The sequence below is a fragment of the Aegilops tauschii genome, chromosome 6, assembly GCF_002575655.3.
Source record: "Aegilops tauschii subsp. strangulata cultivar AL8/78 chromosome 6, Aet v6.0, whole genome shotgun sequence".
NCBI lineage: Eukaryota > Viridiplantae > Streptophyta > Magnoliopsida > Poales > Poaceae > Aegilops > Aegilops tauschii.
The window spans coordinates 456,745,955-456,818,043 of NC_053040.3; the positions used below are offsets into that span (position 1 = coordinate 456,745,955).

Below are 72,089 nucleotides of genomic sequence, written 5' to 3' on the forward strand. Positions count from 1 at the left end.
GAGGCTTTTTTTGTTGCTCCTGCAGTTAATATTGTTAGCTTGTTTGTAAGATCCAAAGTGACACCTCTGTCATGAATCTTATGGCAATAAGTGAGAAGTGTTTAACACGCCTGTTGGCAACTTTTTTTGGGTACAGGTTTTGCTCACTTTGGGACTTGATGAACAACTAGAAGCATCAGGGTTAGGTCATTGATTGGAAATTTAAGATCAAAAGAAGAGCATCAACAGCAGCTTGATTTTTTTCATGGCAACCTCTGATTGTAAAATGTCATCTGCATCCATTCAAAAAGATGTACTCTTTGTTTCCGGGTATTCAAAAAGATGTACTGACTGAACCTGTTATTTCATATCTGCAAATTCTTGTGCATAATTTTGTGCGAGCGCACAGAAGGAACTTACGAAATTCACAGACGATAGTGAACTATGAGCAAGAGAATTTTTTTTAAATGAACATGAGCATGTTTACCCGAATCCCAAGGTTGCATGGTTTTGCAAGCCGAGTCCTTCCTAGTGCTCAGCTTTAGTTCGTAAAGTTATTTATTGCCAATTTGTTCAATTTCAGAGGCGACATGTCGATCAAAGCAAAATGTTTTTACAAAGGCAAATCAACCAATCATCAGTGCATGATCAAATAATTTATGCATGTTCTGTTCGTCTACAAAAGCATTCAGATTCAGAAAAAAATTACTTGTGGTAAGTCAGGAGCGCAACCTAATAGAATAATTCAGGAGCGCTTGTGCTACTCATTGCCATAAAATTACAGCAAGATCATTTGTTTTATAAAGGTCGATTTTTATGCGCCAGTTTGGTTTCATCCTCTAGGTTGTAATTTTACCACAAATGTGTTGCTTTTTACTGTTCATAATTATGGCCGTGGGCACACAAGTCCTTTGGGTTGTAAGTTTACCTCAAGTGTTTATTTTCTTACGGTTTGTAACTCTGGCCGTGGGCACACAAGTTGCTTGAGGTAAGTTTACCACAAGTGTTTTGGTTCTTACTGTTTGTGGCTGTGGCCGTGGGCACACAAGTTGGCTGGGGTGAAGAATAACAATTCTTCACCCTGGGTGACGAATAGTCAATCCCTATATAGTGTGTGTGTGTTCTAAATGCAATGGCTTAGCAAAATAAGTTACTTTTTTTGTTTACTGTTTCTTTATTTTAGCTAGCATGTTTGCCAGTTTTGTTATAATTTTCTCAGTAACTCTATCCATATTATTTTGGTGATGAATCCAGAGATTCATTCTTTTTCTTTCTTCATTCATACTTAAACCAATGATTACTTGAAAGAAATGGTTTATCAGTTGAGATGAAATAATGTGTTTTCTTCATGTAGAGGGACAAGATGATGTATATTTGATACTTTCAGTCTCTTTGAGAAGCATCTTATCACAACAACTGCGCAATTTATATCTTGCTCATGCTAATCGGCGTGGCAAAGCGTGCATGTTGCTTCTAGTTTCGATTATGCCCAGTCGCCCAAGATTGAGCGGAATCAGTTTCCAGTAGGATGGGATCTGATTACGGCCTTAACTAATTACAGAGTAATCTAAACAAACATGATTCAACGCTATCTATTACTGATGTTATCGGGCCGGGTGCCATTACAAAAGCACGAACCAAACATCTCTTAAGTTGTAAAGCATAATCTTATATATAGTACGTATTACAAGTACCACTAGCATACTGAAATTCATACAATCTGGTCAAAGTACATATTAGTTACTACTGCACTAGCAATCCTCAAACTGACGCACGAACACGTCACACATGCATTACTTCAGACAGAAGCGCTGGTGGATCTCCTGCTCTCCGCGAGCGTCGAGCCGGCCTCCGAGCAGTCCACGACGCAATGGGGCTCTTGACGGGACGATCCAACCGTCGGAAGCGGGAGTTCCCGCGTTGCTTCCTTGGGCCAGCTCCTGGGCGCGTGATCGTGCAGGTATTCTCCTGGGAAGCGGAGGATGTCCGCCATCGCCATGGAAGCGAAGAGACGCAGGTTGAAGAACGACATCGTTGAAAGATCGATTGGCTACTTGGTTTTGGGGCCTCGTTTCTTGCACAATGTTCAATGGATACGGTGCCGATCGAGCCTGTTGTCATATATATATAGGCGGTAGTGCTGGGCATACGGGAATCCGACTTGAAAGGGAGAACGGGACGATCAAAGCAACATGATCCGGATCTGATCTGAACTCGGAATTGGAAACATCACGAGGCGGTTCCAACGGAGGCCAGGCCCAGGCGAGCGGAGAAACAAACGAGAAGGAAAACTGATGGGCCACGGCCCATTGCATGTCCGTCTTTATTCTCACTGTATCATTGTATTTTTTTAGGTATGGCAATGTTTCCTTCTTTAAAAAAAAAAGGGTATTGCAACGTTTCCAGGACAGTTGTCGTGTCCCTGTGTGTCTAGTAGCGTCATCCTGTGTGGCTTCATGTAACCTCACTGTATCTGACGGATGGAGGTGCAAGCTACATACAACTGCAGAAAAGATCCACTAGCCGCATGATCCATTAATCTCTGATTCGGCAATTTCTTCGAGAGCACAAGGGGCATACGTATGCTGCATCTGCTTAAATGCCCATGAGCATGATCCATTCTCTGAACAAATCACACGTGCAGCATATGCCGCATCTGCTTAAATGCCCATGAGGCGTGGACATGATCCCGCGCGTTGCTGCGGGATCTCTTTGTTAGAATTAAAAGTATCATAGAAACTAAATAGAACCTCACGACGTGTTTGGTTCGCAGAAGAACCGTGGTTTCTGATTACAGTGCTTCCCAAAAGAGTGAAGTCTGTTTTAAACCTTGAATTCGTAGAGGTGGTCGTAATCAAACCCTGAACTCCGAATCTCTGAAATCGGTACCCTGTATTCAATGATCCCGGTCAATCTCAACCCAGAATCTGTTTGATGTTGTTTGGCGCACCATGAAAAAGGCGATCCCGGTCGGCATCCCATACTACCCTCACTGACTATTTTGGCCCACATGTCATACCTATCTTCTTCCCTCAGCGGCTCAACCCGATAAATAACTCCATTAAGAGGGAAAAATAGGCCACGCTGGTCCTAAGAGGATGCGGCTGTAGCTGGTCTCTTCGCCCGCGCCCGCTTGCATCAGCCGTGCTACAGCCTCGGCGGCGAGACATGACCCTGCACCGCACCGCACCAGTCTTCATCAACTACAGGGGGACAGATAAGTAGCAGCAGGGTTGCCCGTGTCCGTGTCGTGTGTTCTCCAATGCGATCAATCGATCTACACCAGGCGTATATGTGCAGTTGGCTAGTGCAAAGCTAGCTACATACGTGTGCCTGTGTTTCGTAGCTAGGAAATCCATCCAGCTGCTTAGGCACTACTCAGTAGTTAGGCACTATGCAAAGGCGGGGGCGAGCGTCTGTCCGAGCGTGTCTTGCGCATAGATTAAAATCGCGGGAGAAACGATTTCGCGGCGGCCTCTCCCAGCAGCTATAGCGGCTGCCATAGCGGGCAATCGCGGCAAATAGCGGAAATTTTTCTGGTGGGGGAGATGATTCTGGAGGGATTTGTTGATTGTTGAGCCATTTATAGGGATATGTGGAGGATTTCGCGGCAGCAGCCATAGCGTAGCGGCGAGGCTCCTGGGCAGCTATAGCGCAGCTATCGCGGCTATTTTGCGGGCTATTTTAATCTATGGTCTTGCGCCAACATCGGCGCTCGCGGCCAGCCCAAGCACACGCGCGCGCCCTTCGCTGCCCGTCGTCGTGCTGACTATAAAGGCTGAGACGTACACCTCGACGTCAAGCTGCCGCGGGGGCGTAGGGCGGGAAGCACGCCCCCGACATTCCTCTCCGGCAACAGCCGCACCTCATCGGCGCTCTTTTCCTCTCTTCATCAGCGCTCCTCTCAGGCCACAGCCGCACACCGGCTCCCGCTGAGCCACCTCTCTAGCTACCACGCCCGCGCCAGACCCAAGCACGCGTGTACACAGCACACGTTATTCCTGATGTAGGAAGATTTTTAGATGAATCTGTTGTCTGGTGAGAGTAAAGGGGAAGAAGACGAATATGACGTGTGGGTCCGAATAGCCAGTGAGATAAGCTACGTATCCCGGTCGGGATTGTCACTTTCCCGGTGCGACAAATAGGCCTAGGGTCGAAATTGGCTGGGATCGTTGAATACAGGATGCCAAATTCAGGGATTTGAAGTTCAAGGTTTAATTCCGACAACGTCTACAAATACAAGGTTTAAAATAGACTTTACTCTTCCCGAAACCGTAACTTCGTGTTTGGTTCGTCCACGATGTCTTTCCTAGCCGTGGTTTCCGATACAGGACTTCGCAAACCTGAAAACGCCCAGATCAGAGCTGACTGGGAAACCAGAACACATCTGCACCAACCAAACGAAGCGCGTGTTCCATAAAACTAATCGGAAGCGGAGCTTTCCGATACAGTAAAATCAATACATTACCGGAGCCCAACCAAACACGTCGTCCCATCATTAGTAAAAATTCCTTGGTAAAAAATGTAATAGCAAAGAGAACAGACTTTCCGTTGGTAGCAGTCTGGGTCATGTGGATGGATGGCCAGAGTACAAATATCAATAATGCTTGAGCATCAACATGATTCATGTGAACTAAACTGAAATAATGTCTCGGAGTATCATAGCATGTAATAGTGCCTCGATAGTAAGAAAGAGTTATTTTAGTTTATTCCTTTGAATAGGGATTAAACTTCTAGTTTCCATTGATTAAGACTTATTCTGGTTCCTGATCACAGTATAAATGCATGTTATAAAATCTGCTGATGTGACAGGATGTGGTAAGACGTGGTTTGGTGTGATTGGATGTTGAGGTGTCTATGGTGCATGTTGAGGAGTAAACTTCTTAAGTATATAGGATTCCATAAGTGACAAATAAAATTACTACATTGTGTCTTGAGACCAACTAGTTAACGAGCGCTTCTTCGGGAGCCTCGCAACAATCAGCGCCACTTGGCGCACTCTTAGTCATTCGCCACGTGTCGCGCTTTGGGCGCTCCCTCCGGATTTTGTTTTTATTTTATTTTTTGCACACGTTTTGACTTTTTTAACGGGTTTTTTTCCAGGTTTTTTGACGTTTTGGTTTTCCACCGGTCTTCCTTAGCTTTTCGATCAAAAAAATTTGAAAAGAAAATTGCGCGAAAAAACGTGTTTTCTTTTTTTTTTCATTTCGCGAGAGTTACGGTTTTGCTTCCGCGAGAGGCACGGTTGCGCTTTCGCGAGAGTCACGGCCATGCCTCTCGGAAACAAAAAAAAGTGCTTTCTGTTTTTTTTTCCTTTCGCGAGAGTCACGGCCGTGCCTCTCGGAAAAGAAAAAAAACGCATTTTCTGTTTTTTTCGTGAGTCACAGTCTTGCTTCTGCGAGAGGCACGCTTGTGCTTTCGCAAGAGTCACGGCTGTGCCTCTCGGAAACGAAAACAAAATGTGTTTTCTGGGTTTTTTTCCTTTCGCGAGAGTCACGGGTTTGCTTCTGCGAGAGGCACGGTTGTGCTTTCGCGAGAGTCACGACCGTGCCTCCTTGAAACGGAACAAAAAAAACGCGTTTTCTCATTTTTTTCGCGGGAGTCACGGTTTAGCTTCCGTGAGAGGCACGGTTATGATTTCGTGAGAGGCACGGGCGTGCCTCTTTCGGAAAGGGAAAAAACCCGTGCTTACGGTTCGGTTTTTTTCGTGAAAAAAAGTTCGTCAAAACCTATCAACATGGGATCTAGTTTTGGAGATCTCAACGCGAGGAATCTAACGGTGAAAGCGGTTCGAGATTTGGACGCACGGTTTAAGAGATAAAACTTTTTGAATAAACGGATCGTCGAAAAAAGGAAAAACTCATAGGTTGCGACAAGTGGCGCACATGTAGCGGGCCACTTGTCGCAACCTGGGAAGGTTGGAGTGCTCTTTGCAATGAGTACTCCTCAACTAGTGATTTCATTGTGTCTTCCAATATTTTCAGAAACAATTTTTTCTAGTTAATAACAAGGTTGAAGCCCCCCTCGCAAAAAAAAACAAGGTTGAAGCCCAAGTGCTCTTTTGATCCCAAGCTCACAATGCTCCCTAATGAACAGTAAAATTGGAAAAAAAACTGATTTTTTTGTGTGATAAACATTGATGAATGTTTTCACTGCCCACATGTCCACGAATGTCATTTCATCGCAAATTTTTGCGTGAAAACATTCATCAATATTTACCACAAAAAAAATCAGAAATTTTTGAATTATTTTACTATTCATGAGGGAGCATGTGATCTCGGGTGCAAAAACTCCACGTCCGTTTGAAGCCCGCCTTTTGTGCAAGTATAGACTGAATCTTGGCATCAAAACTTCAGTTGTTAGGACATCAGCACACCAATCAATTCTTCAATTTCCACCAACGATGAATTTCCCTGTATCCTCTCTCAGGGCAGCACCAGTTATGCCCCTAAGCAAGTATTGATCAAAAAATGCATCAACATTAAGTTTTACAATACCCATAGGAGACAAATCCATCCCCCTCTTTTTACTGGTTGCATTGGAGGAGGAAGCATTGACGGAGTTTGCCATTAGAGCATGACTCTCCGTAGAAATCTGATTAACATCTTGAGTATTTCCCTCATGAGTCAGTTTACACCCTTTTCACTACAACTCCCCCATAGAAATCTGATTAACATCTTGAGTATTTCCTTCATGAATCAGTTTACACCCTTTTCACTACAAGTATGAAGCGGTAATGGTGATCAACTCAAAAGCATTCTAAAGACCCAAAATAGACAGATCCTGGCCTGACAGGAGGAGTAAGAACTCAAGGACAACTTCACCCACACGAATTTCACAAGTTCTTCAAATCACTTCGTCCGTCCTCAACCTTCTTCAAACCTCCTTATAGCTTTCTGTCACAGAAACAACGGGTGTTTGTATCTTCTGGCCCATTAGAACAAGGTGGACATTGAGACGAAACTTTTAAATGTCTATTGGCAAACATAGCATGACAGGGGAAAGTGTCATGCAAAATGCGCCAAATCTTTTTAGTGACAAAGCATCTAAGCTATCATCTTATGACACAATCTAGTTAAAATGTTGAAAAAATAAAACAAAAACGGCAGCCATTGCAATCGAGCTATGCTAGCTTGAGCATGCATGCGCTACATCCAGAACGCTTGAACAACAAAGCTGGGCACCTCGTAAAAGCGAGCAGCTGGACGGTGCGGCACGGTCACGAGCTCCCCGTCCTCGCCGTACTTGACGCAGAACGTCGTCAGCCGGAGCCCATATTTCTTCCAGGGCGGCCCTTCTCCCTCCGGCCGCAGGCGCTCGACGAGGCAGTACGTGTTGCCTTGAGCCGTGTAATGAAGCTTGGCGTCCATGTGCCTCCATCCCGGGTCCTCGAGGAAGAGCTTCTCCCTGCCCACCTTGCACTCCGGCGGCCGCAGCCTGGCTTCCGCGGCGGACGTGACGCCGCACGCGCACAGGTGCCCATCAGCGGGGGCGTCCCATTCGAACCCGTCGGGGCGGCGGTGGAGCCCCACCCACGCGTCCAGCTCGCCGTCGTAGTGGCCCTGCCCTTTGAACGGCAGCATCCAGCCACCGCAGCGCCTCCACTTGCCGCTCCCCCGTGCCGTAGGCGTACGTGCACGACTCCACGGGGTACCCGCCGGCGACCGCGGACACGAAGATTGTCCGTGCGCTCGGGTGCACCGCGTGCGCGATGATGCTCTCTGCGTCGAACCGGAGGTAGTTACTAGTTAGGTGGCCGGCCGTGTTCTCTCCAACTCCAAGAGAAGCCTGAGGAATCGGGCAATTGGCGCCAACTCCACTTCTCGTCGCGGCGGTGATCCGCGGCCGTGAGGCAGTTGTGGTCGTCGCGGTTTGCAGCCAGGCAGTGCAATGCCCCACTGTAGTAATGCCCATTCCGGTCGGCATAAAAGAAACCCTCCGTGCATGATTCGATCACGTACAGCCGGTTCCTGACGGCCACGGCTAGGTTATGGCCCCTTCTCAGGCCGCTTGGGAGAAGTTGCGCCGAGGTCAGCACGGCGGCCGTCTTGGTGTCGTAGATGAGGGTAACACCACCGTTGCTGGTGGCGACGATGTAGCGGCCTAGAGCGGCGAAGTGCGCCGGACTACCGATGCTTGGAGTTGGAGGCCCTACCCGGACGGCCGGCTGCCCGTAGAGGCGCCGATGAAGGTCCCCTGACCCTAATAAAGAGCTGGAGTCGGAATCCACATCCAGGTCGTCGTCAATGTCCAGCTTGTGGATGCTGTATCCTCCTTTCTCGTGGTCAGCTACCACTACGTAGAGATGCCGCTTCCTCGCCGACAGATCCCTAGGGTTGGCTGCGCATCGCTAAACTGACGAACTTTATACCCCAACCCGGCGGCGAGGATCTGGCTGGCTCAGGCAGGGCCGACAGTCGCCTCCACCACCCTGCGGCCCCGGACGGAGATTGGGAGAAGGCGCCGGAGAACTGAAGTAGTTGGGGGCGACGGGGAGCTGCAGGGGATCCGTTCGATCTAAAAGACAGGTGGAGGCGCAGTTCTTTGGGACTCTACCGTCGCCGCGTGTGCCGATAGAGATCGGGGACGTAAGGAACCGGGGATTCGAACGAGATGGCGCCGTGCATCTGAAGATGCAGGCCGCCATGCCGCCGCCGCTGCCATCGTCAGCTGTGGTTTGGTGCGACGATAGCACCAATTACACGAGTTCACGACACGGGGCCAACTTGAAACTGCAGATCGATTGAGTTTTAAGTTTTTTGTGGAAAAGAAAAGGAAAAGCGAGCCGCATGCAAGGTTCTGGTCGTGTGACCGAGGCGGAGACCTGCATGGCGCTGTCAAAAGCCCATTTTAAGAAACGCTCAGCAATTCATATTTCAGAATTCTAACATAAAGAGTCAATAAAAAGTACTCCCTCCCTTACTAAATATAAGCCTTTTAGAGCATCTCCAACAGCGGCATCAAAAGACGCGCGCGGGGGGTAAACTTTCACTTTAGCGCGCACGGGACGTTTTGGCACGCTCCAGCGACGGCGGGAAACTAGCGCGCGGGGGAAAAGGCGGCAGCTCGCGCGGTAGATTTGGCGCACCGCTTCGAACGCGCCTATAAATTGCGGCGCTCGCCACGCGGCCTCCGCACTGCCACGCGCGCTCTCCCGCTCACTCTGACGCTTGCTCGCCGCTTCCTCGCCCCCGCCACCGCCGCGCCACCATGCCGCCGCGCCGCCGTGGATCGTCTGGCTACCGCGACGTCCGCGAGCGCCCCGGCGGCACCTACTAAGCTGAGATCCGGTCCGGCAACGTCCGGCTCGGCCTCGGCACGTTCGGGACCGCGCACGAGGCCGCGCGCGTACGACGCGGCGGCGTGGCGCCTAGAGAGGCCGCCGGCGCAGATGAACTTCCGCGACGTCTTCACGTGCGAGCAGGCACAGTCCGTCGCCCCTCCGCCTCGTCTTATCACGGACCAGAACCGTGCGGGGCACCGTCGGCGGCACCGCCGCCTCCTCGTCGCCGAGGAGGACGAGCGAGCCATGGAGGAGTGGCGTCGGCGCCACCCGGAGGACGTCACGGCGGAGCACGCCTTCTGGACGGCAAAGCGTCGCGCGGAGCGGTTGGACAGGCGTTGACGGAAGGCCCTGGCGATATCGCAATGCGATATCGTTGAAGCAGGTGGGGTGTCGATCTTTGGGGATAATGATCCTCATTGGGATGACATGTGGATCAATACCTCGGACAACACCAGTCCGGATGAGGAGGACGAGGACGACTCGGAGTAGGTTGTAGTTGCATCGTAGTTTTATCACCGTGGTTCATCTAGTTGCATCGTAGTATGTAGTTGCACTCTAGTTTTCAATGTAGTTGTATCGTAGTTTTATCTATCTATGCTATGAATATCTATGTATGGTTTTTTATATGAATTTTTATGTATCATTTTTTATTAAAAAATATGTATGTAATGTTCATGCGATCGCGCGCGCTGCATTTTAACGCGCCTGCTGGAGCTACGCGCACGCGCTAAATTTTAGCGCGGTTGCTGGAGCCAGCGCTGCCTGCCGTGCTTTTCCAGACGATGGACGCGCTGTAAAGTACTTTTTACAGCGCCGCGTGTTCGGCGGCTGTTCGAGATGCTCTTAGAGATCCCAGTATGTGCTACATACGAAGCAAAATGAATGAATTTACGCTCTAAAATATGTGTACATACATCCGTGTGTAGCCAAGGAAGATTTGGGCAGAGCAAATGCTCAATGCTGACCCAGACCATACGTGCGCCGCGGTGTCGCGGCAGGCGACGGAGCTTTTGCAGCCGTACATTTTGTACGGGCAGGCCGCCTTGATGTAGCCGAATAGGGTGTCCAGGTAGGGGTTCTGGAAGTAGGCGGCTGACGCGCCCGCGTTTATGCAGGCGAAAGGCCAACTCCAGTGCGACTTCAAACGGACGTCCGGTTGGCCGGATTTTGTCCCATTGGGGTGGTAATGAGTTTGTTTATGTCCGCCTCTGTCTGTTGGTTCGTGGGTGTGCCCAATGCGCGGCCGTATTTTAAATCATGTCCGGAGTGGACGTGATGAAAAAACAGAAAAACTTAAATAAAATGCCTAAAAAAGTAAATAAACGCAGTTAAAAAAATTTAAATCATAATTTAGGGGTCACGGCCACAAAACGGCCCAGTTTCACGGTCCGCTTAAACGGCCCAGTTCCATAATTTACATAAAACAAAATAATAAAACGTCGTAGGCGCGCTCCTGCTGTGCCCGTCGATGCCGTGCCCGTCGCCGTCTTCAGTAGCCGCTGGTGTCGTCGTCGTCGCTGACGAGGTCGACGTAGTCCGGCGGCGTCCAGAGGTGGGCCGCCGGTCCGTGGTGCACGGGGCGGTGGGTTGGATGGTGGCCGGTGCCTGCACCACCTCCTCCCGAGGCGAGGCGTCCCGCTCCGGCGACCGCGGCGGCGTGGGGCACCAGTTAACGCCCCCACGGCGTCAGCCATCTGCTCCGCCGTGCACAACCAGGTCCACCCCTGGCCCACCAGGCCCGGGTGGAAGGCGGCCACCGGCGGCTCCTCCATCATCTCCTTCTTCGGCACCATCTCCAGCTCGGGGATGGCGACGTCGCTAACCGCGGAGAGGGCCGTCATCTCCTCGAGGCCCTCCCATTGGCGCTCGTCGTGCGTGCGCATGGAGTCCTCCATGACACGCGCCATGAGACGGGCCTCCTCCTCCGCTGTCATGCGAGGAGGTGGAGGTGGCGACGGAGACGGGAAAGGCGACGGCGTGGGCGTGAGGCCGCGCACCCGCGTACGCCCGCGCAACTCCCGACGTGGCCGCCGCGGCCCCGACACCGTGCCGGCGAAGTAGGACGCGCGCCGCACGTCGTGCTCGTCCTGGAGCCATGTGTCCCACAGCACGGAGTCGGGGGCGTACCTCTCGTCGTAGTAGAGGTCATCGGGGAGGAGGCGGCGGCGGCGCTCGATCTCATCGCGCATATCCGCTCGTCGGCACCTTCGGGATCGGGACCCGGTCCGCGGAGAGGTGCCAATTGTTGAGGAGGTGCACGCCGCTCCACGGGACCGGCGTCCTCGTCTCCCAGTACCGCCAGCACACATCCACGGCCAGGTACCGCCAGTTGCGCTCGCCGGCGGCCCTAGGGGCGATGGTGAAGGGGGCAGGCGCGGGCGCTCGACTGGAGGAGCGTGGCGGTGATGCGGGCTCCTCCTTGACGGAGCCACGGCGGCGCCCCGAGGAGGAGCCGGCCTCGCGGTCGTGCTTCCCCTTGCGGCCGTAGTTCCAAAGCCCCATGGCTGCGGCCGGCCGGCGAGGTCGAGGAGGGGGAGCGGGGAGCGGCTAGGGTTTCGAGAGTGTCGGGTTTCGAGGGGGCAGAGAGGGGCCGGAGTGGGAAGTGTGGACGATGACCGGTCCACGGCTTCCCATTTAAGAAGGATGCGCGACCGTTCGCTGGGCGGATGACAGGTGGGGCCACCCGCCCGTGCGCATTGATGTTGGCGGGTGGGAGGTAGGTGGCCGCCTGCCACACTGCCCCGACGCAGACGTTCGAAGCGTCCGTTCGCTGTCCGCCGTGACCCAAACCCGGCGTATGTTTGCGCTCGAAATGGGTCGATCCAGACACAAAACGGACCAGATGGGTCCGGGACGTCGCGCGCTGGGCCGCCTCGTTTGTCCCTTTTACCCCAAATAGACGGGGCCGGATAAAATGGGGTCGCGCAGTGAAGTTGGCCTAGCACTTGCTGTCGTCGTTGCCACCACTGTCGCTGCATGCGACATGCTCCATAACGGAGCACTGCGATCAACGCCATAAATAAAGACAAAAAAATTACAAATCAGTTGATCAATCGTGTGGGGTGTACGGAATGCAGATTTTGGTTTGTTTGTTCGGCTTACCTGATAAATGGGGAGCTTCAGAGGGCCATGGCACTCGTCGCAGCGTAACATCGTCTTCGGCACGTAGGAGTCAATGTTTAAAATTGCCGGCTATTGAAAAAAGCGGCACCCACTAGCGGCAGCAATGAGCTATTGCCAGCAATAGCTGCAGCTATGCCAAATAGCGGTTTTGCAGAATACATGCAAGAATTTTGAAAATAAGTACAAGATACATGTCGAACTATAGAAATTCAGCATCGATTAAATAGTTGAGACAAACAGGAACATAATAACTGAACCATAAGATCATCCATTAAGCCAACATTCAGCAATCGTCTCAAGCGACAAAGCAAATAGTTCGGTAGACATTGGACCGTCTCAAGCGACAAAGAAAATAGTTCGACATTGGACACAGACTGCTAGTAAGTTTTGCAGATAAATAATCCATAAAGGTAGTGGTGCATTCTCTTCTATTCTTCTCCAGAATCTGAAGGAGACTTATCAGACTCCGATTCAGAAGAAGAAGCAGCTTGCGGCATTGTTTCAACACGCATAGCCATCAAGGACTGCAGGCTCACGGTCTTGATTTTCTTCCCAGGCCGAGAACTCCTCTTCCTTTTGGCTTGTCCCTGTGATGATGATGCCCTGTTTGGTGCCTCTTCCGATGCATCTTCATGAGCCTTCTCTTGTTCTTCATCAGCTTCTGCAGTTGGTTCTTTCCCAGTGATGAACTCATTTTCATAATCAGCAAGAATGTCATCTACTTTTTTCTCTATGGGATCTCTGTTTTTGTTCTCTCTCTTGTTCCTTCGTTTGAGAGTTGAATTTCACAAACACAAGATCCCTCATCCTGTCATGCAGCAGCCTATTGCGCTTCTTTGTATGAACCTAAAAGTTCATAAAAATTAAATACTTATAACAAATGTAGAAAACAGAAAACCCAATTGTATAAACTGCAAACATATAATTTGTTACCTCTTCGAAAGCTGACCAGTTCCTCTCACAAGCTGATGAGCTACATGTCAAATTAAGAATCCTAGATGCCAAAGTTCTCAACTTTGGTGTGCTGGTGCCATGGTTCAGCCACCATTTTGCTGCACATTATACAAGTTAATAGTTAAAGAAATGGAAATAGAAGCATTTTATTCATCAATCATATTAGCTACAATAACTAACCTAGATTAAAATTCTTGTTTCTCCTTTGCCTTATAGCAATCTCATGGCCGAAAGATCCTTGCTGATCTTGATACATGTTGAGTTCTTCAATTACAGTGTCTTGGGTTTCTTCGTCCTCAATCATCTTGCAAATGCATGTAATAACAGCAACTCTAAATGATCCATCATGCTCAATCTCTGACTTGTTTGGGTAATAATAGTGAGGATTCAAATAGTAGCCACCCAAGTGGAGAGGAGTCTTGAGCTTGCTGTCCCACCTTTTATCAATGATGTCCCAAGCAACTTTGTACTTGCTCTCATCATTATCAAACCTCACAGCAATATGTTTCTTTGCATCAAGCATTAATCCATGGAAGAATCCCATTGCAGGAACATCACTGTCCATTCTGCGAAGCACATTAGCCATTGGCTCGAAGAAATTAACAGCCATGTCAACATGTTTCCAAAAAACTTCAGATCGCACCACTTTGAGTGCTTTTTTCCCCTTTGCCTTTGTCAAGTATGAACCTAGTTCATTCATCTCATCTGATCTGAAGAGCCTTGTCAACTCCTTCTTGTTGTCTAGCAAACTTTTCAGATTTAAGTAAGCAGTGGCAAACCGAGTAACACCAGAGCGAACCAAGTCCTCCCCAAGAAATTTCCGCATCAAATCCAATACCCTTGTATGAGCATACAAGAAGCTAGTCACTTCTCTTGCACTTGAAATAGTTTTTGCAACTGGTCCAAGCTTCCCAAGATCCTCCAGCACGAGATCTAGGCAGTGAGCAGCACATCCATTCCAAAATATGGATGGTCTCTTTGCTGTTAGCATACTAGCTGCTGATACATTCACACTAGCATTATCAGTCACCACTTGCACAACATTTTCTTCACCTATTTCTTCTATGCATTTGTTCACCAAGTCAAATATGTATTTGCCATCTTTTCTGTCACCGGAGCAGTCCACCGAATCAATGAAGCAAACACCATGAGCACTGTGCACAACTAAATTCATAACTCCCCTGCCCTTCTTATCTGTCCATGCATCAGTCATAACCGTGCAACCTGTGAGCTCCCATGATTCCTTATGATTCTTGAATCCATCCAGCACCTTCTGTTTCCTCTTCTGCAAAAATGGTCCACTCATCTCATATGGACTAGGCCCTCTCAAGTCCTTGCCAAACTGTCCGATGGACTCAAGCATATGAGCAAAGCTAGGGAGGGTGACAGTGTTGCGAGGAATGCTAGCTTCATAGAAAAACTGGCAAATATACTCACAAACTCTGTCCCTTTTCTCTTCTCTTTTCATAGTTGACAACTTTGATTGGACCTTCTGGCTAACGTTGAATCCCTTTTGATTATTGCGAACAGACTCTTCTATAGATGTTTTCTTGTAAAACTTATCAATAGTGGCACTGCCACTACCTACCACAGCTCCAGAGTTACTCGTCCCACTGCCTCTTGTTGACTTCAGCAACACAACATCATTCCTCTCAAAGTCACAATCATCCCCACTACCCCTTTCATCATCTGAGTTCTCTATATTAATTGCAGATCGAACCCTTTGCACTTCATCCTTCTTCTTTTGCTTGTCACCACTCTTCTTCGTAAGAAAAGCAATAATCTCTTCCTTCACATTAGCTGGAACCTTCTTACATTTAATAGCATTGAAGCCAATAATGCAAGCAAGATGGTACTTCATTCTAGTAATTCCACCTTTCAATAGCTTGTCACAAAAATTGCACTGCAAATGGTACTTCTTGTTCACATCTGGGGCAAAACAGTACGCATATGCAGGGTCATCGGACGTTACTGCTTGCCTTGCTTGTGTTTGGGTTACCGAATCACCTACAGAAAAAGTACAAAATAATTGCATTAACCTACAGTGCTACAGATGACCTATTTGATTGATAATTAATCTATCCTAATTAAGGAAGAAGCAGATGATATATGCCACAATTAATTACTTGGATTCAGAAACATCTAACATTGTAAATTGTTGTTAAAGCATAGGAGATTTGCCACGGTTTATTTGATTGATAATCTACCTACAACGTATAACCTACTGAAAATAATAACTGGCTACTTGTTAGCTTTCAGATCGATAAGGGAGATGGAACATAAACTTGTTAGATTGCAGAACGTAAAACATAGAATACGTTTCTCTTCTATTGGAAGATAAACTTACATTCCCTCTACTTGGAACAATCCGTCTACTTGGACTGTACACACCGGCCCTTCGACAGCGGAGTCTTTCCGTCCGCTGTGCGCTTCCTCTTGCGACCCATCGCCGGTGGATTCTAGGATGAGAGGGCGTATTTTCGAGTGAGAGAGATGGTTTACCAATCAAAGAGAAACAGTGATCGAAATCAAGAACGCACTAGGAGTGGCTACACTCACACCGGAATAAGAGCAAAAGAACACGGTCAGCTCCTCTCGGCCTCAACTTGGCCTCTTCACACTGGAGTAGCTGGTCACATTAGTTTATACAGAAGGGAAACTGCATAAGGATTTGTAGAAACTAAAGTACAGTACTGTTGCACACCAACCACACCGAATAAATTCTGCCTGACATGGAATCGTTTGGTCAAGTATGTGCTTTGTAGTCTACAGCTGTAACGCCCAGGATGTGGCTATATCTCCCACGTGTCGAGGCACGACTTAGAGGCATAACTGCATAGTGGTTTTGTCGCAAGAAGGGTCATCTTCACACAATCCCATGTAATGAACAAGAAAGGGATAAAGAGTTGGCTTACAATCGCCACTTCATACAGTACATAAATATAATCCATACATCATCCAAAATACAAATATATAGACCGACTACGGTCAAGATCCAGATGAAAATAAGATAACCCCAAATGCTAGATCCCCGATCGTCCCAACTGGGCTCCACTACTGATCATCAGGAAAAGACACATAGTAACGACCACGTTCCTCGTCGAACTCCCACTTGAGATCGACCCCATCATCTGCACTGGCATCGTTGGCACCTGCAACTGTTTTGGTAGAATCTGTGAGTCACGAGGACTCAGCAATCTCACACCCGCGAGATCAAGACTATTTAAGCTTATAGGAAAGGAAGGTGTAATAAGGTGGAGCTGCAGCGGCAATAAGCATATATGGTGGCTAACTTGCGCAAATGAGAGCGAGAAGAGAAGCAACGGAACGGTCGTCATCTAGCAATGACCAAGAAGTGATCCTGAACTCCTACTTACGTCATACATAACTCAGACCGTGTTCACTTCTCGGACTCCGCCGAGAAGAGACCATCACGGCTACACACGCAGTTGATGTATTTTAATTGGGTCAAGTGACAAGTTCTCTACAACCGGACATTAACAAATTCCCATCTGCCTCATAACCGCGTGCACGGCTTTCGAAAGATAATACCCTGCAGGGGTGTCCCAACTTAGCCCATCATAAGCTCTCACGGTCAACGAAGGATAAACTTTCTCCCGGAAAAACCCGATCAGTCTCGGAATCCCGGTTTACAAGACATTTCGACAATGGTAAAACAAGATCACCAAAGCCGCCCGATGCGCCGACAAATCCCGATAGGAGCTGCACATATCTCGTTCTCAGGGCACACCGGATGAGACATCCTACGAGTAAAACCAGACCTCGAGTTTTCAGGAGGGGGCCCCGCAGTCTACTCAGTTCGGACCAATACTCGAAGGAGCACTGGCCCGGGGGGTTAAAATAAGATGACCCTCGGGCTCGCGAAAACCCGGGGGAAAAAGGCTTAGGTGGCAAATGGTAAAACCAAGGTTGGGCCTTGCTGGAGGAGTTTTATTCAAGGCGAACTGCCAAGGGGGTTCCATAAATCACCCGACCGCGTAAGGAACGCAAACTCAAGGAACATAAAACCGGTATAACAGAAACTAGGGCGGCAAGAGTGGAACAAAACACCAGGCATAAGGCCGAGCCTCCCACCCTTTACCAAATATATAGATGCATTAATTAAATAAGAGATATTGTGATATCCCAACATATCCATGTTCCTACATGGAAACAACTTCAACTTCACCTGCAACTAGCAACGCTATAAGAAGGGCTGAGCAAAAGCGGTAACTTAGCCAAACAACGGTTTGCTAGGAAAGGATGGTTAGAGGCTGACATGGCAAAATGGGAGACATGATATAGCAAGAGATAGGTAGCGTATCATGGCAATAGAGCGAACAACTAGCAAAGCAAAGATAGAAGTGATTCCGAGGGGTGGTCATCTTGCCTGCAAGGTTCTCAGAGTTGGCGAAAGCTTGATCCTCGTAAGCGTACTCAACAGGTTCCTCGTTCACGAACTCGTTTCCCGGCTCTACCCAAGACAAGAACACAAACAAACGGAACCACAATCAATCACGAGAAATGCACAAGCAACATGATGCAAAACATGTATGATATGCAAGATATGATATGCGATGCATATGCGTGCTCCGGAAGGAAAATGATGAATAAAGCAGTAACTTGGCAAACCAAGCATGCCACTGGAACGATGAGATGATTTCGGTCGAAATCGATATAAAGATCACCGGAAACGGATGCACGGTTTGCAAATGGCGGGCAAAACAAGAATGACACGAATCTGCGATTAACAGCATGATAGCACTTAAAATGCAATAAGCAACAATGCTACAGCACTCCAACATAGCAAAAAAACATATTACAGTAATCTACAGGAGATGCTTGACAAAAGATGAACACTGAGCTACGGCTAGATCACAACATATCAAGCTCAAACAAGCATTGCAAAAGTGCAAAAGATAACAGGTTCACAGACTTGGTGAAAAACTGGACATGGCAGAAAACTGCATCAGGTAGCAATGTTCCGAACACGAAATCAACATGCTACAGGAACTTAACATGGCAAAACAAGGCATGCCAGTATTCTACTAAAAGCACATGACAAAAGTCCCTTACTGACCATAAGAAATAAAGGACCAGAAGATATGATGGCAAGCATGTGAACATAGCAAGTTTCGTTATCAGGTTCCAGACTTAGAAGAAAACAGAGCATGGCAGAAACAATAATATGTAGGCATGTTGGTGAGCTTGATGCACTCACCACAAAGCAATTCATGACAAAACTAGCATACCTACAGAAAGATGGCATGTTTATGAAGCTATCCATGGAAAGAACAAAAGCATAGCATGAATGGATCAACTACAACAAGCTTGGAAAAAATGAACATCATGTTAAGAATCTGCCAGAAATATTTTATAGCAAACGTAGATCAAGATTGAGTCATGCAATGGCACTACATAATTGCAAACAAGGGCAGGAATAGATCAATTACAACAATAGCTACAAAACATCCTTACTGAACATCTCCAAAATATGCATGTATCTCTCTGTAGCATCAAATTTACATGGCAACAAAATAACAGCAGACGAGGACTTAGAGAAATCACCAAGTCCCTGAAATCAGAAACATTACGGGGCCTAGTTTGCATGTTTGTGCTAGTCACCACAGAGACCATAAAAATACATGGCATACACCCTTGTAAAGATGGCATGGCATACAATAAAACACATGTAGAGCTCATGCCCATAAGATGCACAGATTAAATGATACAAAAATGACAAATCTCCAAGTTCTGCTAAGAACCAGAGGATAACAGCAACTAGCCCTTTTGCAACAGAGATTTGGGCATCAAAATGACCTCTAATGAACATGGTGCAATTGAAAAAAATGTAGAGCATCACGAGGCGAATAACTTGACATATTACACGCGCGAAACGGAGCTACATGGAAGGAGTTATGCACTAATGAACAGGGGTACATATTGAGAAAAATCATAGACTTAGGGAAAATTTAGAGGGGTCGAGGGGAAAAGTCAACGCGCCAGTTACCAGATCCGATGGAGGAGAGAGCTCGGGCTCGGCTCGCCGGCCGGAGGAGGAGGCGCGGGGACCCCGGCAGGGCGGCGGAGGGAGAGGCGAGGAGGAGGCGGCGGCCTCGGGACCGGCAACGGCAATGGCCGGCGGCGAGGTCCAGGCCGGGCGGCGGCGGAGACAGGACGGCAGGCGGCCGCGGCGGGGCGGCGCCGGCCGGTGGCGGCGCGGGGCGGCGGCGCGGGTGGCAGGCGGCGGCGGGCGCGCGGGCCGGGAGGAGCGGCGGCGGCTGGGCTCGCGGGCCCTCCTCGGGCTCGCCGGGTCGGCGGCGGTGGGAGGCCGAAGACGCTGACGTGGCGGCGCCCGATTGGACGGTGGGCGGGGTGGACGCGTCCGGCTCCACCCGGACGTGTCCGGCGGCGGGAGGGACGAGGGTTACGGTTTGGACTGTGTTTGTTTTTCGGGAGGGATGCATTTAAATAGGTAGAGGGAGCTAGGAGGCTCCAAATGAGGTGCGGTTTTCGCCCACACGATCGTGATCGAACGACCTAGAGCATGGAAGAGAGTTTGGTGGGTTTTGGGCTGTTTTGAGAGGGGGGGTTTTGCTGCACACTCAAATGGCCTTTGCGGATGCCCGGTTAACCGTTGGAGTACCAAACGACCTCCAAATGGAACGAAACTTGACCGGTGGTCTCCGGGTGGTATAATAAGGCCACTTGACAAGCCTCGGTCCATTCCGAGAATGTTTGACACCCGCTCGCGAAAGAAAATAAGAGGGGTGCACCGGAGGAGATAGGAGCGCCGGATTACAAAACGGACAACGGGAAAAATGCTCGGATGCATGAGACAAACACGTATGCAAATGCAATGCACATGGTGACATGATATGAATTGCATGACATGAACAAAATGCAAAACGAAAAACAAAACCCGACCACGAAGGGAATATCATAGCACATAGCCGAAAATGGCAAGAGTCGGAGTTACAAATATGGAAAGTTGCATGCGGGGTGTTACAACAGCATATGATTCAGTTTTCCACCTTGTGATATGAAATCAAAACTTCAGCTCAGATTCTTAATTCACCAAGGATATACTCTGGTTATTATTATGTCTTATTTCAGTGCTGCAGTCTATGATGAGGGTGCTAATGAGACAAGAGTCTACAATGACAAGATCCATAATCAACTGAAAAACATACCCGAGATCTGTGTGCAACATGATAGTATGTTAACCTGTGGTTCGAGTATCTTTTTTCCTTTGGTGACATGTTTGGTTGTAGAAATATTCGTTAGCAAAATAAACTAATGCAAATGTGTTAGCTGAGCATGAGCAACCTGAGTTATTTCTTGAAGAATTCCCTGCTAATTTGTGTTCTCTTGAAATACCCCACCATCCCTACCAAATGCAGCTTAACTAGAAAACTAGGCCTACCTACAGGGACTAACTCTTGTGGCTTTTCTATAAAGGAGATCTGGGACCTGCCTGTGGAGTCAAGGACTCTAACGTAGTTCTTCACGCAACTTAATTTTGACTCCTCTCAGTATATGGTGCTATCATTTATGAATTCGTGGCATTTTCATTCTTTACAGATTTTTTGGTATTGTTCGTTTGTCATTTGTATGATGTTCATGCATCGAAAAATTAATCTTTCCTCACAAGATTCACTTGTTTCAATCTGGGGAACAGTTGAAGGAAATATGCCCTATAGGCAATAATAAAGTTGTTATTTATATTTCCTTACATCATGATAAATGTTTATTATTCATGCTAGAATTGTATTAACCGGAAACTTAGTACATGTGTGAATACATAGACAAACAGAGTGTCACTAGTATGCCTCTACTTGACTAGCTCGTTGAATCAAAGATGGTTAAGTTTCCTAGCCATAGACATGAGTTGTCATTTGATTAACGGGATCACATCACTATAGAATGATGTGATTGACTTGACCCATTTCGTTAGCTTAGCACTTGATCGTTTAGTTTATTCCTATTGCTTTCTTCATGACTTATACATGTTCCTATGACTATGAGATTATGCAACTCCCGAATACCGGAGGAACACTTAGTGTGCTATCAAACGTCACAACGTAACCGCGTGATTATAAAGATGATCTACAGGTGTCTTCGAAGATGTTTGTTGGGTTGGCATAGATCGAGATTAGGATTTGTCACTCCGTTTTACAGAGAGGTATCTCTGGGCCCTCTCGGTAATGCACATCACTATAAGCCTTGCAAGCAATGTGACTAATGAGTTAGTTGCGGGATGATGCATTACAGAACGAGTAAAGAGACTTGCCGGTAACGAGATTGAACTGGGTATTGAGATACCGACGATCGAATCTCGGGCAAGTAACATACCGATGACAAGGGAACAACGTATGTTGTTATGCGGTTTGACCGATAAAGATCTTCGTAGAATATGTAGGAACCAATATGAGCATCCAGGTTCCGCTATTGATTATTGACCGGAGATGACTCTCGGTCATGTCTACATAGTTCTCGAACCCATAGGGTCCGCACGCTTAACGTTCGGTGACGATCGGTATTATGAGTTTATGTGTTTTGATGTACCGAAGGTTGTTCGGAGTCCCGGATATGATCACAGACATGACGAGGAATCTCGAAATGGTCGAGACATAAAGATCGATATATTGGGTGGCTATGTTTGGACATTGGAATGGTTCCGGGTGAGTTCGGGCATTTACCGGAGTACCGGGAGGTTACCGGAAACCCCCGGGGAGTATATGGGCCTTATTGGGCCTTAGTGGGAGAGATGAGGAGGCGGCCAAGGAGGGGGCGCCCCCCACCCCCCAAGCCCAATCCGAATTGGGTGGGGGGCCGGCCCCCCTTTCCTTCCTCCCTCTCTCCTCCTTCCTTCCTCTCCTACTCCAATTAGGGAAGGGGGGAATCCTACTCCTGGTGGGAGTAGGACTCCCCTAGGGCGCGTCATAGAGAGGGCCGGCCCCTCCCCTCCTCCACTCCTTTATATACGGGGGAGGGAGGACCCCATAGACACACAAGTTGATTGTTTAACCGTGTGCGGTGCCCCCTCCACAGATTTCCACCTCGGTCATATCGTTATAGTGCTTAGGCGAAGCCCTGCGTCGGTAACTTCATCATCACCGTCATCACGCCGTCGTGCTGAAGCTCTCCCTCGACACTCAGCTGGATCTAGAGTTCGTGGGACGTCACCGAGCTGAACGTGTGCAGATCGCGGAGGTGCCGTACTTTCGGTACTAGGATCGGTCGGATCGTGAAGACGTACAACTACATCAACCACGTTGTCATAACGCTTCCGCTTTTGGTCTACGAGGGTACATGGACAACACTCTCCCCTCTCGTTGCTATGCATCACCTAGATGGATCTTGCGTGTGCGTAGGAATTTTTTTGAAATTACTGCGTTCCCCAACAGTGGCATCCGAGCCAGGTCTATGTGTAGATGTTATTTGCACGAGTAGAACACAAAGAGTTGTGGGCGATAATAGTCATACTGCTTACCAGCATGTCATACTTTGATTTGGCGGTATTGTTGGATGAAGCGGTCCGGACTGACATTACGCGTACGCTTACGCGAGACTGGTTCTACCGTCGTGCTTTACACACAGGTGGCTGGCGGGTGTTAGTTTCTCCAACTTTAGTTGAATCGAGTGACTACGCCCGGTCCTTGTTGAACGTTAAAACAGCACACTTGACGAAAAATCGTTGTGGTTTTGATGCGTAGGTAAGAATGGTTCTTGCTCAGCCTGTAGCAGCCACGTAAAACTTGCAACAACAAAGTAGAGGACGTCTAACTTGTTTTTGCAGCGCATGTTGTGATGTGATATGGTCAAGACATGATGCTAAATTTTATTGTATGAGATGATCATGTTTTGTAACAGAGTTATCGGCAACTGGTAGGAGCCATATGGTTGTCGCTTTATTGTATGCAATGCAATCGCCCTGTAATTATTTTTACTTTATCACTAAGCGGTAGCGATAGTCGTAGAAGCAATAGTTGGCGAGACGACAACGATGCTACGATGGAGATCAAGGTGTCGCGCATGTGACGATGGTGATCATGACGGTGCTTTGGAGATGGAGATCAAAGGCACAAGATGATGATGGCCATATCATATCACTTATATTGATTGCATGTCATGTTTATCCTTTATGCATCTTATTTTGCTTAGTTCATCGGTAGCATTATAAGATGATCCCTCACTAAATTTCAAGGTACAGGTGTTCTCCCTGAGTATGCACCGTTGCGAAAGTTCGTCGTGCCGAGACACCACATGATGATTGGGTGTGATAAGCTCTACGTTCACATACAACGGGTGCAAGCCAGTTTTGCACACGCAGAATACTCGGGTTAAACTTGAAGAGCCTAGCATATGCATATATGGCCTCGGAACACTGAGACCGAAAGGTCGAGCATGAATCATATAGTAGATATGATCAACATAGTGATGTTCGCCATTGAAAACTACTCCATCTCACGTGATGATCGGACATGGTTTAGTTGATTTGGATCACGTGATCACCTAGATGATTAGAGGGATGTCTATCTAAGTGGGAGTTCTTAAGTAATATGATTAATTGAACTTTAATTTACCATGAACTTAGTACCTGATAGTATTTTGCATGTCTATGTTGTTGTAGATCAATGGCCCGTGCTACTGTTCATTTTAATTTTAATGCGTTTCTAGAGAAAGCTAAGTTGAAAGATAATGGTAGCAACTACACGGACTGGGTCCGTAACTTCACTACAACAAGAACCCACCTTTAGCAACGCATCGATGTGTTGTCGAATTTCCATATAAGCGTTGCCGAGGTCTACACCAACGGATGTATATATATGTGTTGTCGTTGGTGGCGTTGCAACGGCCTACAACAACACATATAATTGCGTTGGTAATCAACGTGAATAAGTGTTGCAAAGCAGCAACGCATATAATTACAACAGAACAACGCTTCATATGCGTTGCTGGTTAACCAGAACTAGTTTGGGATGGACATAAACATATTATTGCAAGCGCTAATGCATAGCATGAACAATTACCAATATTTTATATATTACCACAATAATTATTGGATTAATAGTGATGGTGCACAAGAGTAACAAATCAGATTGGTTGCATTACATGGAACAAAATCCAAAGAGTAAACACATGATTTTCCTTACATTGACCCTGAAAATGACATCACATCATTTCTATACAATGACCATGAAAATGGCATTCTAAAAAATAAACGTAAAACTATCTTGGTGGTAGTCCCATTCTCCGCCTTGCTAGAAACCACTTAGCCATGCATCATCTATTTATCTTGGCAATCTACATCAAATAAAAACTGACATGAGTAACGTACCATTACAGAAAGAAAAAAAATCTGGCCAATATACAACACAATTAAAAAAAGAGGGGGAACATACAAAGGCTGACGGCATTGCAATAACTAATCTAGCTGCATGACAATTACTTTTGACATTTTTGAGTGGCCAGATCAACTGATCATATATTTCTAATGTAGCATTAGAAAGGTTACCAAGCTAGGTTGGTCCCATTACATAGAAGTAGAAGAGCATGTTGTTGGCTTGACATCTAGTCTTGCGAATTGCATATTCAGGTAAGTTTGATTTGCTAAATCAGAATAACTTCACCGATGATTTGTACTACTATCATTTTGGCAATTCATCTGTTTTTATGGTTTTGTACCTGTCACGCTAAATACTTTGCACACTCATTGTTATTTAGAGATTTAGATCATTTCTATCATGGTAAGTGCAGAACAGTATAACCTTGCCTTTGTGGAACCACATACTGGACACTGATTTCTATCATAGTTATTTGAAAACAAAAACATGTGTATAGTCTGTTATAAATTTAAAACTGCACAGTAAGCTTATTACAACATTGATCATTGGTATAGGATGGAAAAAAATAGAAATTACATATAATCATATTTTTTTCTTGAACACTTGATGCTCATGATTATGCTAGATGAATATATTTAATTTAACTTTCAGTGGCGTCAAGTTCAATTCTTGTTTCACATTCACTAAACCTGGGGAAAACATGTCAATGTAGGGCAAGAGAAGCTTATCTATATGGTGGCGCATCTTTTGTGCAGTTTCAGATCGAGCGACGATTGGTAGACGGCTGGTCAAAAAATGCAAATAAGTACACAGAATTGAGGAAATCAGATGTTCTTGAAGTTAAAATCAAGAGAATTGCATGAAGCAAGTTCAGAGACATGCAATTAGCTGCCATCAGTTACACAAAAAAGAAGTAAACCATCCACACATAAGAAAACAGAATGCCCATCTTAGTTAATATCCCACCTGTCCTCAAAAGTAGAAAATGACCACCTTAACATCATCTGCAATCCCTAGTTCCTTTCTCATCTGATATATTGAAAGTATTTTAGTTTTGAACGAAAAATATGGGTAGGTAGGATAACACTCTCGAGCAGAATCCAATAGACCTCAGATCCAGATTTGTGTAATCTTCTCACCACAAAAGGCACGTCAATGACATCAGTACATCGTGGAAAGCATGCACTGTACAAGATAAAATCAGTCACGTTTTATTCATGAGAAGTGCAAGTCAATATTTAGATCTTTGGAAATATCATCACTTGGAAGCAAGGACATACTAGGGTAGCATCCAGGGAGTCGTCACAAGAATTCACAATGTGAGTTCTCCTTTGCAATTGAACAGATAAAAAAAAACCAGCTTGCATATGTAACTGTGAAAGCACAATATTAAGGTGAAATGAAGATGTCGGGATCAAGATTTACATGCATATTGACTAAATCTTTTTTTCTTCTAAAATAAAAGAAATTTGGCTCTGGAAGGAGGATGCCTTTCAGAACTAAGACCAACCAGCTAATAACAATGCAGTTAATAACAAACCACACATATGGAACGTTAAACATGTATTTATCCCAAAGGTTGAAAACTTTCAACTTAAATTTAGCATGCCCAGTTTGTGTAAGCAAGTGCTACTATAAGGAAGTAAAGTATGTAAACAAAGGCACCTGCCACACATTTGAGCGATGACGATGTCCAGCTGCTACAGCGTACTCAGCATAAATGAAGTCTCAACTACAAACTGAAGATAACAAATCGGGGTTTTCCTGTATGTTAGGAAACTCAAATAAGATAACGGTGCAAAGAAGCAAAAAAAATTGTATACTGGCAATCTGTCCCAAATAAAAGCTATCAAAATTCTAAGGCACTATTAGTATTACTTAGAGCTGAAGAGTTTTGTGGCGTAAATATAAAAGATAAAAATTTATGTACCAAGCATAGTGAAGAAGTTACAGAATACAATCTCAGAAAAAATACAGAAGTTACAGAATATATCAGAACGTGTGTGCCATGTCATCAAGCTGTTATTAGCAAAAAGCCGTCATAAATTAGCAAAAAACAGAAGTTACAGAATACATTAGGATGCATAAGAAGTACTTACATCCTGGTATTTCAGTGCGCACACAATTGCAGTGGAGAACTCAGAACATGGAGCGGCATGGATGCAATAGGCCAGGCGAGTGATCAAGGTAGCATAGATCATTGTCGAGATTGCTGGAAAAGAAACAGCCCTGGCATCATGGCCAAGCCACACCAAACACCAGCGAGGGTAAGAGCAGAGGGGATCAGTGCCTTACTGAACCGTCGGCGTTGGAGTCGAGGTAACCGAGGCAGCGCAGACCGTCGAGCCCGATTGATAGCCGTTCGTGCAGAGACGCGGGGTGGTGGGCCGACAAACTGGAGGCGCCAAAGCTACGCCGGCGACCCATGGTGACTAGGGTTTCTGCGGGGGCGTGGGCAGGGGTGCGAAAGGCGTCGCTGAGGCGGCGGGTTAGAGGAGAACAGTAAGAGGGATCCTAACCAGGGATCAGCAGTGCAGGGGAGCGCCGGACCTACCTGGAATCAGTGGTGGCGGAGAGAGAGGAATCGGGGAGAGAGCTGGCGGAGAGGATTTTTCTTCCTTTCATCCTTAGATGCGCATTGGGTGGAGGAGGTGGTGGTGGTGGATAGAGGTCAGAAGCCTTCGTGGCTCGTGGGAAGGTGGGAGGGTTAACCCAACGATAACACATGCTATAGTTCGTTGCTAGATATGTGTTGGTATATGGGGGTGTTTGTTGTAGTGCTTGAGGATTATCCTCATTGCTGCACAGAAGAATTAGGTCCTGGAAGCACCGCTAGGTGCAAGACCCGCTGCAGGAGCAACGCCGGACGTTGTGAACGCCTGGCAGAGCAAAGCTGATGACTACTCGATAGTTCAGTGTGCCATGCTTTACGGCTTAAGGCCGGGACTTCAACGACGTTTTGAACGTCATGGAGCATATGAGATGTTCCAGGAGTTGAAGTTAATATTTCAAGAAAATGCCCGGATTGAGAGATATGAAGTCTCCAATAAGTTCTATGGCTGTAAAATGGAGGAGAATAGTTCTGTCAGTGAGCATATACTCAAAATGTCTGGGTATCATAATCATTTGACTCAGCTGGGAGTTAATCTTCCGGTTGATAGTGTCATTGAGAGAGTTCTTCAATCATTGCCATCAAGCTACAAAAGCTTCGTGATGAACTATAACATGCAAGGGATGGATAAGACGATTCCCGAGCTCTTCGCAATGTAAAGGCTGCGGAGGTAGAAATCAAGAAGGAGCATCAAGTGCTGATGGTCAACAAGACCACCAGTTTCAAGAAAAAGGGTAAAGGAAAGAAGGGGAACTTCAAGAATAATGGCAAGCAAGTTGCTGCTCAAGTGAAGAAGCCCAAGTCTGGACCTAAGCCCGAGACTGAGTGCTTCTACTACAAAGGGACTGGTCACTAGAAGCGGAACTGCCCCAAGTATTTGGTTGATAAGAAGTATGGCAAGGTGAACAAAGGTAGATATACATGTTATTGATGTGTACCTTACTAATACTCGCAGTAGTGTCTGGGTATTTGATACTGGTTCTGTTGCTAATATTTGCAACTCGAAACAAGGGACTACGGATTAAGCGAAGATTGGCTAAGGACGAGGTGACGATGCGCGTGGGAAATGGTTCCAAAGTCGATGTGATCTCCATCGGCACGCTACCTCTACATCTACCTTCGGGATTAGTTTTAGACCTGAATAATTGTTAGTTGGTGCCAGCGTTAAGCATGAACATTATATCTGGATCTTGTTTGATGCGAGACGGTTATTCATTTAAATCTGAGAATAATGTTTGTTCTATTTATATGAGTAATATCTATTTTGGTCATGCACCCTTGCAGAATGGTCTATTTTTGTTGAATCTCGATAGTAGCGACACACTTATTCATAATATTGAAGCCAAAAGATGCAGAGTTGATAATGATAGTGCAACTTATTTGTGGCACTGCCGTTTAGGTCATATTGGTGTAAAGCGCATGAAGAAACTCCATTCTAATGGACTTTTGAAATCACTTGATTATGAATCACTTGGTACTTGCGAACCATGCCTCATGGGCAAGATGACTAAAACTCCGTTCTCCGGAACAATGGAGCGAGCAACGGATTGGTTGGAAATCATACATACTGATGTCTGTGGTCCAATGAATATTGAGGCTCGCGGCGGGTATCGTTATTTTCTGACCTTCACAGATGATTTGAGCTGATATGGGTATATCTACTTAATGAAACATAAGTCTGAAACATTTGAAAAGTTCAAAGAATTTCAGAGTGAAGTGGAAAATCATGGTAACAAGAAAATAAAGTTTCTACGATCTGATCGTGGAGGAGAATATTTGAGTTATGAGTTTGGTCTTCATTTGAAATAATGTGGAATAGTTTCGCAACTCACGCCACCCGGAACACCACAACGTAATAGTGTGTCCGAACGTCGTAACCGCACTTTATTAGATATGGTGCAATCTATGATGTCTCTTACTGATTTACCGCTATCATTTTGGGGTTATGCTTTAGAGACGACTGGATTCACGTTAAATAGGGCACCATCTAAATCCGTTGAGACGACACCTTATGAACTGTGGTTCATTGTTGAGGAAATCGTAAACTGGTAGCTGCTCGGTTGGCTGGCGAGTAGGGGATTAATAGGCTAATTGGCAAGTTAATCGGCCATTTAATTAATTAATCGGACGATTTATCGGTTTATTGGCTACTCGGCGACCCTACGCGTCGGGATTAATCGGCAAGTTAACTGGTTAATCGGACGAATTCTTGAACAGGGTTGTGGTTTGGCAAGAAACCCAAGTTGTCGTTTCTTAAAGATTGGGGCTGCGATGCTTATGTGAAAAAGCTTCAACTAAATGTGTCTTCATAGGATACCCAAAGGAAACTATTGGGTACACCTTCTACCACATATCCAAAGGCAAGACATTTGTTGCTAAGAATGGATCCTTTCTAGAGAAGGAGTTTCTCTCGAAAGAAGTGAGTGGGAGGAAAGTAGAACTTGATGAGGTAACTGTACCTGCTCCCTTATTGGAAAGTAGTTCATCACAGAAACCGGTTTCTGTGACGCCTGCACCAATTAGTGAGGAAGCTAATGATGTTGATCATGAATCTTTAGATCAAGTTACTACCGAACCTCGTAGGTCAACCAGAGTAAGATCCGCACTAGAGTGGTACGGTAATCCGGTTCTGGAGGTCATGTTACTTGACCATGACGAACCTACGAACTATGAGGAAATGATGATGAGCCCAGATTCCGCGAAATGGCTTGAGGCCATGAAATCTGAGATGGGATCCATGTATGAGAACAAAGTGGGGGCTTTGGTTGACTTGCCCGATGATCGGCAAGCCGTCGAGAATAAATGGATCTTCAAGAAGAAGACTGCGCTGACGGTAATGTTACTGTCTACAAAGCTCGACTTGTTGCGGAAGGTTTTCGACAAGTTCAAGGAGTTGACTACGATGAGACCTTCTCACCCGTAGCGATGCTTAAGTTCGTCCAAATCATGTTAGCAATTGCTGCATTTTATGATTATGAAATTTGGCAAATGGATGTAAAGACTGCATTCCTGAATGGATTTCTGAAAGAAGAGTTGTATATGATGCAACCTGTAGGTTTCATCAATCCAAAGGACGCTAACAAAGTGTGCAAACTCCAGCGATCCATTTATGGACTGGTGCAAGCATCTCGAAGTTGGAATAAACGTTTTGATAGTGTGATCAAAGCATATGGTTTTATACAGACTTTTGGAGAAGCCTGTATTTACAAGAAAGTGATTGGGAGCTCTGTAGCATTTCTAATATTATATGTGGATGACATATTGTTGAAATGATATAGAATTTATGGATAGCATAAAAGGATACTTGAATAAGAGTTTTTAAATGAAAGACCTCGGTGAAGCTGCTTATATATTAGGCATCAAGATCTATAGAGATATATCAAGACGCTTAATTGGACTTTCACAAAGCACATACCTTGATAAAGTTTTGAAGAAGTTCAAAATGGACCAATCAAAGAAAGGGTTCTTGCCTATGTTACAAGGTGTGAAATTGAGTCAGAGTCAATGCCCGACCACTGTAGAAGATAGAGAGAAAATGAAAGTCATTCCCTATGCTTCAGCCATAGGTTCTATCATGTATGCAATGTTGTGTACCAGACCTGATGTGTGCCTTGTTATTAGTTTAGTAGGGAGGTACCAAAGTAATCCAGGAGTGGATCACTGGACAGCGGTCAAGAACATCCTAAAATACCTGAAAAGGACTAAGGATATGTTTCTCGTTTATGGAGGTGACAAAGAGCTCGTCGTAAATGGTTACGTCGATGCAAGCTTTGACACTGATCCGGATGACTCTAAGTCACAAACCGGATATGTATTCACACATGTACTAAGTTTCCGGTTAATACAATTCTAGCATGAATAATAAACATTTATCATGATGTAAGGAAATATAAATAACAACTTTATTATTGCCTCTAGGGCATATTTCCTTCAGTCTCCCACTTGAAATAGAGTCAATAATATAGATTACACAGTAATGATTCTAACACCCATGGAGTCTTGGTGCTGATCATGTTTTGCTCGTGAGAGAGGCTTAGTCAACAGGTCTGCAACATTCAGATCCGTATGTATCTTGCAAATCTCTATGTCTCCCTCCTTGACTTGATCACGGATGGAATTGAAGTGTCTCTTGGTGTGCTTGGTTCTCTTGTGAAATATGGATTCCTTTGCCAAGGCAATTGCACCAATATTATCACAATAGATTTTCATTGGACCAGATGCACTAGGTATGACACCTAGATCGTGTTGGAAATATGCCCTAGAGGCAATAATAAATTGGTTATTATTATATTTCCTTGTTCATGATAAACGTTTATTATCCATGCTAGAATTGTATTGATAGGAAACTCAGATACATGTGTGGATACATAGACAACACCATGTCCCTAGTAAGCCTCTAGTTGACTAGCTCGTTGATCAAAAGATGGTTACGGTTTCCTGACCATGGACATTGGATGTCATTGATAACGGGATCACATCATTAGGAGAATGATGTGATGGACGAGACCCAATCCTAAGCCTAGCACAAGATCGTGTAGTTCGTTTGCTCAGAGCTTTTCTAATGTCAAGTATCAGTTCCTTAGACCATGAGATTGTGCAACTCCCGGATACCGTAGGAATGCTTTGGGTGTACCAAACGTCACAACGTAACTGGGTGGCTATAAAGGTGCACTACAGGTATCTCCGAAAGTGTCTGTTGGGTTGGCACGAATCGAGACTGGGATTTGTCACTCCGTGTAAACGGAGAGGTATCTCTGGGCCCACTCGGTAGGACATCATCATAATGTGCACAATGTGACCAAGGAGTTGATCACGGGATGATGTGAGTTACGGAACGAGTAAAGAGACTTGCCGGTAACGAGATTGAACAAGGTATAGGGATACCGACGATCGTATCTCGGGCAAGTAACATACCGGTAGACAAAGGGAATTGAATACGGGAGTGATTGAATCCTCGACATCGTGGTTCATCCGATGAGATCATCGAGGAGCATGTGGGAGCCAACATGGGTATCCAGATCCCGCTGTTGGTTATTGACCGGAGAGTCGTCTCGGTCATGTCTGCGTGTCTCCCGAACCCGTAGGGTCTACACACTTAAGGTTCGGTGACGCTAGGGTTGTAGAGATATTAGTATGCGGTAATCCGAAAGTTGTTCGGAGTCCCGGATGAGATCTCGGACGTCACGAGGAGTTCCGGAATGGTCCGGAGGTAAAGATTTATATATGGGAAGTCTTATTTTGGTCGCCGGAAAAGTTTCGCACTTTATCGGTATTGTACCGGGAGTGCCGAAAGGGGTCCGGGGGTCCACCAAGGGGTCCACCAGCCCCGGGGGGCCACATGGGCTGTGGGGGGTGCGCCTTGGCCTATATAGGCCAAGGGAACCAGCCCCAAGAGGCCCATGCGCCAAGAGATAAGATAAACGGAGAGTCCTAAAGGGGGAAGGCACCTCCGAGGTGCCTTGGGGAGGAAGGACTCCTCCCTGGCCGCACCCTTCCTTGGAGGAAGCGCCAAGGCTGCGCCCCCCCCTCTCCCTTGGCCCTATATATAGTGGGGGGGAGGGAGGGCAGCAGCAACCTAAGCCCTGGCGCCTCCCTCTCCCTCCCGTGACACCTCTTCCTCCCCGCTTGCGCTTGACGAAGCCCTGCCGGGATCCCGCTACTTCCACCACCATGCCGTCGTGCTGCTGGATCTCCATCAACCTCTCCTTCCCCCTTGCTGGATCAAGAAGGAGGAGACGTCGCTGCTCCGTACGTGTGTTGAACGCGGAGGTGCCGTCCGTTCGGCGCTAGGATCATCGGTGATTTGGATCACGACGAGTACGACTCCATCAACCCCGTTCTCTTGAACGCTTCCGCTCGCGATCTACAAGGGTATGTAGATGCACTCCTTCCCTCTCGTTGCTAGTAAACTCCATAGATTGATCTTGGTGATGCGTAGAAAATTTTGAATTTCTACTACGTTCCCCAACAGTGGCATCATGAGCTAGGTCTATGCATAGTTTCTATGCACGAGTAGAACACAAAGTAGTTGTGGGCGTCGATTTTGTCAATTTACTTGCCGTTACTAGTCTTATCTTGATTCGGCGGCATCGTGGGATGAAGCGGCCCGGACCGACCTTACACGTACTCTTACGTGAGACAGGTTCCACCGACTGACATGCACTAGTTGCATAAGGTGGCTAGCGGGTGTCTGTCTCTCCCACTTTAGTCGGAACGGATTCGATGAAAAGGGTCCTTATGAAGGGTAAATAGAAATTGGCATATCACGTTGTGGTTTTACGTAGGTAAGAAACGTTCTTGCTAGAAACCTATACAAGTCACGTAAAAACTTGCAACAACAATTACAGGACGTCTAACTTGTTTTTGCAGCATGTGCTATGTGATGTGATATGGCCAGAAGATGTGATGAATGATATATGTGATGTATGAGATTGATCATATTCTTGTAATAGGAACCACGACTTGCATGTCGATGAGTATGACAACCGGCAGGAGCCATAGGAGTTGTCTTTATTTTTTGTATGACCTGCGTGTCATTGAATAACGCCATGTAAATTACTTTACTTTATTGCTAAGCGCGTTAGCCATAGAAGTAGAAGTAATCGTTGGCGTGACAACTTCATGAAGACACAATGATGGAGATCATGATGATGGAGATCATGGTGTCATGCCGGTGACAAAGATGATCATGGTGCCCCGAAGATGGAGATCAAAGGAGCAAAATGATATTGGCCATATCATGTCACTATTTGATTGCATGTGATGTTTATCATGTTTACATCTTATTTGCTTAGAACGACGGTAGCATAAATAAGATGATCCCTCACTAAAAATTTCAAGAGACGTGTTCCCCCTAACTGTGCACCGTTGCGAAGGTTCGTTGTTTCGAAGCACCACGTGATGATCGGGTGTGATAGATTCTAACGTTCGAATACAACGGGTGCTGACGAGCCTAGCATGTACAGACATGGCCTCGGAACACATGCGAAACACTTAGGTTGACTTGACGAGCCTAGCATGTACAGACATGGCCTCGGAACACAAGAGACCGAAAGGTCGAACATGAGTCGTATAGCAGATACGATCAACATGGAGATGTTCACCGATGATGACTAGTCCGTCTCACGTGATGATCGGACACGGCCTAGTTTGACTCGGATCATGTATCACTTAGATGACTAGAGGGATGTCTATCTGAGTGGGAGTTCATTAATCAGATGAACTTCGTTATCATGAACATAGTCAAAAGGTCTTTGCAAATTATGTCATACGCTTTAGTTCTACTGTTTAAGATATGTTCCTAGAGAAAATTAGTTGAAAGTTGATAGTAGCAATTATGCGGACTGGGTCCGTGAACTGAGGATTGTCCTCATTGCTGCACAGAAGGCTTATGTCCTTAATGCACCGCTCGGTGTGCTGAACCTCAGCGTCGTCTGTAGATGTTGCGGATCATCTGACATACACGTTTTGATGACTACGTGATAGTTCAGTGCGTAATGCTAACGGTTTAGAATTGTGGCACCAAAGATGTTTTTGAAACGTCGCAGAACATATGAGATGTTCCGAAAACTGAAATTGGGATTTCAGACTAGTGCCCATGTCAAGAGGTATGAGACCTCTGACAAGTTTCTTAAGCCTGCAAACTAAAGGGAGAAAAGCTCAATCGTTGAGCATGTGCTCAGATTGTCTGAGTAGCGCAATCGCTTGAATCGAGTGGGAGTTGATCTTCCAGATGAGATAGTGATGGTTCTCCATAGTCACTGTCACCAAGCTAGTAGAGCTTCGTGATGAACTATAACATATCAGGGATGGACATGATGATCCTTGAGCAACTCGCAATGTTTGACACCACGAAAGTAGAAATCAAGAAGGAGCATCAATTGTTGATGGTTAGTAAAACCACTAGTTTAAGAAGGGCAAGGGCAAAAGGGATACTTCATGAAACAGCAAGTCATTTGCTGCTCTAGTGAAGAATCCCAAGGTTGAACCCAAACCCGAGACTAAGTGCTTCTGTAATGAGAGGAACGGTCACTGTAGCAGTACTACCCTAGATACTTGGTAGATGAGAAGGCAGGCAAAGGTCGACAGAAGTATATTGGATATACATTGTATGAATGTGTACTTTACTAGTACTCCTAGCAGCACCAGGGTATTAGATACTGGTTCGGTTGCTAAGTGTTAGTAACTCGAAATAAAAGCTGCGGAATAAACGGAGACTAGCTAAAGGTGAGATGACGATATGTGTTGGAAGTGTTTCCAAGGTTGATGTGATCAAGCATCGCATGCTCCCTCTACCATCGAGATTTGGTGTTTGCGTTGAGCATGATTGGATTATGTTTTACGGTTATTCATTTAAGGAGAATAATAGTTACTCTGTTTATTTGAATAATACCTTCAATGGTCTTGCACCTAAAATGAATCTCGATCGTAGTGATACACATGTTCATGCCAAAAGTAATGATAGTACAACATACTTGTGGCACTGCTATTTGAGTCATATTGGGATAAAACGCATGAAGAAGCTCCATGTAGATGGATCTTTGGACTCACTCATTTTTGAAAAGATTGAGACATGCAAACCATGTCTATTGGTATATATGCATGAAGAAACTCCATGCAGATGGATCGTTTGGACTCACTTGATTTTGAATCACTTGAGACATGCAAATCATACCACATGGGCAAGATGACTGTAAGGCCTCGTTTTCAGTAAGATGGAACAAGAGAGCAACTTATTGGAAGTAATACATTTTGATGTATGCAGTCCAATGAGTGCTGAGGCATGCAGTGGATATCGTTATGTTCTTACTTCACAGATGGTTTGAGTAGATGCTGAGTGTATTTACTTGATGAAACACAAGTCTGAATTATTGAAAGGTTCAAGTAATTTCAGAGTGAAGTTGAAGATCGTCGTGACAAGAGGATAAGATGTCTGTGATATGATCATAGAGATGAGTATCTGAGTTACGAGTTTGGCACACAATTAAGACATTGTGGAAAGTGTTTCACAATTAATTCCGCCTGGAACACCATAGTGTGATGGTGTGTCCAAACATCATAACTGCACCCTATTGGATATGGTGCATGCCATGATGTCTCTTATCGAATTACCACTATCGTTTATGGGTTAGGCATTAGAGACAACCGCATTCACTTTAAATAGGGCACCACGCAATTCCGTTGAGACGACACCGTTTAGAGAAACCTAAGTTGTCGTTTCTTAAAAGTTTGGGGCTGCGATGCTTATGTGAAAAAGTTTCAGGCTGATAAGCTCGAACCCAAAGCGGATAAATGCATCTTCATAGAATACCCAAAACAGTTGGGTGTACCTCCTATTTCAGATCTGGAAGCAAAAGTAATTGCTTCTAGAAACGAGTCCTTTCTCGAGGAAAAGTTTCTCTCGAAAGAATTGAGTGGGAGGATGGTGGAGACTTCATAAGGTTATTGAACCGTCACTTCAACTAGTGTGTAGCAGGGCACAGGAAGTTGTTCCTGTGGCACCTACACCAATTGAAGTGGAAGCTTATGATAGTGATCATGAAACTTCGGATCAAGTCACTACCAAACCTCGTAGGACGACGAGGATGCGTGCTACTTCAGAGTGGTGCGTGATCCTGTCTGAGATATCATGTTGTTGGACAATACTGAACCTACGAGCTATGGAGAAGCGATGGTGGGCCCATATTCCGACAAATGGTTAGAAACCATGAAATCTGAGATAAATGGATCTTTGAGAAGAAGACGGACGTGGACGGTAATGTTACCGTCTATGAAGCTCAACTTGTGGCAAAGAGTATTTCCACAAGTTCAAGGAGTTGACTACGATGAGATTTTCTCATCCGTAGCGATGCTTAAGTCCGTCGGAATCACGTTAGCATTAGCTGCATTTATGAAATCTGGCAGATGGATGTCAAAACAAGTTTCCTTACCAGTTTTCGTAAGGAAAGGTTGTATGTGATACAATCAGAAAGGTTTTGTCGATCCTAAGGATGCTAATAGGTATGCTAGCTCCAGCAATCCTTCCATCGACTAGAGCAAGCATCTCGGAGTCAGAATATACGCTTTGATAGAGTGATCAAAGTTTTTGGGTTTATACAAAGTTTGTTAGAAACTTGTATTTACAATAAAGTGAGTGGGAGCGCTACAACATTTCTGATAAGTATATGTGAATGACATATTGTTGATCCGAAATGATGTAATATTTCTGGAAAGCATAAAGGGTTGTTTGAAAGGAGTTTTTCAAAGGAAGACCTGGATAAAAGCTGCTTACATATTGGGCATCAAGATCTATAGAGATAGATCAAGACGCCCGATGATACTTTCAAAGAACGCACACCTTGACATGATTTTGAAAGAGTTCTAAATAGATCAGCAAAGAAGGAGTTCTTGGCTGTGTTACAAGGTGTGAGTATTGAGTAAGACTCAAGACCTGACCACAGCAGAAGATAGAGAAAGGACGAAGGTCGTCCCCTATGCTTTAGACGTAGGCTCTATAGTATGCTATGCTGTGTACTGCACATGTAGTGTGCCTTGCCATGAGTTGGTCAAGAGGGTACAATAGTGATCCGGGAAAGGATCTCATGACAGCGGTCGAACTTATCCTAGTACCTAGTGGACTAAGGAATTTTCTCGATTATGGAGGTGAAAAGGAGTTCGTCGTAAAGGGTTACGTCGATGCGAACTTTGACACTAATCCGGATGACTCTGAGTAGTAAACCGGATTCGTATAGTAGAGCAATTATTTGAAATGGCTCCAAATAGCGCGTGGTAGCATCCACAAGATGACATAGATATTCGTAAAGCACACACGGATCTGAAAGGTTCAGACCCGTTGACTAATAACCTCTCTCACAAGCATAACATGATCAAACCAGAACTCATTGAGTGTTAATCACATAGTGATGTGAACTAGATTGTTGACTCTAGTAAACTCTTGGGTGTTGGTCGCATGGTGATGTGACCTGTGCGTGTTAATCACATGGTGATGTGAACTAGATTATTGACTCTAGTGCAAGTGGGAGACTGTTGGAAATATGCCCTAGAGGCAATAATAAATTGGTTATTATTATATTTCCTTGTTCATGATAAACATTTATTATCCATGCTAGAATTGTATTGATAGGAAACTCAGATACATGTGTGGATACATAGACAACACCATGTCCCTAGTAAGCCTCTAGGAGACTAGCTCGTTGATCAATAGATGGTTACGGTTTCCTGACCATGGACATTGGATGTCGTTGATAACGGGATCACATCATTAGGAGAATGATGTGATGGACGAGACCCAATCCTAAGCCTAGCACAAGATCGTGTAGTTCGTTTGCTCAGAGCTTTTCTAATGTCAAGTATCAGTTCCTTAGACCATGAGATTGTGCAACTCCCGGATACCGTAGGAATGCTTTGGGTGTACCAAACGTCACAACATAACTGGGTGGCTATAAAGGTGCACTACAGGTATATCCAAAAGTGTCTGTTGGGTTGGCACGAATCGAGACTGGGATTTGTCACTCCGTGTAAACGGAGAGGTATCTCTGGGCCCACTCGGTAGGACATCATCATAATGTGCACAATGTGACCAAGGAGTTGATCACGGGATGATGTGAGTTACAGAACGAGTAAAGAGACTTGCCGGTAACGAGATTGAACAAGGTATAGGGATACCGACGATCGAATCTCGGGCAAGTAACATATCGATAGACAAAGGGAATTGAATACGGGATTGATTGAATCCTCAGCATCGTGGTTCATCCGATGAGATCATCGAGGAGCATGTGGGAGCCAACATGGGTATCCAGATCCCGCTGTTGGTTATTGACCGGAGAGTCGTCTCGGTCATGTCTGCGTGTCTCCCGAACCCGTAGGGTCTACACACCTAAGGTTTGGTGACGCTAGGGTTGTAGACATATTAGTATGCGGTAACCCGAAAGTTGTTCGGAGTCCCGGATGAGATCCCGGACGTCACGAGGAGTTCCGGAATGGTCCGGAGGTAAAGATTTATATATGGGAAGTCTTATTTTGGTCGCCGGAAAAGTTTCGCACTTTATCGGTATTGTACCGGGAGTGCCGAAAGGGGTCCGGGGGTCCACCAAGGGGTCCACCAGCCCCGGGGGGGGGGGCACATGGGCTGTGGGGGGTGCGCCTTGGCCTATATGGGCCAAGGGAACCAGCCCCAAGAGGCCCATGCGCCAAGAGATAAGATAAACGGAGAGTCCTAAAGGGGGAAGGCACCTCCGAGGTGCCTTGGGGAGGAAGGACTCCTCCCTGGCCGCACCCTTCCTTGGAGGAAGGGCCAAGGCTGCGCCCCCTCTCCCTTGGCCCTATATATAGTGGGGGGGAGGGAGGGCAGCAGCAACCTAAGCCCTGGCGCCTCCCTCTCCCTCTCGTGACACCTCTTCCTCCCCGCTTGCGCTTGACGAAGCCCTGCCGGGATCCCGCTACTTCCACCACCATGTCGTCGTGCTGCTGGATCTCCATCAACCTCTCCTTCCCCCTTGCTGGATCAAGAAGGAGGAGACGTCGCTGCTCCGTACGTGTGTTGAACGCGGAGGTGTCGTCCGTTCGGCGCTAGGATCATCGGTGATTTGGATCACGACGAGTACGACTCCATCAACCCCGTTCTCTTGAACGCTTCCGCTCGCGATCTACAAGGGTATGTAGATGCACTCCTTCCCTCTCGTTGCTAGTAAACTCCATAGATTGATCTTGGTGATGCGTAGAAAATTTTGAATTTCTGCTACGTTCCCCAACAAGTTTATGTGTTTTGATGTACCGAAGGTTATTCGGAGTCCCGGATATGATCACGGACAACACGAGGAATCTCTAAAGTCGAGACATAAAGATTGATATATTGGATGGCTTTGTTTGGACATCGGAATGGTTCCGGGTGAGTTCGGGCATTTATCGGAGTACCGGGAGGTTACCGGAACCCCCCGGGGAGTATATGGGCCTTATTGGGCCTTAGTGGGAGAGATGAGGAGGCGGCCAAGGAGGGCCCCCCCCAAGCCCAATCCGAATTGGGTGGGGGCCGGCCCCCCTTTCCTTCCTCCCTCTCTCCTCCTTCCTTCCTCTCCTACTCCAACTAGGGAAGGGGGGAATCCTACTCCTGGTCGGAGTAGGACTCCCCTAGGGCGCGCCATAGAGAGGGCCGGCCCCTCCCCTCCTCCCCTCCTTTATATACGGGGGAGGGGGGCACCCCATAGACACACAAGTTGATTGTTTAACCGTGTGCGGTGCCCCCCCCCCCCACAGATTTCCACCTCGGTCATATCGTTGTAGTGCTTAGGCGAAGCCCTGCGTCGGTAACTTCATCATCACCGCACGCCATCGTGCTGACGAAGCTCTCCCTCGACACTCAGCTGGATCTAGAGTTCATGGGACGTCACCGAGCTGAACGTGTGCAGATCGCGGAGGTGTCGTACTTTCGGTACTAGGATCGGTCAGATCGTGAAGACATACGACTACATCAACCGCGTTGTCATAACGCTTCTGCTTTCGGTCTACGAGGGTACGTGGACAACACTCTCCCCTCTTGTTGCTATGCATCACCTAGATGGATCTTGCGTGTGCGTAGGAATTTTTTTTAAATTACCGCGTTCCCCAACAACAGTGATGTCAGCAAATCTCGTTTTCATGCTTTTGCTCTTTCTGAGCCTTTTTGTTATTCAAGACTTGGAGACGTTGTTGAACTTTTTGCTTATTAATAAAATGGCCGCATGCATCACTCCGATGCAGAGGTCGGGGGATAACCTCCTTTTCGAAGAAAACAAAGGATGCTGGCGGTTTTCCTCACGATCACCTGCATACCAGACCAAACTGCCCGGTTGAAACAAGTGTCATTTCTGCATTTCCAGAGAGTCCACATGGCTGAGGCTTGCACTATAGCAACAGCAGTGTTGGGGCCATGATGCCAACGCTCAAGTATGTCATATATATATATATTTGTGCAGCTAGTACTACCAGTAATCTCCCCAACAACTCTCCGAAGTTCTACAGAAACAATACAATCTAAGAAAAGATGACAAGAGGACTCATGTTCCGAACATAACAAGCAAGACAGATCTGGAACATTTTGTCTCTTGTGCAGATTATCTCTGGTTAACAATTTATTCTTAGCAATCAACCAAAGAAAGATTTGAATTCTAGGGGGTATTTCAACTTCAAGACCACAGGGATATTGCCAGGACGGACCTTTCTAAAATTAATAATCTTATAGAAAGACTGAATGGTGTACAACCCTTTTGCCTCATATTTCAATATAAGGGTGTCAGGTATGTCAATCAAAACAAGGGTTTTAATCTCATTGAACAAGTTGTTCCAATCTTTCATCATATTGGGAGAGAAACACCTTCTAAAGTTAATTTTAAGGTTACTCCCATACTAAACCTCACTAGTAGTGACCTGATGATCTACTGCAATTGAATAAAGCCCCCCCCCCCCCCGATATTGTGTAGCAAGGTTAACCTCACCACACCAAATATCTTCCCAAAATCTAATACTTTTACCATCACCCACCTTCCAGGAATACCCAAACTTAGAAGCCTTGATGGCCCATGACACTCCTTTCCAGAAGGGAGAGGCCAAGGCTAGAGCAGGTAAAGATATTAGGATTGTGAGTGTTATATTTGGAATATATGATATTCTTCCATATCTTACCATCATCTAGGAGCTAGCGCTTCCCCCAAGAAGCAAGTAAGCAAAGATTAAAGTCAGCCAAATTAGCGATCCCCAGCCCACCAAATTTATTTTTGGTTGCTAGTGACCTCAATTTGAAAGGTGGTATTTATATATAACGCCCTCGTCCCAAAATCAATGAGCTAGCTGGGCATTAACGAGAGCAATAGCCCACTTAGGGAATTTTATAATCCCCATTAGATAGGAAGGGATACTAGCGAGGCAAGATTGGACTAAAATCAGTCTCTTGCCAAAAGAGAGGAGACTTCCCCTCCAACCTGCCCCTCTTTTGATGATTTTGTCAACCACAGGTTGGAGATCCTCTTTCTAAGCTTATTATAATGAAGAGGGGCTCCAAGGTACTTAATTGGGAAACTACTGATTTTGCAGCCCATAACCTAAGCAAAAATATTAGCACTACTCCCTCCGTCACGGTTTAGAAGGCACATTTAGATTTACGTGCGTTTCCAAAATAGACAAGATTTAAGGCGCCAATGCAATTACTCCTACTAGTACTGTATGTATGCAACTGTGTGAATTCTAAGCTGCTCACGTGCGGGAGGAAAAGGAAGGAGAGCGGGAAGAAAAGGAAGGAGTGCGGGAAGAAGAAGGAAAGCGAGATCGACCCGCTGGAATCGGTCTCCACCAATGCATGCGTGAGGTGGCCATGGGGGTTACTGCGCATTGATTTCTCAATCAATTAGGCGCTGTGCTATTAACTACGCTGCTATTTTTCAGTCGCATGCAAAGGAAACTAGAGCCAATCGTGGACTACCTTGGTCCTAGAGATTTCTCATGTACGCCTTCTAAACCGTGACGGAGGGAGTATCTATATTTATATTGATGGGGACCAGATCACACTTATGGAAATTAATCTTCTTCCCCGAAATCTGTTTGAAACAAGATAATAGTCACTTCGCGTTTTTAGCGTGATCTAAGTTATAGTCCATAAATAGCAGAGTGTCATATGCATATTGCAGGCTAACAACTCCAGTAGGATTAGAAGGAGGAAAAACTCCCCCAATCAAATTATTACTAAAAGCCTTGAATAATATCCTAGTAAACACATCAGCAACAAGATTAAATAGCAAAGGTGAAGCAGGACCACCCTGCCTCACACCCTTCGAGTAATGAAAAAATCACTGTTCGTGTCATTTAGTCTGACACCAACAAATCCATTGTATAATAGGGACTTAATTTTATTAATCAACAAGGGGCTAAAGCCCCTCCTGGTCATCATGTCAACCAGGAATTCCCTATTGATCATGTCATATGCTTTCTAATAGTCTAGTTTGAATACAAAACAAGACATTTTCCTAGTAGCAACAACATGAATTATTTCATGAGCAGCTACAATGCTCTCCACTATAAACCTGGCTTTAATGAAAGCAGTTTGATTAGGAGAGATAAGTTCATTACAAATGGGGCCAAACTTATTAGTGGCACATTTGGAAAAAATCTTAAAGCTACAGTTAGTCATAGACAGAGGCCTAAATTTCTCTAGCCTAATAGCATCCACCTCCTTAGGAACTAGAGGAAGTAGAGAGAAGTTAAGCCTAATCTGGGCTAAAAGTGGGTAAAACGACTAATGGATGATTAATTATTGATATGACCATCATGCCCTCTTAGTTGAAGGGGTATTCTTTAATCTCAGCCATTGATTCAATTCAATTAAGGGGGGTGTGCGTGTACCTAAGTACTCCCTCTGTGAACAAATATAAGAGTGTTTAGATCACTAAAGTGGTAATCTAAACGCTTTTATATTAGTTTACTGAGGGAGTAGAAGTCAAAACTGAATATACTAGAGCAGACTGAAATCACATATGCAACGTTGGAAATAAGCATCGTTCTTAGCATTCAACCAACACTCTCCACACAGGCGTGGAGGTGAAGAAAAGGTAGTTCGAGTCTTTACCAAGACTACAAAAGACACAATTATCTAAATTCAGGCGATCCCCAGATTACTTAGCAGACTACTACGAAACTATGATGCCTCTCCTGGCTTCACGTAAAGATAACTGCAGCTCTTAGCTTCACGCGCTGAGGCCCTGGGTCTTGCTGATGCAGACGCGCACATGGAGCTGGCTGGTCTCGTCTCCCTTATGCAGCATCGCCGGCTGCACACGGATGAAATAATCACGGACCGCCTCCTTATGGTATTGGACGGGGTCGGAGCAACTCTTCATCACCTTCTTTTCCACCTTCACCTTGAGCCCCGGGCCCTCCACCGCGAACGAGGAGCTGTACACCGGCCCAGCACCAGCATTATTCCTGACACACGCAAGGCCTGTGAAGTTTGTGTCTTCGTTACCGTAAACGAGCAAGACGAATACGCCACCGTCCTCCTCCGCGACCAAGAACTCAAGGTGCACCGTATAAGACTTCGGCGCGTCGATGGCGTACTGGTGGCCCTTGCCGTACGTGATCTTGTGTGCGGCCCAAGCATGCCGGCCGGACTCCTCTGTAAGGTGGCGCAAGAGGTCCGCCGGCGTGCCCTCGAAAAAGCATTTCGCGCACAAACAGGGCCCAAACGAGCACGCGGCTACGTGCGCCGCGGTGTCGCTGAAGGCCAAGGAGCTCGCGCAGCCGTACTTTTTGTACGGGCACGCCACCTTGGTGTTGCTCAACAGGGTGTCCAGGTAGGTGCTCTGAACGTAGCCCACGGACGCGGCCAAGTCTGTGCAAGAGGTGCACTCGTACTCGTCGTCGTCGCCGCCGCCGCTGACACAGTCGCCGCATGCTACGTGCCGCATTCGGGAGCACTGCGACCGATGCATGCCGTACACCAAATAAGAAACAAGAGTTACGAATCAATCGATCGATCTTGTGGGTGTACTGAAGGCAGATTTTGGTTTTCTCTGTTTGTTCGGATTACCTGGTAAACAGGAGGCTTGAGGGGGTAATGGCACTCGTCGCAGTATAGTTCTGTCTTCGGCACGTCGGACTCCAGCAGTGTCATCGCACCTCCCTCCGACGCCGCCGCAAGCGTCTCTACGGCAACGGGACTGGGCGCTGGTGGCCGCGCCTCTAAAGCAACTGGACAGGACGCCGTCACCGACTTCAGGCCCGGCCGGCCCTTTGCCGGCTTTGTAGCCCCGTCCGCCGTGTTCTTCCTCTTGTCACCCATCGTCTCGTGTGAGAGAGCTCCGCTTAGGATATTATACAGTGCCTCCGTCCGGATTAGTAGGTTGGGCTGCCAATGGTGCCGTGAAAAGTGGAAACGCTTTGTCAGCGAGCGCCTCGATCTCCCCCGAATCGCTACCTCTCCCAGCGAGAAAATTAATTCCTCCGTTAATGCCCAGCCTTTTCGTGAACTGCAAGAGGGAACTCGCTCGCCGATTGGGTCAACTTGCCGGCAGACCCTATGGCGCTTCAGGTGAAGAAGCGTGCTGATGATTCGAACCATCGACCTCCCTCAGCTAGTCACAGCAAGTAGTACAATGTGACATGAGCAGGCTATAAGAGCATCTCTAGCAGATCCCGCGAACCGGGTCATCCGGTATAATAACCGTCAGTTTGCGGGATCCATCCCGTATCCCTGTTCCAAACAGATCCTTTAAATCCGACCGTCCCGAAAAAAATATTTGCGGGATCCCGAATCCGTGAGTTCATTTTCTCCATATCTACGGAATTTCACCCGATTTTGCCGGGCACCCTTTCCCTTGGCGCGAACGCCCGGACCCACTTCCGCCGGCTTCAGTTCCCGCCTCCACTCCCCGCGCCGCAAATCGCCGCCCCTATTGCTGCCCCGCGCCGCCCGAAAGCTTCGCCGCCCTGCACCGCATCCATTCCACCTAGTTTCTTGCAATAGGGGAGCCTATTTGTGTCCACTGGTCGCGGCCGCCGCCGGCGCCATGGATCCGCCCCGGAGCTCGGCACGCTTGCTTGTAGCTTGCGGATCCGGTTTCTCCGACGCTTCTGAGTGGCGCGCATCGGAGGAAGAGGGCGGCACAGCTTCGCTTCGGCCAGCGGGGGAGAAGAAAGGGGTGGCGCGACGCGGCTTCGCTTCGGCCGGTGGGGGAGAAGAAGAGGGCAGCGAGGCTTTGCTTCGGGCGGGGTATGTCCAACCTCCACGGGTTCGTGCTCAATTTGGCCCGGAGTAGGTTCGGATGAAATTCATGGCCATTTTATGTGCATTTTGCATATGGATTGGAGTTCGTCGTCGTTGTCTTCGTCCGATGATTCAGACATAGAAGATATGATCCTCGACGACGATGATGACAACCTAGTCTTGTTGCATCTCGCCGACGAATTTGAGGCGGGGTCGAAGAAAAAGCGGCACGGATCCATGGTCGGCGGGCTATGCATTCCCCAAAACCGAGCTCTCGGCGACAAGATGCTCATGAAAGACTACTTCGCCGAGGTACCGACATATCTGTCTCACCTCTTTCATAGGCAATATCAAATGCATAGGTCACTTTTCGCCGCATCGTCGAGGCTTGCAAGCAAAATTGTCGTTTCTTCACTCGGCGTAGGAATGTCGCCGGTTTGATTGGCTTTAGTTCATATCAAAAAATATCGGTGGCAATGATAGTGATTGCATATGGTGTTCTCGCCGACTACGCGGGTGAATATCTTCACATTGGCGAAGATACCACCATCAAATGTGTTTGTGTCTTTGCGAAGACAGTGATCCGGGTTTTTGGCCCGAAGTACCTTCGAGCTCCAAACAAAGAAGACACAAAGAAGGTCATGGCAATGAACGAAGCAAGGGGATGGCCGGGCATGCTAGGGAGTACTGATTGCATGTATTGAAGGTGGAAGAACTGTCCGGTGGCTTCGACAGGGCAATACACCGGCCATAAACATAAACCCATCATCGTTCTTGAAGCTGTGGCTTCACATGATTTCTGGATTTGGCATTGCTTCTTTGGTTTGCCGTGCTCTCTCAATGATATCAACATTTTGCAGTGATCTCATCTATTTGCTCAGCTAGCTAGTGGAAAATATCCGACTTGCAACTATACCGTTAATGGCCATGACTACACCATGGGATACTATCTTGCCAATGGTATTATCTTCCCAAAATATAAGGCGCGCTTGACTTTGCACGGTCTTTGATTCATGGCTTTGACCACTAGTACATGGATTGAACATGTATAGATGGCATAATCATATTTTTATTGCAAAACAATTTTATTTCATATGTCTGTATACTAATTTTTTATACACATAATGCATGAAAATCATAGTTAAAATTGTGCAATGATGACAAAAATCAATCGGTGTCTTATATTTTGGGAAGGAGCAAGTACTTGGTTAACTAAATCCATGGGAAGCCTCACACCGCCATCCTTATTCGTGGCCAACGGCGGTGTAGGACTGTAGGGGATTATTGGTGGCATTGGACGTTGATTGGTTGCGGCGGCATGCGGGCACCAAGGTGCGGTCTCAGTTGCTAGCTTGTCTGTCGATTCGACAGATAAGCTAGCAACTGAGAAGGCACCTTGGCATGTGTCGCAGTGAACGATGCTATGCAGGCGCAGGATGATGTTGTCGACATAGAGGAGCAGGTAAGCAGTCGCCTGGCCCTGGTGGTACACAAACAGCGAGGCGTCGGAGCGAGTAGCTCGAAACCCAAGCTGCTCCAGGAAGGCGGCGATGCGCTGGTACCATGCTCGAGGGGCTTGCTTCAACCCGTACAAGGAGCGGGAGAGCAAGCACGCATGATCAGAATGAGCTGCATCGACGAAGCCAGTGGGCTGCTGACAGAAGACCTGCTCCGAGAGATGGCCATGTTGGAACGCGTTCGACACATCCATCTGATGCTGTGACGCCCCCGATTTGACCGTACACTAATCATGCACGCAAATGTGTACGATCAAGATCAGGGACTCACGGGAAGATATCACAACACAACTCTAAAACATAAATAAGTCATACAAGCATCATAATACAAGCCAGGGGCCTCGAGGGCTCGAATACAATTGCTCGATCATAGACGAGTCAGTGGAAGCAACAATATCTGAGTACAGACATAAGTTAAACAAGTTTGCCTTAAGAAGGCTAGCACAAAAGTAGCAACGATCGAAAAGGCAAGGCCTCCTGCCTGGGACCTCCTAACTACTCCTCGAAGCCGAACTCCACGTAGAATCATCCTCGGGATCTCTAGCTCCTGGACTCCAGCATCTGGTTGCGACAATCCGGTATAGAAAGGGGAAAAGAGGAAGAAAAGCAACCGTGAGTACTCATCCAAAGTACTCGCAAGCAAGGAGCTACACTACATATGCATGGGTATATGTGTAAAGGGTCATATCAGTGGACTGAACTGCAGAATGCCAGAATAAGAGGGGGATAGCTAATCCTGTCGAAGACTACGCTTCTGGCAGCCTCCATCTTGCAGCATGTAGAAGAGAGTAGATTGAAGTCTCCAAGTAGCATCGTATAGCATAATCCTACCCGGCGATCCCCTCCTCGTCGCCCTATTAGAGAGCGATCACCGGGTTATATTTGGCACTTGGAAGGGTGTGTTTTATTAAGTATCCAGTTCTAGTTGTCATAAGGTCAAGGTACAACTCCGGGTCGTCCTTTTACCGAGGGACACGGCTATTCGAATAGATAAACTTCCCTGCAGGGGTGCACCACATACCCCAACACGCTCGATCCCATTTGGCCGGACACACTTTTCTGGGTCATGCCCGGCCTCGGAATATCAACACGTCGCAGCCCCACCTAAGCACAACAGAGAGGTCAGCACGCCGGTCTAACCCTATGCGCGCAGGGGTCTGGGCCCATCGCCCTATGCACACCTGCACGTTGCGTACGCGGCCGGAAGCAGACCTAGCCTAGTGGCGTTCCAGTCCAATCCGGCGCGCGCCACTCAGTCGCTGACGTCACGAAGGCTTCGGCTGATACCACGACGCCGGGATACCCATAACTACTCCCGCGTAGATGGCTAGTGCGTATAGACCAAATGGCCAGACTCAGATCAAATACCAAGAACTCGTTATGCGTGTTATGTCGAAGTAACCGCGGACGCCGTCCAGGGCCAGGCCCACCTCTCACCTAGGCGGTCTCAACCTGCCCTGTCGCTCCGCCACAAAGATCCACTTGCGGGTACTCCTACGAGCCGACCCGACTTTAGTCATCACATGTGTCATGTATTTAGTATATAAGTATATACCCGTGATCACCGCCCAGGTGATCACGGCCCGATAGTATAGCACAGCAGACGGACAAGAATGTAGGGCCACTGATGGAAAACTAGCATCCTATACTAAGCATGTAGGATTGCAGGTAAAGGTAACAACAGTAGTAGCAAGGATAGGCTATGCATCAGGATAGGATATCGGAAAGCAGTAACATGCTACACTCTAATACAGGCAGTATAGAGAAGAATAGGCGATATCTGGTGATCAACGGGGGGGGGCTTGCCTGGTTGCTCTGGCAAGTAGGAGGGGTCGTCAACTCCGTAGTCGAACTGGGCAGCAGCAGTGTCGGTCTCGTAGTCTACCGGAGAGAAGAGGGGGGGAAGAAACAGTAAATACAATGCAAACATAAGCATGACGATGCGTGACATGACAATGAACAGTGCGAGGTGTGTCCTAACGCGACAGTAGGTGGTACCGGCGAAGGGGGGGACATCCGGGAAAGTATTCCCGATGTTTTGCGTTTTCGGACAGACGGACCGGAGGGGGAAAGTTGCGAGTTCAATAGGTTACACTAGTAGAAAACAGGGCATTGGTCACAGGGCAGTTTTCACATTAGCCCCGGTTCAGTCACGAACCGGGACTAATGTGAGCATTGGTCCCGGTTCGTGAGCCCAGGGGGCCGGCCGGGGCCTCGTGGGCATTGGTCCCGGTTCGTATGGACCCTTTGGTCCCGGTTGGTGGTACAAACCGGGACCAATGGGCCACGCTCCTGGCCCGCCACCCTTTAGTCCCGGTTCATACCACAAACCGGGACTAAAGGGCTGGTCCTAGTTGCGGCCAGTGTTTAGTCCCACCTCGCCAACCGAAGGGCACTCACACCAGTTTATAAGCTCGTCCCTCTATGCCTTGTTGAGCTTCTATTAAAGTGAAAATAGATGCCCTTATACAGGAAATTTGACTTAAATTCATAGTAAATTTCATAGAAATTTAGTATGAATTTAGGTTGAATTTTCTCTATAAGTGCATCTATGTTCATTTTTTATATTTATAAAATAAATAAACCTTAATAAAATAAATAAAACTAAATAAACCTTAATAAAATAAAATAAACTATAGTAACTACAATAAATAAACCTTAATTAATTAAGTAAAAATAGCAGCAAGTAAAATAAATAAAAATAGCAGCAGTAAAATAAATAAAAATAAAATAATTAAAGTAAAAGACATAAGTAATTAGAAATAAAATAAATAAGTTTTTTGTTGTAAGTAGAAAGAAAACCTTTTCAGAGTTCATTTGAAATGCTTTTCAATTTTAGGGTCTTATAGCTCAAAATAATTAGTAAATGCAAGAAAAATAACAAATGAAGTCAGAAAGGATTGACAAATGATGATGTGGCTTTGAATGGTGCATTTTGAACACACAAAAAGTCAGGAGTTCAAATAAGTTTTAAAAAATGAAATCCCTTTGTAACAGACGAGTTTCCGGATGAAATCCTGATACTTTGAAAGAGATTGTCCGTTTTGTACACGAAGTGCATCCAGTTTTTGCCGTAACCCTCTCAACTTTCTTGCACATGCTATGTGGATGAAATGATGATATCATGCCAACTTTCAACCTTTTCAGAGTTCATTTGAAATGCTTTTCAATTTTAGGGTCTTATAGCTCAAAATAATTAGTAAATGCATGAGAAATAACAAATGAAGTCAGAAAGGATTGAAAAATGATGATGTGGCTTTGAATGGTGCATTTGGAACACACAAAAAGTCAGGAGTTCAAATAAGTTTTAAAAAACGAAGTCCCTTTGTAACAGACGAGTTTTCGTATGAAATCCTGATACTTTGAAAGAGATTGTCCGTTTTGTACACGAAGTGCATCCAGTTTTTGCCGTAACCCTCTCAACTTTCTTGCACATGCTATGTGGATGAAATGATGATATCATGCCAACTTTCAACCTTTTCAGAGTTCATTTGAAATGCTTTTCAATTTTAGGGTCTTATAGCTCAAAATAATTAGTAAATGCATGAAAAATAACAAATGAAGTCAGAAAGGATTGACAAATGATGATGTGGCTTTGAATGGTGCATTTTGAACACACAAAAAGTCAGGAGTTCAAATAAGTTTTAAAAAATGAAATCCCTTTGTAACAGACGAGTTTCCGGATGAAATCCTGATACTTTGAAAGAGATTGTCCGTTTTGTACACGAAGTGCATCCAGTTTTTGCCGTAACCCTCTCAACTTTCTTGCACATGCTATGTGGATGAAACGATGATATCATGCCAACTTTCAACCTTTTCAGAGTTCATTTTAAATGCTTTTCAATTTTAGGGTCTTATAGCTCAAAATAATTAGTAAATGCATGAGAAATAACAAATGAAGTCAGAAAGGATTGAAAAATGATGATGTGGCTTTGAATGGTGCATTTTGAACACACAAAAAGTCAGGAGTTCAAATAAGTTTTAAAAAATGAAATCCCTTTGTAACAGACGAGTTTCCGGATGAAATCCTGATACTTTGAAAGAGATTGTCCGTTTTGTACACGAAGTGCATCCAGTTTTTGCCGTAACCCTCTCAACTTTCTTGCACATGCTATGTGGATGAAATGATGATATCATGCCAACTTTCAACCTTTTCAGAGTTCATTTGAAATGCTTTTCAATTTTAGGGTCTTATAGTTCAAAATAATTAGTAAATGCATGAAAAATAACAGATGAAGTCAGAAAGGATTGAAAAATGATGATGTGGCTTTGAATGGTGCATTTTGAACACACAAAAAGTCAGGAGTTCAAATTAGGTTTAAAAAATGAAATCCCTTTGTAACACACGAGTTTCCGGATGAAATTTAAACTATTCAAATTTGGAAACTAATGGATTAACAGAAAGTTTATAATTATTCTGAGCTAAAAGCAAAAAGAATAAAAAAAATAAAGCAAAAATCAAAAGAAAATAAATAATTCCAAAAAAATTACTGGAAAAAATAAAAAAAATGCCGCCTAATAGGCCACACAGCCTGCATACGACTAGAAACCCATCTGCACATGGGCCAGGATGCAGGCCCGCAGGCCCAATAGGCCCAACATGGCAATGACAAAGGTAGGCATGTATAATGCCTGCATATTAGAGAGGAGCTCAGCACCTGAGCTGCAGCGCAGCTTATAAACAGGTGCTGAGCTCTCTCAGCTAGCGAGGTGGGACTAAACTTCCCACCGCACCGCGCCAGCACATTAGTCCCGGTTGGTGGCTCCAACCGGAACCAATGCTCCCCTTTGGTCCCGGTTGGTGCCACCAACCGGGACCAAAGCCCTCTGCTTCCCGCCCTTTGCGCTGGTGAAAAGAGGCCTTTAGTCCCGGTTGGTGGCACCAACCGGGACCAAAGGGTGGGTATTGGTTTCGGTTGGAGCCACCAACCGGGACCAAAGCCTTTGCTATATAAGTAGCACTTTGGAAATTTTCTGATTTCCATCGCCAGTCCCCCCGCCCGACGACGCCGCGAGCTCGATATCGATCTACGCCGCCAGGCTGCCCCGTCGTCGTCGCCGTCGCCCGTGCCCCCGAGCCCACGCCATCGCCCGTCGCCGTCGTCCTCCGGCCCCCCGCCGCCGTCGCCGTCGGCCTCCGCCGCGCGCCCCCGAGCCGTCGCCCCGTATACGTCACCGTCGCCGCCCTTCGCCCCCGGCCCGCCGCGGTCGCCGTCGCCCTCCGCCACCCTGTGAGGGCCGCCCCGATCCCCTCCTCCTCCTCCCTGTAATGGCCGCCGCCGCTGCCGCCGCGCCCCCTAGCTGTTGTAATTTAGATGTGTAGTTAATTTAGTTTAGATTTAGTTAATTTAGATGTGTAGTTTAGATTTTTCATATTTAGAAGTGTAGTTAGATGTGTAATTAGATGTGTAGTTAGATGTGTAGTTAGATGTGTAATTAATTTAGTTGTTGTAATTTAGATGTATTAATTTAGATGTGTAGTTTAGATTTTTCATATTTAGAAGTCATTTATGTATGTTCATATTTAGAAGAAAAAGAAGGCGAGAAAAAAGGAAAATAAGAAGAGGAAGAAGGAGAAGAAGAAGAAGAATAAGAAGAAGAGGAGAGGAAGTAGAGGAGAAATAAATAAGAAGATGAAAAAGAAGAAAAAAAAGAGTAGAAGAAGAAGAAATAGAATAATATATTATTCTATTTTTTCTTCTTCTCCTCTATTCCTTCTTCTTCTCCTCTTTTTTTCTTTTTTTTCTTCGATCTCCTCCTCTATTCCTTTCTTCTTCTCCTCTTTTTTCGTCTTCTTCCTCTTCTTATTTTTTATCGGGTATGTCGTTGTCGATATATGTACCCCCCTCCCCGATAACTTTTAGTAAGTACTACTTAGAAAGTGTTTAATAGAATTAGTTAGAAAAATAATAGAAGTAGTTAAACTAGCTAGTTTATTTGTAGTAAGTACTACTTTATTATATTTATAGTAAGGAAATTAATAGAACTAGTTTGTTTTTTAGTTAAAGCAATTATTCCCGCATCGACGTCGACGATGCCTATCCCGCATCCTCGTCGTCGACTCGGCGGAGGAGGCCGGCTTGATCAGAGGGGCCATGTCCGGGACTGGGCTCCGCCGGGCTGGTTTTGGGAGGTCCTACCTTCCGGTGGGCGTAGGTTGGTGAGGAACCAGCCCGTCGTTGACCCGATCCTTGTTTGGTGGCGCTCGCGTGGGCCAGTGACGGTGCCGAGGCTTCCGGACACCACGGAGGAGGTACGTCACCGTGTCAGCGAGGAGGACCAGCACGTCCGTCGCTACATGGTTGCGTTGGAGGGCAGGTTCGACAATACCTGGCAGGTTCTTCAGGGATCTCACTAGAGCTATGATCCTGTGATGGTTCCGTCCCTTTGGGTGTCCACCGCCCGCGCCGATGTCCGTCGGGCGCTACTGTTCTAGTTGTACTAGCGATGCTATATGTATGATATTATTCGAGGTGTATTAGTGATAATATTCGGCGATGTACGGACGCATGGAGATGATGTAGTTTTGCTTATAATTGAATGCATCCTAATTTGAATACTACTTTATTTTGTGATTTGATTTTGCTTATTGAATGCTCAAAGTGGAAAACTACTCCGATCCTACTTTGAATGCTAAAATTGGAGACCACTATGATTAGTTGATAGCTTATAGGGTTTTTGTTTTCACAGAAATCTAGGAGCCCCCCCGGCCCCCTCCATCATCCCCGCCGTCGTCCCCGTCACCGCCCCCTCCGACATCGAGGTGAGACCAGCCAAATCCTCTTTTAGAAAGATAATTAAACGATATTTCGGGTTGACTGTAAGTCTGTCGAGTCTCCACCATATATGAGAGGACGAAGAATCCCGACTGTTGTCGTGGGGGTAGCTTCTCCTTCGTTCCCGTGTGCTAGACAATTTGGTGTAATGCACTCGAGAATGAAAGGAGGAGCTACCATCACCGACGGTCGCAAATGTCAGAGAGGAATCGGTGAGGGAGAGTTCCACCATATATATATGAGAGGACGAAGAATCCCGACTGTTGTCGTGGGGGTCGCTTCTCCTTTGTTCCCGTGTGCTAGCTAGACATTTTGGTGTAATGCACACGGGGACAAAGGGAGGAGCGACCATCACCAACAGTCGAATGTATACACCACGTGAGCTGAGAGTTTTCAAGAAAAGACTCGACAAACCGATAGTCAACCCGTGATGAGTAATAATGATCTAACTTAGGTTTTTTAGTACATATATTTAATTGTAGATGTTTAATATTTGAATTATATATGAACATAGGAAATGTCGTACTCGGACGACGAAAGTCTCCCGGGGAAGTGCGACTGGTGCCACGACGACCGAGGTCAGTGCGACAGGCCTCACCTGGACGAAGATCGGCGCTTCAGTATTAAGCTGGACGAGACGTTCGATGTTGAAACGGTACGCAACGACGACAAGTGTTATTTTTTCGTAATTAAGCACGGCTTCAACTATTTCAACGTGTACTTTTCATCTTTTACAATTCGGCTAGCTTATCCCATGCCATGCAAGACGCTACGTCTTGGAGAGGATGGGTTTTGAAGACCATGAAAGTATGGAAACAAAGAAAATTCACCTAAGGACCCATCATGATATAGATTTTGAAGTAAAGCTGTATAATTCTGAGAGCGTAACCCATTTTGGTTGCAAAAATTGGGAAGCATTTTGCAAGATGCATGGTTTTGATGAGGGTATGCTTGTCACCATGGATCTTGGTGATCCTGACATCGAGCAAGACAATATGGACATTTGGGTCCTTGTTGATACGCCTCCAATTCTACCGCTATGTGAGTTTCTCAAACATAGTTATTAGCTAATTTATATTGTTCATTTCAAAATAGTTGACAGCTTATTTTCATTGACAGCTTATTTTGATTGTTCAAACAATGTGCGGAACATGGTAGACAGAACCTACTACACCGATGGCTCTGAGTTAACTTATAAGGAGAAAACTCATCTGGTCGGATTTTGTACTGATATTGAGAATTACAATATCTACAATCAAACTCCTCATCATTATGGTCCTCCATACGTGCCACTAGTGCACATGGTGAACTAAGGTAACTACTATGGAGATACCCTGGTAAGATTTCTTACTATTACGACATCCGTGCATAGTTCTAAAACTAGTGCATTATCATTGCTAACTATGAAGTTATTACTATGTTTTTCAACAGATAATCCCAGAGGATTGTGTGCCTCATTTGATGTATCAGAATGGTAGGCTTGATGTTTTGAATATACAACCAGGCCATCCTACGAATCTGAATTGTCCATACCGGATTTCTAAAAGAAGTGGAGACATGCAAATCAAAGAATGGAAAAAATGTATGGACAGTCGCAAGGAGCTTCTTGGAAGCAAAAGGAAGCGAGGCGCAAGAATTGGAGACAGGATGATCTCCATTCTCCATAATGGAGAGTCAGGGTCTATATTGTTTTATGCTATTTTACCTTAAAGAGGGTATTTCGGTCCTACCTAATACTGATGATCATGTGCTAAGAACAATTAAGTAGGGTTGGTTCGATGACTGTGAGGATGATGATCGTATGACTTGTTATTAATAACGAGTAGAAGTTGTATGATGATGATTAGTAGGACTTGTTATTATATATGACGATGCATGATGCGTGCATGAAGAGTTATTATATATCAGCGGGTGAAATGAACATGGATTGGATTGAAGTGAAGGCAACATGCATGTGGTGCGTGTCGAAAGTAGTACAATCCAAACTTGATCAAGTCCGGATTAGTATTACTTTCGACATGCACCACATGTTGCCTTCACTTCAATCTAAGCCATGTTTAGGCATAGCAGTACGTAGCGTTGGTAAACCAAGCACGGAGATATATGAGCGGACACTTCTCTCTAATAGCTACCTAATAACAACCTAAATTAACCCCCCAAAACCCCCAAACCCCCCCCTTTCAAAAAAACAAAAACCTCAGCTCCTGCCAGGTGCTGACGCGTGGATGCCTATTATTCCCGGTTGGTGGCACCAACCGGGACCAAAGGCCCTCCTGCCTGGGCTCCCCGCACCGGCCACGTGGACGGCCTTTAGTCCCGGTTCGTGTAAGAACCGGGACTAAAGGGCTAGGGCATTAGTAACGACCCTTTAGTCCCGGTTCCTGAACCGGGACTAAAGGCCCTTATGAACCGGGGTAAAAGCCCCTTTTCCTACTAGTGTTCTGGATGTGTGGTGGACGAACGGGCTGCGTATCCGGATTCGTCTCGTCGTTCTGAGCAACTTTCATGGAAAGTATTTCCATCTGAGTTACGGATTAAAAGATATGATTTTCAAAAGAATTTATTAATTTCTGGAATTTAATTAATTATTTAATTTAATTCGAAATTTGGATTTATGACATCAGCATGATGTCATGCTGACGTCAGCAGTCAACGTTGACCGTTGACCTGGTCAACCGGACAGGTGGGTCCCACCTGTCACGGCTGTTAGCTAATTAACTACTGTTTAATTAAATTAACTAACTAATTAGATTAATTTAAACAGGATTAATTAACTTAATTAATTTAGTTAATTAATTAATTAAATTTATTTTTATTTTTATTTTCCTTATTTATTTATTTATTAATTTTTATTAATTAATTTATTATTTTTATTATTATTATTATTATTATTTTAATCATCATTTTTTTCTTTTCGTTCTGTGGGTGCGGGGGCCCACCTGTCTGTGGCCCAAGGGGGTTCGGGCCTAGGGGCAGTGGCTCAGGGGGGCGAGGCCCCACCTGGCAGTGGCCCAGGGGCCTTAGCGGAGCGGGCGAGGCGTGGGCGCCCGTGTGCGCCCGAGGCCACCAGGGGGCGGCGACGCCGGCCACGGCAGAGGCCGGCCGCGGTGCGGCCAGTGCGCAGGCCGGGCGGCAGCGACGCGCCGACGTGCGCGGGGGCGAGCGGCGGAGGCGAGGGGAGGCGTGCGCGGCCCAGGGGTGCAGGGCGAGGCCAAGGCAGGGGGGTGAGCACGGCGGGAGGTGCGGGCGCGGCGGTGAGCGCGGCCGAGCGCGCGCGGGGGGCGCGGCGACCGCGGCGTGTGCGCGCTGGACAGGGGGGCGGTGGCCACGGCGAGTCCATGGCCGGAGCGGGGCGCGCTGGCCGTGGTCGGTGGAGAGGCGCCCGCGGGGAGGAGCGCTGGGCAAGGGGCCGCAGCGGGCGGACGGGGCGTGTGGTCTGGCGGACCCGGCGACGAGCGGCGACGGCGCGCGCGTGGCAGGAGCAGTGGGGCGCGGTCATGGCAGAGAGAGGAGGGGGGAAGCTCACAGAGGAGGAGTAGGGCACGGGCAGCGGGCGCAGGGTGGAGGTCGAGGACGACGCGACGGAGACGAGGCGCAGCGGCGTGCGTCGACGGCGTCGGGGAGGCGGAATCGAGGTAGCTTCGGGCGAGGTCCAATCATGGCGAGCGGCGAGGCGACGGGGTCAGGGGCAGGCGCAGGGTCGGGGTGCGCCGTGCGGGAGGAGACGGAGAGGCGACGCAGATGAGGTGGCGAGGGGCGACGGCGAGGTGGTCGGGGCTCGCTGCCCCGATCTCGATCCAGACGGGATCGGGTGAGGGAGGGGGAGTGGGGAAAGTGTCGGTGGAGTGGGTGGGGGTGAGGGGATAAGGGAGGCCGGTTGGGCCAGGGTGGAGCTGGGCCAGGTGGGTCGGAGTGGGCCTTTCGGACGGGGGGGATGGTGCTGGCCGGCTGGGCCGCTTGGCCCAGTTGGCCAGGGGGTTCCTTTCATTTTTTTTGTTTGTGTTTCTTTTCTGTTTTATTTTAGTTACATTTTATTTTAGTTTTGTAAAATGCCAAATGAGCACCTAAATTAGTATTACTAATTAGTCCACTGCCACAATTAGCTTGGCACCTAAAATAAAATATTTTGTAATTGTTTAGTATTTAAAGTATTTAAATAATAGTTTTGCTACTATTTTATTACCATTTGAATATTTGAACATTTTATAAAAGTGTGGTTCTCCACCATAATTACCTACACATTATTTGGCACAACCCGAACATTTTAGTTTTAAAGTTTGAAAACTTTTGTTGTTTGCCTTTTATTCAATTTTGAATTTGAATTGGTTTTTGAACTAACGCGGGATTAACTACTCTGACAGAGGTGACGTGGCATCAATAGCAGGGAATTACTGTAGTCTAATTATCCGGGCGTCACAATTCTCCTCCACTACAAGAAATCTCGTCCTGAGATTTAAGAGGGGTGTAAGGGGGAAAGTTCTGGTTACGAAAGTCTAATGGATCTTCTTGTCTTTGGTTGCTCTCCTCGAAGAGGTCGATCCATAAAATTGATGTCTTCACTCCTATGCCTCAATGCATCATGATGAAATTGTCATCCTTCCTTCAGGATCTCCATCGTGCTTACGAAAGAATAAAGGGTGGTTATTCTGTAAGAACGGACCTCTGCAAGGTTGACTACCTGGTAGTTCACAGTGGGGAAGGAGGCGAAAAGTAACTCTCGAATTGAAACTTAAGAAAATATCAAGAGCAAGGTAAGGAGGTATCATGGGAAGTTTCGAGCGGGCAGACAATCGTTCGATGCCTGAAACAAAGTGTGAAAGGGGTTCAAAGCAATCGGAATAAGTATTATGGCTGATGCCAGTATAGGTCAGTAGGATGGTGGTCCGTGAATTACATACGAGGCCACGCGCGATGAATAAATTTGGGAACAGGGGGTGCACAGGAGAGTCAGGTTTCGATCCTGTGGAACTGTGGGTTATGGGCCCACCATGTGGGTTAAAAGTAGGAAGGGCGGTGACATCTTGCACGATCATGATAGCAAGGCATGTCAGAGGGTAGCCTGTCAGTTATATGTCAGCAACATCGTCGGTACCAAGGGCGAGGGACGAAGAGAACCATTTTCCTGCTCGTTGAAACGAGGCGGACCATTAGGCAAAGTTCTCGTCCATCGGTGGTTACCGAAAATATGATTATCAGATTAAACAGAAGAATGGAAAGGAAAATGTGTTTAAACACATATTTCAAGGGTATATCCTTCCCAAGGACAAGCTGAGCATGATATCCATGACAGGATATAATGTAGAAAACTCTTTAGGTAGGGGAGAGAAATTTCATGACATTACCCTTACAACGGTGTTTGGATAATTGAGCAGGAAACATTTAGCATTGGGCTTCAAATGTTCCTGTTGAAAATCGGAGTACCATAGACATGCTTCGAGATAGCATTGACATGGTCAACATGTGAAGATCAGAATTTGGAAACAAAAAGGATCCATTAGGAACAACTTATAGAATAAGTCTTACAATTTCCTCATGGAAGAATAGCTAACCTTGCTAAAAAGGAAAACTTATAACAATAGGTCCTCCGGCCAGGTGTGTTAGGCATGACATCACCTTACCGGGTCATAAATGGACCAATGTTACAACTCTTGGAAATATGTTCCAACCATCATATCTGACCGAGATTCAGATCTGATTGGTGTCAGGATACCTCAGACTCAGGATGTCTGAGAAGAAAAGTGCAACACAAATTGATGGGATGACATTGTAAGATTCTCGGGAAATGAACTACGAAAGCAAGTTCCGAAACCAGAGTTCATCATTAAACCAAGGAGAGGGTTAGGAGGTGGCTGATGGACTCGGCGACATTCCATTGTGATTTCCAAAAGATGGATTTCCACAATTATGTGTACAAGGAGATAGCTTTTGTCAGTTCAAATGATATAATGAGGTATGCTCGAGGAAACATACACGATTGAACATTGGTTGACGGTGCACCCGAAATACGGACTTAGGTAGCACAAACAATGTTAGAATGGCGATTCGATAACCAATGGTCTAAGAATGAAATGTTGACCATTAACTTCAAAGCAATAAGGTTGCTAGAAGTTTTGAAGTCGCACACCATAGTTCAATTGCCGGTTTTCCGGTTAGGAACAACACGGGGACCAAGGAATGAATGGATGTGGCAAGAAGTATCACCTGTATCAAGATGCCATAAGAGGAAATTCTCACGACATTCTTGATATAAAAGATGGTAATACTCCAAAGTAAAGAAGAACAAATGCTGGATATCAAGGATCTCAAGGTATAACACAAAACATGAACAAGTTTGTGTTGAATGGAAGGCAATAAAGTGGTCGATGATAACACAGATCATCGAGGGCAAGGATGGTATTTCTCATCATGAACTCAATTGATATCCTGGAAGAGCTCATAAGGTTGATGATGATCACGACACATTTGCCGAGAGATTTCATGAAGGTGTAATCGATCGGCGATGACATCAAGTCAAAGGAATGATGAAGCAAAAGGTTATTGAAACCACAGGTACGACACAAACTCGAGACCAAGCTTGTTGTCCAAGGCGAAATGATAAGACGAGGAAGGTCGGCGTAAGCTTAGCTCGTCGTCGAAAATCGTGCTTCGGAAAGAAGGACCAGATAGCACAGTTAAAAAGTTGCATGATAATGACATAGCCGAGCAGGCTACGGATGACGTGATCGAGTACAAACTCGTAAGCAAAGGAGATTACTAAGAGTTGTTTAATCGTGATGCGGACTCGATTCAGTTATCGATGTCCTTGAGTGTTTAATAACTCGGGGCTCGTGAAAAATTGGAATAAATGAGAATGTAATACTTGACGGAGAACTCATAAGAAGTTATGCAGTTCCGTGATAATCTCAGGATACCAGGGGGTAATACTCGACGACAGATCAAGGTAGAGGTTGGACTAGGGTATTGCTTTGCAGAAGACAAGTGCTCAAACTTGCACGAGAAACGGAATCAAGGAGAAACATGGTCGGATCCACGATTGCAAAGGATTAATTCACCGATACTAGATGATATTATACCAGGGAAATAGCTATTATTATAAGAAGCTTCCATGATAGGATCTACATCGTGTCCATGGGCATGAACACAAAGGTTCAAGGTCGACCCCCACTTCTGCAATGCATAACCTTTCATTCACTGCTCTATTAAAAATAATTTGAGTGCGAAGACCTACCTGGTGAATTACCAGAGGAGTAAGAACCTTGGAAAACTTTCGGGTTCACACAGATTAAGGAAGGCATAGGTTCAACCCATCGAGGCATCTTAGGAACATATACCACAATTATTTTTGGACTAATTAACACAAGCTCGAATGTAGAGCATGGTTCACAAAGCAGAGGATACAATTTACCAAAGGCATCATGTATCCGAGGAAAAGCTCACAAACTTATTTAATATGAAGGACATTGTCGGATAAAATCTGACAAAAGGGTCTGGTGGTCCACAAGGGATCAGATGTGAGCATCAGTACTCAACCAGAGGAAGAAAGAATGCCAGGAGATCAGGTTATAGAAACAACTGACTAACTCAAAGCTCACATGTAAAGGAATTATAGTTTCCAAATCAAAGGATCAGAAGCAAATGCTCTGATTAAGGATGGATAACTTGAGTAAGCTTAGGGGTACAAACGACGACAATTTGATTGGTCGAGATTCAGCTCATGTTAAAAATGACGTCTGAGCCGGAAGGATGAATTCTAGGATCTGATTGAGGATTGCGAGCATTCGCAACAAATTGGATCAACGGACTCAAAATGATAATGGCAAGAGATGCCAATAATGTTACGAGACTTAAGATTAATCATAATGCAAGTAAGCAAGAATTTCAAGAGCAAAAAGGCTCCTGAAGATTTTCGAAGATAGAATGATATTTTGAACACTTTTGTGAAATACTTGAATCAACTGGGGATGAGCGGATACTCGGTAAGTGCGAGAATTATCCGTAGGGGTATTCAGGTGACAAAGAACTGTATAGCAGTAAGCTCAAAGGATTCTTGGAACAACGGAGAGCGGTTCGGGGCATCTTGTATCAACAAGATCAACTTGGAATAAAATTAAGAACGACGGGTATAAGTATTTATCCATAGATCAGTGGTAGGGAATTGCAAAAGCAACGAGCACAAAGTCTCGAGAACATCGGAGAATATTTGAGGGCACCTAATAACAAGGGCAACTGGGGATGAAGGTATGAACGATAAAAGTATGTATTTATCCATAAAGATTTATCGGTGGTAGGGATCGCAATGGTGAAGGGCACAAGGGTCTCGGGAAAGCATCAGAGAGTGTCTTCAGAATCTTCTGGTGCAGCAGGCGATCATCTGGCCGGAAGGGGCTCTCCGGGAGAAAGTATTTACGAGAACCTACAGTTAGTCTTTTTAGCAAAATCATTTAACCCGGATAGGAGAGAGTTCAGAGTCCCAGAGTAAAGGTCGAGGAATAAAAGATCCTATTACCACCCAATGGCGACGTGGGCCCGTAAGACACACAGCCATGTTAGTAAAAGTTTTTCAATGACTAGACTCGACTTCGGCCAAGGAGTTTGGAAGGGGGATTCCTATAGGCAGTTGGCTCTGATACCAACTTGTGACGCCCCCGATTTGACCGTACACTAATCATGCATGCAAATGTGTACGATCAAGATCAGGGACTCACGGGAAGATATCACAACACAACTCTAAAACATAAATAAGTCATACAAGCATCATAATACAAGCCAGGGGCCTCGAGGGCTCGAATACAATTGCTCGATCATAGACGAGTCAGCGGAAGCAACAATATCTGAGTACAGACATAAGTTAAACAAGTTTGCCATAAGAAGGCTAGCACAAAAGTAGCAACGATCGAAAAGGCAAGGCCTCCTGCCTGGGACCTCCTAACTACTCCTCGAAGCCGAACTCCACGTAGAATCATCCTCGGGATCTCTAGCTCCTGGACTCCAGCATCTGGTTGCGACAATCCGGTATAGAAAGGGGAAAAGAGGAAGAAAGCAACCGTGAGTACTCATCCAAAGTACTTGCAAGCAAGGAGCTACACTACATATGCATGGGTATATGTGTAAAGGTCATATCAGTGGACTGAACTGCAGAATGCCAGAATAAGAGGGGGATAGCTAATCCTGTCGAAGACTACGCTTCTGGCAGCCTCCATCTTGCAGCATGTAGAAGAGAGTAGATTGAAGTCCTCCAAGTAGCATCGTATAGCATAATCCTACCCGGCGATCCCCTCCTCGTCGCCCTGTTAGAGAGCGATCACCGGGTTATATCTGGCACTTGGAAGGGTGTGTTTTATTAAGTATCCAGTTCTAGTTGTCATAAGGTCAAGGTACAACTCCGGGTCGTCCTTTTACCGAGGGACACAGCTATTCGAATAGATAAACTTCCCTGCAGGGGTGCACCACATAACCCAACACACTCGATCCCATTTGGCCGGACACACTTTTCTGGGTCATGCCCGGCCTCGGAATATCAACACGTCGCAGCCCCACCTAAGCACAACAGAGAGGTCAGCACGCCGGTCTAACCCTATGCGCGCAGGGGTCTGGGCCCATCGCCCTATGCACACCTGCACGTTGCGTACGCGGCCGGAAGCAGACCTAGCCTAGTGGCGTTCCAGTCCAATCCGGCGCGCGCCACTCAGTCGCTGACGTCACGAAGGCTTCGGCTGATACCACGACGCTGGGATACCCATAACTACTCCCGCGTAGATGGCTAGTGCATATAGACCAAATGGCCAGACTCAGATCAAATACCAAGAACTCGTTATGAGTGTTATGTCGAAGTAACCACGGACGCCGTCCAGGGCCAGGCCCACCTCTCCCCTAGGCGGTCTCAACCTGCCCTGTCGCTCCGCCACAAAGATCCACTTGCGGGTACTCCTACGAGCCGACCCGACTTTAGTCATCACATGTGTCATGTATTTAGCATATAAGTATATACCCGTGATCACCGCCCAGGTGATCACGGCCCGATAGTATAGCACAGCTGTGACGCCCCCGATTTGACCGTACACTAATCATGCACGCAAATGTGTAAGATCAAGATCAGGGACTCACGGGAAGATATCACAACACAACTCTACAACATAAATAAGTCATACAAGCATCATAATACAAGCCAGGGGCCTCGAGGGCTCGAATACAATTGCTCGATCATAGACGAGTCAGCGGAAGCAACAAAATCTGAGTACAGACATAAGTTAAACAAGTTTGCCTTAAGAAGGCTAGCACAAAAGTAGCAACGATCGAAAAGGCAAGGCCTCCTGCCTGGGACCTCCTAACTACTCCTCGAAGCCGAACTCCATGTAGAATCATCCTCGGGATCTCTAGCTCCTGGACTCCAGCATCTGGTTGCGACAATCAGGTATAGGAAGGGGAAAAGAGGGAGAAAAGCAACCGTGAGTACTCATCCAAAGTACTCGCAAGCAAGGAGCTACACTACATATGCATGGGTATATGTGTAAAGGGCCATATCAGTGAACTGAACTGCAGAATGCCAGAATAAGGGGGGACAGCTAGTCCTGTCGAAGACTACGCTTCTGGCCACCTCCATCTTGCAGCATGTAGAAGAGAGTAGATGGTAAGTTCACCAAGTAGCATCGCATAGCATAATCCTACCCGGCGATCCCCTCCTCGTCGCCCTGTTAGAGAGCGATCACCGGGTTGTATCTGGCACTTGGAAGGGTGTGTTTTATTAAGTATCCAGTTCTAGTTGTCATAAGGTCAAGGTACAACTCCGGGTCGTCCTTTTACCGAGGGACACGGCTATTCGAATAGATAAACTTCCCTGCAGGGGTGCACCACATAACCCAACACGCTCGATCCCATTTGGCCGAACACACTTTTCTGGGTCATGCCCGGCCTCGGAAGATCAACACGTCGCAGCCCCACCTAAGCACAACAGAGAGGTCAGCACGCCGGTCTAACTCCTATGCGCGCAGGGGTCTGGGCCCATCGCCCATTGCACACCTACACGTTGCGTACGCGGCCGGAAGCAGACCTAGCCTAGTGGCGTTCCAGTCCAATCCGGCGCGCGCCACTCAGTCGCTGACGTCACGAAGGCTTCGGCTGATACCACGACGCCGGGATACCCATAACTACTCCCGCATAGATGGTTAGTGCGTATAGACCAAATGGCCAGACTCGGATCAAATACCAAGATCTCGTTAAGCGTGTTAAGTATCTGCGAACGCCGACCAGGGCCAGGCCCACCTCTCTCCTAGGTGGTCTCAACCTGCCCTGTCGCTCCGCCACAAAGTAACAGTCGGGGGCCGTCAGGAACCCAGGCCCACCTCTACCGGGGTGGAGCCACCTGTCCTTTCAGCCCCCTCATCAGAATCACTTGCGGGTACTCAACGAGCCGACCCGACTTTAGTCACCACATGTGTCATGTATATAAGGTATATAGTATATACCCGTGATCACCTCCCGAAGTGATCACGGCCCAGTAGTATAGCATGGCAGACGGACAAGAGTGTAGGGCCACTGGTGGAACACTAGCATCCTATACTAAGCAGTAGGATAGCAGGTAAGGGTAATAACTGTAGCAACAAGGACAGGCTATGCATCAGTATAGGATTAACCGAAAGCAGTAACATGCTACACTACTCTAATGCAAGCAGTATAGAGAAGAATAGGCGATATCTGGTGATCAAAGGGGCGGCTTGCCTGGTTGCTCTGGCAAGTAGGAGGGGTCGTCAACTCCGTAGTCGAACTGGGCAGCAGCAGTGTCGGTCTCGTAGTCTACCGAAGAGAAGAGGGGGGAAGAAACAGTAAATACAATGCAAACATAAGCATGACGATGCGTGACATGACAATGAGCGGTGCTAGGTGTGTCCTAACGCGACAGTAGGTGGTACCGGCGAAGGGGGGGGAACATCCGGGAATGTATTCCCGCTGTTTCGCGTTTTCGGACAGATGAAACGGAGGGGGAAAGTTGCGAGTTCGATATGTTAGGGATGTGTGGCGGACGAACGGGCTGCGTATCCGAATTCGTCTCGTCGTTCTGAGCAACTTTCATGTAGAAAGTATTTTCATCCGAGTTACGGATTATTTTATATGATTTTCTAAAGATTTAATCATTTTCTGAATTTTAATTAATTTTTTAATTCAACATTATCCAAAACAGTGTTTGGTGACATCAGCATGACGTAGGGGTGACGTCAGCGGTCAACAGTCCGCTGACCAGAGTCAAACCTGACCGGTGGGTCCAGTGGGACCCACCTGTCATAGTCTGAGACTAACTAATCAGGTTTTAATTAGTTTATTTAATTGATTAGGTTAATTACTGATTAGATTAATCTAAATATGATTAATTAACTTAATTAATTCCTTAATTAATGAATTAATTAATGAAATTATTTATTTATTTATTCCATTTTTTCTTTAAACATTCTGGGGCCGGGCCCCTCTGGTCATAGGCACGGGGGCCTAACGGGCGAAACGGGCGCACTAGCGTTGTCAGGTGCGGGCGCCGCGCACTCGCGCGGAGGCGACGGAGGGCGCCGGCGGGGTCGTGCCCACGACGCGTCCAGGGGAGGGCGTGTGGGCGTGCGGGAAGGTGAACCACGGCAGCGGCTCGCCGGAGTTGCGTTCCGGTGACCATTTGGTCACCCACGAGCATCAGTAGGACGAGCGCGTTGGCGCGCATCGAGTTGGGCTAGGGGTTGGTGCTGGAGGTGTCGGGATGGACGCCGGCGACGAGGTCTAGCGGCAGCGAAAACATCCTGGGCATCCATGAACAAGACGGCAGCAGTGTTTCGTCCAGGGGTCAACGCAACGACGACAACAAGCCTGGCCGCGGCGGCATGGCCACGACCGGCTCTCGGCTTCGGTCACGGCTAGCTGGCGACGCGTGCGAGGCAGGGAAGAGAGGGGAAATATGGCGGCGCTCACATCGATGATGAGGAGCAGCTCGGGGCAGCCGGAGGGAGACGGCGGCGCGAAGTAGGCCGGCAAGAGGAGGTGCGGTTGGCGACGGCGAGGACGCCTCCGGCGACGGTGACGGGGAGCGCCGGCGTCGGAGAGGACCGCGGCGATGGCGTCAGACGATGTAGCTTCGGCGACGGCGAGGACGCCTCCGGCGACGGTGACGGGGAGCGCCGGCGTCGGAGAGGACCGCGGCGATGGCGTCAGACGATGTAGCTTCGGCGACGGCGGGCGCGGTCGATCCGGGCAGCGGGGTGGTTCTCCTTGCGATGGCGGTTGGCGAGGTGACGGCGAAAGGTCGCGGCAACGGGGTCGGGGAGCCGTTTCCCTCGATCCAGATCGGGGGGCAGAGGAGGAGTGGGACGAGGGAGAGGGAGTGCGGGGGGGGGGGGGGGGTTCGTGCGGGAGGAGTTGACCTGATCTAGGTCACGGGGGGGAGTGGGCATTAAGGGGGCGCCGGCTGGGCCTCGGGTTAGTTGGGCCGGTGGCCAGCTGGGCCACTTGGCCCGGGGGGGGGGGGGTTCTTCCATTTTTTTGCTTTGTTTTATTTCTACTTTTTCTTTTCTGCTTTCTTTTATCTATTTAGTAAATTATAGTTTTACAAAAGTAAAACCCGTACCTAAAATAGAGTTACAACTCCAACTACTTTCACAGAAAGTTTTACCCCTGATCAAAATAGTTTAGCAATTTATAATATTCAAAAGATATTTATTTAATAGTTTTACCTACTGTTTTAATCATTTAAGTGCATTTAAACCTTTTATAAAAATGTGGTTTCTCCACAATAATTACCTATGCATTATTTGGCAACACCCCAACATTTTAGTTTTAATATTTGAAAATGTTTACCGTTTGACTTTATTTTTAGTTTGAATTTCGAATCGATTTTGAACTAACAAAAGATTAACAACAGTAATCGTGGTGACATGGCATCATTAACGTGGGATTACTGTAGCCTAATTATCCGGGCGTCACAATTCTCCTCCACTACAAGAAATCTCGTCCCGAGATTTAAGAGGTAGTGAAAGAGAGAAAGGTTTGGTAAAGAATCTAGTGGGTCTTCTCATTCTGGCTTGTTCTTCTCGAAGAGGCCGGTCCAATACATTGATGTCTTCATTTCTCTGCTTCAGGTCATCATGATGAAGTCGGCATCCTTTCTTCGGGAACTCCATCGTATTTATGGAAGAATAAAGGGGGGGCATTCCGGGAGAACAGATCTCTGCAAGGTCGACTATCTGGTCAATAACATCGAGGAAGGTAGCGGAAGTAACTCTCGAATTGAAACTTAAGAAAATATTGAGAGCAAAGTAAGGAGGTACCATGGGAAGTTTCAAGCGGGCTGGCAATCGTTCGATGCCTGAATTAGGGCGTGAAAGGGGCTCAATGCAACAAAAATAAGTATTGTGCATGATACCAGAATTGATCACTAGGAAGGTGGCCCGTGAATTACATACGAAATCAAGCGCGAGGAATAACTTTGGAAACAGGGGTGTACAAGAGAGTCAGGTTTCGATCCTGTGGAACTGTGGGTTATGGGCCCACCATGTGGGTTTTTTTATAGGAGCGGTGACATCTTGCACGGTCATGATAGCAAGGCATGTCAGAGGGTAGCCTGTCAGTTATATGTCAGCAACATCGTCGGTACCAAGGGCGAGGGACGAAGAGAACCATTTTCCTGCTCGTTGAAACGAGGCGGACCATTAGGCAAAGTTCTTGTCCATCGGTGGTTACCGAAATGTCACCAACAATAGTAACAGGGTCTTACTGACAGAGTTGTACACCGAGGTGTTTACATAAGAAGGAGAATATTACTGCTTAGATCATATAGATCACCAGAAAGGTTAAACCAAACAATGGAAAGGAAAATATGATTATCAGATTAAACAGAAGAATGGAAAGGAAAATGTGTTTAAACACATATTTCAATGGTATATCCTTCCCAAGGACAAGCAGAGCATGATATCCATGACATGATATAATGTAGAAAACTCTTTAGGTACGGGAGAGAAATTTCATGACATTACCCATACAACGGTGTTTGGATAATTGAGCAGGAAACAATTAGCTTTGGGCTTCAAATGTTCCTGTTTAAAATCAGAGTACCATAGACATGCTTCGAGATAGCATTGACATGGTGAATAGGTAAGATCAGGCCATGGATACACAAAGGATCCATCAGGAACAACTTATAGAGTAAGTCTTACAATTTCCTCATGGAAGAATAGTTAACCTTGCTAAGAAGGAAATTATAACAAAAGGTCCTCTGGCTAGGGGTGCTAAGCAAAGACACCACCTTACCGGGTCATATAAAGACCAATGTATAACTCTTGTAAATATGTTCCAACCATCATATCTGACCGAGATTCAGATCTGATTGATGTCAGGATACCACAGACTCAGGATGTCTGAGAAGAAAGGTGCAACACAAATTGATGGGATGACATTGTAAGATTCTCGGGAAATGAACTATGAAAGCAAGTTCCGAAACAAGAGTTCATCATTAAACCAAGGAGAGGGTTAGGAGGTGGCTGATGGACTCAGCGACATTCCATTGAGATTTCCAAAAGATGGATTTCCACAATTATGTGTACAAGGAGATAGATTTTGTCAGTTCAAATGATATAATGAGGTATACTCGAGGAAACATACACGATTGAACATTGGTTGACGGTGCACCCGAAATATGGGCTAGGCAGCACAATCAATGTTCGAATGATAATTCAATAAGCCATAGACGTAGAATGAAACTATAGACCAATAACTTCAAAGCAATAGGGTTGCTAGAAGTTTAGAATTTACACATCACAAACCACTTGTGGGTACCCCGGTTGGAATCAACACGAGGACCAAGAAAGAATGGTGATGGTGAGAAGTATCATTATAGCAAGAATTCTTAAGAGGTGGAGCAATCCTCACAACATTCTTGACATCAAAGATGGTAATACTCCGCGGTAGAACTTAACATAAGTTGGATAGCAGGGAAATCAAGATACAACACAAAATATGAACAAGTTTGTGTTGGGGGGAGGCAAGAATGTTGTCGATTATAACAGAATTCATCGAGGGGCAAGGATGGTATTTCTCATCCTGAATTTCGAAACACAACTTGGAAGAAGTCAAATTGTTGACAATGATCACGACAAATTTGTCGAGAGGTCTTCAAGAAGATGTAACTGATCGACGATGACATCAAGTCAAAGGAATGATGAAAGCGAAAGGTTATTGGAACCACGGGTAGGACACAAACTCGAAATCAAGTTTGTTGTTCAAGGAGAAGTGATATGACGAGGAAGATCGACGTAAGATTAGCTCACCGTCGAAGGTTGTGCTCCGTGATTAAGGACCAGGTAGCACAGTTAAAATCAGCACGATAATGGTGTAGCCGAGTAGGCTAGGAATGACATGACCGAGTTCAAACTCGTAAGTAATGAAGGTTACCAAGAGTTGTTGAATCGCAGTGCGGACTCGATTCAGTTGTCGGTGTCCTTGAGGGGTTCTAACAACTCAGAACCCGTTGGAAAAATGGAATCGGCAAGAATATTAGTTGATGAAGAACTCATAAGAAGTTATGTTGCTCGTGATAATCTCGAGATACCAGGGGGTAATACTCGACGACAGATCAAAGTAGAGGTTAGATTGGGTTTTGCTCTGCAGAAGTCAAGTGCTTAAACTTGCACGAGAAATGGTGTTTAAAGGAGAACGTGGTCGGAACCACGATTGCAAAAGGCCAGATCCCAGATATAAGATGAACTTATACCAAGGGAATAATTAATTTAAGAAAAGCTTTAATGATAAGATCTACATCGTGTCCATGGGCATGAACGCAAAGTTCAAGGTCGACTCCCACTCCTTCAATGCATAACCTTTCATTCACTTCTCGCGTTTGATGAAGTTGCAGTGTTGAAAATTTTTATCTGGCAAAATACCAAAAGAGTATGACTCATGAAAACTTTCGAGTTCACACATATTATGAAAGGCATAGGTTCAACCCATCGGGGCATCGTGGAAACATATACCACAAGCTTCAGGGGTAAATAACTCAAGCTCGATAGTAGAGCATGGGTGTCAAAACGAGAGGATACAATTTACTAAAGGCATTATGTATCAGGGAAAGAACTCACAAGGTGATTAAATATGAGGGCACTGTCGGATAATAATCTAACAAAGGATTTGGTGGTCCACAAGGGATCAGATGTGAGCATCGATACTCAACTAGAGGAAGAAAGAATGCAAGGGGATCAGATTATAGAAACAACTGGCTAACTCAAAGCTCAAATGCAAAGGAATTATGATTTCCAAATCAAGGGATCAGAAGCAAACGCTCTGATTAAGGATGGATAAGTTGAATAGCCTTAGGGGTACAATCGATGGCAATTTGATTGGTCGATACCAGCTCATGTTTAAAATGACGTTTGAGCCAGAAGGAAGAATTCTAGGATCTGATTGAGGACTGCGAGAATTCGCAACATATTGAATCAACGGACTCAAAATGATAATGACAAGAGATGCCAATAAGATTACGAGACTTCCGATTAATCATAATGCAAGTAAGCAAGAATTTCAAGAGCAAAAAGGCTCCTGAAGATTTTCGGAAGATCGAATGATATTTTGAACACTTTTGTGAAATACTTGAATCAAGGGATGAGCGGATACTCGGTAAGTGCAAGGATTATCCGTAGGGGTATTCAGGTGACAAAGAACAGCAAGGTAGTAAGCTCAAAGGATTTTCGGAACAACAGAGAGAATTTCGGGGTATCTAGTAATAACAAGATCAACTGGGAAACATTGTATGA

The 72,089-nt window shown here is 46.3% G+C and overlaps 2 protein-coding genes and 1 long non-coding RNA gene across 3 annotated transcripts; all 3 read right to left on the minus strand.

Moving 5' to 3' along the window:
* Window positions 1-12,816: 12,816 nt before the first annotated feature.
* Window positions 12,817-14,705, minus strand: LOC109780174 (uncharacterized). The gene is made up of 3 exons (XM_020338753.2): window positions 13,523-14,705; window positions 13,338-13,440; window positions 12,817-13,153 (listed from the first exon to the last, which is right to left on the minus strand). The coding sequence occupies exons 1-3, from the start codon at window positions 14,703-14,705 to the stop codon at window positions 12,817-12,819; spliced, it is 1,623 nt and encodes a 540-aa protein (XP_020194342.2).
* A 9,683-nt stretch (window positions 14,706-24,388) lies between these two features.
* LOC120966621 (uncharacterized) lies at window positions 24,389-27,390 on the minus strand. Its single transcript, XR_005760739.3, has 3 exons — window positions 27,248-27,390; window positions 26,989-27,134; window positions 24,389-26,905 (listed from the first exon to the last, which is right to left on the minus strand). It is a non-coding gene; the product is annotated as an uncharacterized lncRNA (long non-coding RNA).
* Window positions 27,391-44,010: 16,620 nt separating this feature from the next.
* Window positions 44,011-45,104, minus strand: LOC109780175 (E3 ubiquitin-protein ligase SINA-like 10). The gene is made up of 2 exons (XM_020338754.1): window positions 44,853-45,104; window positions 44,011-44,739 (listed from the first exon to the last, which is right to left on the minus strand). The coding sequence occupies exons 1-2, from the start codon at window positions 45,102-45,104 to the stop codon at window positions 44,011-44,013; spliced, it is 981 nt and encodes a 326-aa protein (XP_020194343.1).
* Window positions 45,105-72,089: the final 26,985 nt, after the last annotated feature.

Coding starts and splice junctions, on each gene's coding strand:
- LOC109780174 (XM_020338753.2), bottom strand. CDS start 14,705: ATGCTTGAGTCCATCGGACAGTTTGGCAAGGACTTGAGAGGGCCTAGT. Junction 13,441..13,522: donor AAACAAGAATTTTAATCTAG/GTTAGTTATTGT, acceptor TATAATGTGCAG/CAAAATGGTGGCTGAACCAT. Junction 13,154..13,337: donor TCAGCTTGTGAGAGGAACTG/GTCAGCTTTCGA, acceptor TCTCAAACGAAG/GAACAAGAGAGAGAACAAAA.
- LOC109780175 (XM_020338754.1), bottom strand. CDS start 45,104: ATGGGTGACAAGAGGAAGAACACGGCGGACGGGGCTACAAAGCCGGCA. Junction 44,740..44,852: donor TCAAGCCTCCTGTTTACCAG/GTAATCCGAACA, acceptor CATCGGTCGCAG/TGCTCCCGAATGCGGCACGT.